The sequence below is a fragment of the Phoca vitulina genome, unplaced genomic scaffold, assembly GCF_004348235.1.
Source record: "Phoca vitulina isolate PV1807 unplaced genomic scaffold, GSC_HSeal_1.0 scaffold6, whole genome shotgun sequence".
Classification (NCBI taxonomy): Eukaryota; Metazoa; Chordata; class Mammalia; order Carnivora; family Phocidae; genus Phoca; species Phoca vitulina.
In genome coordinates, this window is record NW_022589709.1 from 47,820,442 (window position 1) to 47,883,909 (window position 63,468).

Genomic DNA, 63,468 nt, shown 5'->3' on the forward strand with positions numbered 1-63,468 from the left:
CTAAAACAACACAGCTGAGAACAAAACACAAACCTGTAGAATAATTATACTCTAGCAGAGAAGGTGCCTCAGAAGAAAGCCCACAGGTCTGCCTGGGGAAGTCACAAAAGACTCCTTAAGGGAACCTTGGTTTATGGCTGAACTCAATAGGCTCTGTGAAAAGATCATGCCTTTCTACTTCAAACCAAAGTTTTTGATTAGCTCTTGAATTCACAAAGTAGCAACAGACTCTCACAGTCATCATTTCAGTTAAATTTTTTGAACTCTTATTACATTCTTTCATCCCAAGGAAAGGATAAAGAAGAAAGAGTCAATGACCAGCCTTAATGAACATTCTGTAGCAGCAAGCAAACCCAAAAGAGCTCAGCCACCAGATTTAGTCAGACTGGTCCCTTTCTTGGGCAGAAACATAGAAACAAGAACCTCCCTAGAGGGCAGGAGGCTGACTGAGCCCCTTTCAAGCCCTGCCTGTTTTCTCTCTTCACTGACAGTGGGACTATGGAAATAGTTTTCTTATTTAAAATTACAGAATAATTAAAATATGTAGTAAAGTACCAATTATTTGGGGGGGATCTTTAAAAAACTGGTCAAATTATGGGGTGCCTGGGTGGCTCAGTTGGTTAAGCGACTGCCTTCGGCTCAGGTCATGATCCTGGAGTCCCGGGATCGAGTCCCGCATCGGGCTCCCTGCTCGGCAGGGAGTCTGCTTCTCCCTCTGACCCTCCCCCTCTCATGCTCTCTCATTCTCTCTCTCAAAAAAAAAAAAAAAAAAAAACTGGTCAAATTAAACAAAAAAGAGCATCCTTCCTAATGTTAGAGTAAGAGGTAAGTGAGTTAAGGGGCAGGCAGATGGGGTTTTGAGTTTTCTTTCCAATTTGGTATAAAGGAGCAATATCAACAAATCACTGAGAAATATAGCTACACTTGGACTCTGTCCTATCCTGTTTGGGTTAGTAGCAGCACCTGACCCTCTGTTACTTAATCGAAAAAACGCATATGCTAGACTCTTCCCTCTCTCCCATACTCCCCATTCAACTAGTTTAAAAACTCTTACAAATTCTTCCTTCATAACCTCTTTCCTCTGTCTCTTGAGCGTTTCCATCCCCATTTGCAATCACCTTACTTCAGGGCTTCATCTCCTTTCACTTCAAGAATGCCAAATCTCGGGGCGCCTGGGTGGCTCAGTTGCCTGGGTGTCTGCCTTCGGCTCGGGTCATGGCCCCGGGGTCCTGGGATCGGGCCCTGCATCGGGCTCCCTGCTCAGTGGGGGGCCCGCTTCTCCCTCTGACTCTGCCTGTCTCTCTCTCTTTCTGTCAAATAAATCAATAAATTAAAATTAAAATTAAAAAATTTAAAAAAATAGAATTTCAAATCTCCTTCTCATGCCATTGTAAACACATTTCTAACTGATAATAAGGCTCCCGTCCTTAAAATGGTGTAATGATTCCTATGACCTACGAGAAAAGAAGCAAATTCCTCAACTCAGAAAGTGAATCTGGTCCCTGCACAAATGCCCAGCCTCATAGTATGGTGCCTCTACATACTTTTTGAACAGGTCAAGTCAGTCTCTTTCCCACTTAGAGTTCCTTTGCTCATGTGCTTATGTCTGAAAGGCCCTTCCTCCTCTTAGCCTACCCAGTGAATCTTGCTCATCACTCAAGACACAACTTAGGTGTTTCCTCTCAATTTGAACAAAATGCTGTCTGTCACCACGACCTGGTATATAGTTCCATCATAGTGGCAAATATACAACTTATTGTTTATGGGTCTCTCTCCCCTACCTAGACTGTAAGATCCTTGAGGTAGAAATTGTTTCTGAATTATTTGCACAGCCTCAGCACATCAGACACTAGTTAAATGCCTGTCCCCTTCCCTCCACGCAGTACTCCCTAGTGAGCCCTGAAGACACAAATGACTAGACAAATTACAGTCCCTGGATGGTAGGTACAAAGAAGAGAGAGAAGCAATCACAGTCACGAGTAAAAGAATGACACTGATGTGGAACACTAGACACTAGAACAAAGACCCTGAGCTCCTGCTGCTGAGGTCCCAAGAACCCCTGTATCCTGCCCCGCTTCTTCCAAGACCTGGTTATCAGACCCTCTTGGTTTCGCTCATTCATTATACTCCCATTTTCTAGATAATAAAAAGTTCTTTAGTACTACTATCTTCATCTTTCTATCATTCAACTATTTTCCTGGCATTGATTCATGAATATATGATTATAAGCAGAGTGTAAGCTCCAACTAGGCAAGCTCATATCTTAAATTTCAAGGTGAGAGATAGGGCATTTTTCTATATATTCACTAGGTACTTAAGTTTTTATAATTACAAGGAAAAAATCTAAGACCCTAGCTCCAATAAACAAGCAAATAAGCAACCTGTTCTGAATAACTTTTAACAATTTCCCACTTGATAAATGAGTACATATCTGACTAAATAGTAATTACATCAAATTTACAGGGCCATAAACTACTGTACTTTATAAAGCTGATTTTTTGAAAAATTGGATCTCATACCAAAGTCTCTTCTAGGACCGGGAGTGTTCTGCCAGGCTTGGGAAATAGCCCTCAGATGCTATGAGTTCTCAACACCAATAAGTTAGACTTGAGAACCTGGAGGGGAAAAATAGGTTATACTTATTTTGTGTCTGGGACCTTCTTCCCAAATATTTTCCTATGTCTATAAATGCACATAAAGACACACAATTTTACATAAATAGTATGATACCATACATCTGTTTTGCTGCCTGTAATATAACATCTTTCCATATTAATAAATGTAGATTCTCTGTGTTTATATACTATTGTATTGCATTCTTATACATTAAGGCCTTTATATCATTATTATTTATTAACCAAGTTATGAAGTGTCTGTTCTTTTGCCTATTTTTGACTGGGTTGTTTAGCTTCTTTTTAAAGATCAGTTTATAGGAGTTCTCCATAGATTCTGAGTATGTCCTTTGTCAAATATGTGTTAATGGTGTCTTTTGATGAGAAGTGTTAAATTTTGATAAAGCCCATTAATCAATGTTTTTCTTTTATAATTAATGTTGTGTTATAAGAAATCATTGCTAGGGCACCTGGATGGCTCAGTTAGCTAAGCATCAGACTCTTGATTTTGGCTCACATCATGATCTCAGGGTTGTGAGATTGAGCCCCGGGTCGGGCTCCACACTGGACATGGAGCCTGCTTAAGATTCTCTCGTTCCCTCTCCCTCTGCCCTTCTCCCCACCCCCCAAAATAATTTCAAAAAAAATCATTGCCTTGGGTGTGGAGAAATAGGGAAAAACTGGAAATATCTGACACTTTCATATGTCAATTATACCTCTATAAAGCTGAAATTTATCTTTTTTTATAAAGCTGAAATTTAAAAAAAGAAATTATTGCCTACTCCCAAGTCATGAAAACATTCTCCTTTATTTTCTTCTAAATGCTTTCGTTTTAGTTTTCACATTTGGGCCTAAGATCCAACTCAAATTATCATTTGCATATGGTGTGAAGTAGGGATCAGTTACTTTTTTCTGTGTGAATATCCATTAAAAATTTATTTTTCAGGGATGCCGGGGTGGCTCAGTCGTTAAGCGTCTGCCTTCGGCTCAGGTCATGATCCCAGGGTCTGCGATCAAGCCCCGCATTGGGCTCCATCCTCAGCGGGAAGCCTGCTTCTCCCTCTCCCACTCCCCCTGCTTGTGTTCCCTCTCTCGCTGTGTCTGTCAAATAAATAAATAAAATCTTTTAAAAAAAATTATTTTTCAATAGAATACATTTTATGATTCCCTTATATATATTTGTTCCCAAGAATGATTTAAAATACACCTTTAAATCTTAACCTAAGTAATAATCAGCTGATAAATTTCTCAATATAAAAGCATTTTGCCTTAAGACTAATATTTTTAAAAATATTATCAAGGGTCATGGGGTGCCTGGATGACTCAGTTGGTTAAGCATCCGACTCTTGATTTCGGCTCAGGTTGTGATTTCACGGTCATGGGATTGAGCCCTCTGTCAGGGTGTGGAGCCTGCTTAAAATTCTCTCTCTCCCTCTCCTTCTGCCCCTCCACCCCCTCTCTAAAAAAAAAAAAAAAAGTATATATATATATATATATATAAAATTGTGTGTGTGTGTGTGTGTATTATGAAGGGTCAGATAATCAAGTAGCAAAAATAATCTTCTGGACAAATGACTTTTATTTAAAACCTCATTAAAATGCAGTTCATTTACAAATTCAATTTTCTTTATAAAAGTAAAGCGTGGTCATTTTACAAAATTTATAAAGTAAACATTAATTTTTACTATAATTTTAAGAGTTAATCTTTGTTGCTATTGTTAAAATTTTATAATTATAAAATTGCATCTTTTGCTTTTGGCAAACAACCATAGAAAGTGAAGTTTTAGGTGTTATTTGACAAATGGCACTGCATTTAGTTGGAGCTAAAATTTAAAGTGGAAATATAATTGTCTTCTTTAAATATATGTCTACAATGTTTCATGTTATTCCCCTTACTGTTCTCTATCTACAGTGGATATGATCATGTGATAAGTCTAGAAGAAGGGAACTAACTTTGTAGAGTACTTGCTATGTGTTGAGCATTGAGCTAGATGCCTCTATTCCATGAATCTCAATCTTCATAACAACTCTTCAAAAGAATCCTCATTTTCCCTCCATTTTATAGATGAGGAAACCAAGATTCAATGAGGTTAAATATTTCCCAAAATCTATAGCTAGGAAGGGACAGAGGTGAGGCTGTAAAGGAAGTCTATCTGAATTTAAAACCCAAGCTCTTTTCTCTATATACTACTGTTCTCTGGGAGAAAATGGTTGACAAACAAAGGCAAATTATATATCTTAGGATATTCATTGGTAAGTTTCTTTTCAATAATGAAATAAGTAACGTGTTTTTCTGAATACCTTGCTCAAGACTATGGCACACACTATAAAGGACAGTTAAGAATGTTCCCTTACCATGAAGGACTTTATATAACCTAGCTGAGCAGATAAAACTAACATTTATGACCTAATTAGTGAACAATATCAAATAGTTAAAATTAACTGTTAAAGGTCTGGAGACCATTGTTGTTGTAGGCATTTTTGAAATGATGACTGTGCTGAAGGTCACTGAGGTGATGTTTAGAGTGGGCTACATTATGAAGGATCTTGAAAGAGTAAAATTTAATTAAGTGGCATTTAAGAGACCCCTGGAGCTTTCTGATTTGGCAAGAGGTGCTTACAAAAGTTTTCTTCAGCAGAAATACTCAGGGCATCTCTGAGTAGAATGTGAACAATGAAGTCATGAAGAACTTTTTAAGATTCTAGCAGTAAAACAAGGGCCTGAACTAAGGTGGTGCTGGTGAAAAACTTGAAAATCAAATGATATGTTACTAGGATTAAAATTCTGCTCTCCAGGGGCGCCTGGGTGGCTCAGTCGTTGGGCGTCTGCCTTTCGCTCAGGTCATGATCCCAGGGTCTTGGAATTGAGTCCCGCATCAGGCTCTCTGCTCGGTGGGAAGCCTGTTTCTTCCTCTCCTGCTCCCCCTGCTTGTGTTCCTGCTCTCACTAGCTCTCTCTCTGTGTCAAATAAATAAAATCTTAAAAAAAAAATAAAAAATTCTGCTCTCCAGTAATATTGTACTTACTATAGATAAAATACTATGATTGAAACAAAGAATATAAACAACATATATAGTTGTCAGCATGCTCCCAACAATATGGAAATTCTAGATCCATCTAATTTAATCTATATTGTTTTCAGTAAATGGATTTTATTCTGTTATGAGAAAGCTGCTCACCTCTGTGAAAATTAAAACATTTTTAAAGCCCTCTTACTCTTCCTTAGTCTCTGAAATAACAAGTTCTCCAGGAAAAAAGAAAGAGGGTGCCACAAATTTGTGGAATCTCTGTAATGCAAGGCCAACCAAAGTGTGATTTATACCTGTATCACATGTAATGCGATTACAGGTTATGACATGTAAATTCTTTCAATTATCTTTAGCATATCAAAATTACATTTTATAAAGGGGTTTAAAGCATAATTTTCCTAAATTATTATTAGACCAGGCCCACTGAAATCTCTTCTTTCCAAATCTTTGAAGTACAAACAGTATCATAAGGGCATAGGCCTAAGAAAGTAAGCACTAAGTGTTTTTTGATTAGATGAATTAAAGCATGAATCAATCATCACAATTTATATGGTAATTAATTCAGACCAAAGCAGAGGATTATGAAACCAAAACATGAAATAATTTAGAAGAATCTTCTTAGAGATTAACTTTGACTCCAATGGCTTGTTTAAATTCATGGTTTTGTGGTTCCAAGATGTCATAGAAAACTTGTTTTTTGTCAAAATGGTCTCTAATGCAAAGTAAATCTTCAATGGAATAGTTATCATTTTTCCCAGTCCAAATAGTCAGGCTGTACCTGCATTAAAATAAAACAGAATTTTGTAGTGAAAAGTAAAAGATAAGAAACAGTGATGAGGAATTCCAATAAGCCTAAAAATAGTTACTCTCATTTATCTTTAACCCAAATTCACACAGACAAAAAAATTAATTAGCAGTGCTGGAACATATAGTTCCTGTTTCAGTCCTTCATGAACATCAAAAGGACTAGAGAGAAAAAAACACACATTGCCATCATCTAAATTAGGTAACTGCTGTATCTGAATTACAGGAATGGGAAATGGCTTTGAAAACCCAGACTGGTAAAACTGAAAACGGGCCGAATTTTGGACAAAAAAACTGAAGAGATTGTATTGCTGATCAAGGAATCTGTTCTCTACACAAAACCTACAGCTCTAACTTGGGTTTTTTTCAGTAGGCTGGGTAGGGTCAAAGGCATGACTACAAGGGATTATGAAGAGACACTAATGTCAATGACATTACCAACATTCATATTCACTTACAAGTGGCCCCACTCTCCCTTCTGGGGGGAGGGAGGTTGTATGAGATATAAGAATGCCAAGAGATGTCACTAAGGATGCCAAACAATAAATTTAGATCCATTTCTGGGCATTAAAAAAGCAATAATAACATATGCAGATTTATCATGGATGTTAAGAACATACTCAGAATTTTAATGTTATTTAAGCTGTGTATTTTCATTTCTTCCAGTAGACATTACTTCTATTACAATACTCCTATTGCATCAGTCTAAGAAAATGCAAAGCTGCTAAGTAGTTTCATACTTATTTTCCCCATAAACATTTCAGAATGCAGGAAAAAAATCTCCAAAACACTTCTTCTACTAATAATAAGAAATAGTCTAACCAAGGTATGTGTTCTTGCTATGTTGACACGTTCCTGTCCTTAAGGATGGTGACACCATTCTAGAGATGTACTTTGAATTTTATTCCACAGCAGCATTATGTGGCAAAACAAAAAGAAATTTTAAGCTACAGATGAGGACACACACAGACACACACAAATGGGAATTACTTTAGGATCCATATTTTTACAACTTATCAAGACTGAATTAGAAAGAATTAAAAAATCTGGATAGATTAATTACTAGTAAAGAAACTGAATCAGCAATTAAAAATCTCCCAATGAAGAAAAGCCCAGAACCAGATGGCTTCACTGTTGAATTTTCCAAACATGTAAAGAAATAACACCAATTCTTCTCCAACTCTTCCAAGGAACTGAAGAGCAAGAAATTTCAGCAGCATTATCTTGATACCAAATCCAGAAAAGACACTACTAGTAAAGAAAACTGTAAGTCAATATCCCTGATGAATATAGATGCAAAAATTCTCAATAAAATACTACCAAATTCTGCAGCACAATAAAAGAATCATTCACCATGATCAAGTAGGATTTATCCCTGTGATGCAAAGATAGCTCAACACACACAAATCAATCAATGTTACACATCACACTTAATAGAATGAAAGAAAAGAATCATATGATCATTTCAGTAGGTGCAGAAAAAGCATCCGACAAAATTTGACATCCACTCATGAAAAAACTTAATAAATCAGGCTCAGAAGGAACATATCTCAACAGAATAAAGGCCATATATGACAAGTCTACACCTAACAGCATACTCAATGATGATAGGTTTTCAATGATGAAAGGTTTTCCTCTAAGATCAGGAACAAGACTAGGGTGCTCACTCTTGCCATTCTTATTCAACATAGTACTGAAAGTCCTAGCTACAGCAATGAGGCAAGAAAAAGAAATAAACAGTATAAAAATTAGAAAGAAGTCAAATTGCCTCTATTTGCAGATGACATGATTTTGTACATAGATTTTGTATACTCACCCAAAAACCTGTTAGATCTAATCAATGAATTCAATAAAGTTGCAGGATACAAAATTAATATACAAAAATCAGTAGCATTTCTATACACTAACAGTGAAATTTCTGAAAAAGAAATAAATTGATCTCATTTACAATAGCATCAAAAACAGTAAAAGACATGCGAATAAATTTAACCAAGAGGTAAAAGATCTTTAAACTAGAAGTTATGATACTGATGAAAGAAATCAAAGAAGACATAAATAAATGGAAAAGTATTCTGTCTTCATGAATTGGAAGAATTAATGTTAAAAGGTCAGTACTACCAAAAGATTCAGTGCAATCCCAATTGTAATGGCATTTTTTAGAGAAGTAGAAAAAAAACTCCCCTAAAATTTATATGGAATCACAAAAGACCCTGAATAGCTAAAGAAATCTTAATAAAGAAGAACAAAGCAGGAGGCAGCATACTTCCCGATTTCAAGTTATACTATACAGCAATAGTCATCAAAACAGTGTGGTAGTGGCATAAAAACAGACAAATAGACCAAAAGAACAGAATCAAGAGCCAAAAAATAAACCCAAGCATATATGATCAACTAATATTTGACAAGGGAGCCAAGATTACTCAATGGAGAAAAAAGTCTCTTCAATAAATGGTGCTAGGATAATTGGATAGTCACATGTAAAAAAATGAAACTGACCCCATATCTTATACCAGTCACAAAAATTAACTTCAAATGAGTTAAAGAATTAAATGTAGGATCTGAAACCATTAAACCCCAAGAAGAAAACATAGGAATAAAGCTCCTTGACATGGGTCTTTGTAATGATTTTTTGGATATGACACCTAAAGCACAAGCAATAAAATAAAAAATAAACAAGTGGGACTAAATCGAACTAAAAGGCTTCTGCACAGCAAAAGAAACCATCAACAAAGTGAAAAGACAACCGCTGGAATGGAAATGGGACAAAATATTTGCAAACCATATATCAGATAAGGGGTTATTATCCAAAGTACATAAAGAACTCACAGCAAAAAACTAATAGTAATAAACTATAACAAAAAAACAAATAACCTATTTTAAAAATGGGCAAAGGACCTAAATAGACATTTTTCTAAAGAAGATATATGAAAGGCCAACAGGTACATAAAAAGATGCTCAAGATCACTAGACATTATGGAAATGTAAATCTAAACCACAATGAGATATCATTTCATGCATGTTAGAATGGCTATCAAGACAAGAGATAACAAATGCTGGTGTGGATGTTAAGTAAAGGGAATCCTGTGCGCTGTTGGTGGGATTATAAATTGGTACAGCCACTACAGAAAATAGTATGGAGGATCCTCAAAACTACCATATGATCCAGCAATTCTACAATATACCCAAAGGAAACAAAAATATTAATTTGAAAAAATATCCACACCCTCATGTTCATAGAAGCATTGTTTACAATAGCTAAGACATGGAAACAATTTAAGTGTCCATCAAAGGATGAATGGATTAAAAAGTTGTGGTATATACATATATACAATATAGTATTATTCAGCCATAAAAGAATGAGGAAACCTTACCATTTGCAACGGCATGGATGGACCTTGAAGGCATTAGCTAAGTAAAATAAATCAGACAGAAAAAAACAATACTGTACAATCTCACTTATATGTAGAATCTAAAAGGAAAAAAACTCACAAAGAGATTAGACTCGCGGTTATCAGAGGTAGAGGGTGGGGAGGGGGAAATGGAGGAAGGTGGTCAAAGATACAGACTTACAGTTATAAGATAAGTAAGTACTAAGGTTGCAATGTATAACATGATGACTAGAGCTAACACTGCTGTATGACTACATAGGAAAGTTTTTTAGAGAGTAAATCCTAAGAGTTCTCATCACAAGGAGAAATTTTTTTCCTTTTTCCTTTTCTTCTTTCTTTTTACTGTATTTATACGGGAAGGTGGAGGTTAGCTGAATCTATGGTGGTAATCATTCCACAATATATATAAATCTAACCATGATGCTGTATACCTTAAACTTTTACAGTGATGGGGGTGCCTGGGTGGCACAGTCAGTTAGGTGTCAGATGCTTGATTTTAGCTCAGGTCATGATCTCAGGGTTGTGGAATCAAGCCCCACGTCAAGCTCTACGCTCAGCATGGCGTCTGCTTAGGACTCTCTCTCCATCTCCCTCTCCCCCTCCCCCTGGCTCTCTCTCTCTCTCTCTCTCTCAAATAAATAAATAAATCTTAAAAAAAAAAAAAAAAGCTTATACAGTGGTGTATTTCATTTATTTCTCAATAAAACAAAGAAATACAAAAAAAAAACCCTGTATTTTTTTGCTAAAATGGCATCTTTATTACTTTATTTGAACACCATAATGACAAACCTTATAAAAAAAAAAAATACAGATATGAATTTAGGTTACAAAAGGAGCTCTCCAGTGTTATTCTGCCTCTTTTAATCCTCCATTATATTTAAAGAGAAATAGGGAAAAAAATTGCCTCAGGGTACCTTAAATTGTATTTATTCAAATCAATTCTCAGGTTTCATTTTTTAAGCTCTTTTTCTTAGGAAATAACATATATAGGAAAAATGCATAAAACATAAATATGCATTTTAACAAATTATTATAAAATGAACTCCAGTGTAACCAAAACACAAATCAAGAAGTAGAGCACTGCCAGTACCTTGGGAGGTACCTATATGTCACTCTGTGATCACAACGTTTCCTCTACCCTGGAGTCCTCACAACCTTGACCTTTGTGGTAGCCATATTCTTGCTTTTCTTTATTTACTACCTATATATCCATCCCTAATGAGTACAGTTTAATTTTTGCCTGTTAATTTTATATAAATGGAATCATATGGTATATATATTTTTGGTCTTGCTTCTTTTTTTAAAAAAGACTTTACTTATCTATTTGGGAGAGAGAGTCCTAAGAGACTAGTCGAGAGTCGAGAGTGAGCGAGTTGGGGGGAGGGGCAGAGGGAGAAGCAGACTTCCTGCTGAGCAGGGAGCCTGATGCAGGGCTTGATCCCAAGACCCAAGATCGGGACCTGAGCCAAAGGCAGACGCTTAATCTATTTCATGTAAAGAAGTGAAGAGAATTTGCCCATGTCTGTAGATGACAGAGAAAGCCTACCAAAGACATTTCTAGATGAGGGGCACATTCCACCTAAACACTTTGCAACAGCGGAAATGGCATCCCTGAGCGACAAGCGGAAGCTTTCTTGAATTAGGTTTGATCCCAAGAAGCTATGAAGATAACGAAAGAGTTAACACAGAAAAGCCACAGTTGTGACTTTTCCTATTCCTGTGGAAACTCAAAATTTAAAATTTAAGCAATAGGGGCGCCTGGGTGGCTCAGTCATTAAGCATCTGCCTTTGGCTCAGGTCATGATCCCAGGGTCCTGGGATCGAGCCCGGCATCAGGCTCCCTGCTCAGCAGGAGGCCTGCTTCTCCCTCTCCCACTCCCCCTGCTTGTGTTCCCTCTCTCGCGTTCTGTCAAAAAAACAAAACAAAACAAACAAAAAACTTTAAATAAAAAAATAAAAAAAAATAAAAGTTAAGCAATACATAAAAGATTTTACTTAGAGGGGTGCCTGGGTAGCTCAGTCAGTTAAGCATCTGCCTTCAGCTCAGGTCATGATCTCGGGTCATGGGATTGAGCCCCACATCAGGCTCCCTGCTCAGCGGGGAGTCTGCTTCTCCCTCTGCCTCTCCCTCTGTTCTCTCTCTCAAATAAAAAATAAAAAATAAAAAAGATTTTACATAGAGATACCACATTGCCTACCTCCATTGACCAAGAAAAGTTAAAGGCTAAACAAACTCACATATAAGACTCTCTAGGTCTGGGGCGCCTGCATGGCTCAGTCGTTAAGCACCTGCCTTTGGCTCTGGTCATGATCCTGGGGTCCTGGGATCGAGCCCCGCATCGGGCGCCCCGCTCAGCAGGAAGCCTGCTTCTTCCTCTCCCACTCCCCCTGCTTGTGTTCCCTCTCTCTCTATTAAATAAATAAAAATTTGGAAAAAAAAAAAAAAAAAGACTCTCTAGGTCTAAGAAACAGAGTCTTGGTCCCTCTCCAATATCCACTTCGGGCAAGTATCCTGTCCAGAAAAAAAATGACTTTCTTTAAAGTACAATAATCAAAACCTGCAGAGGTTTTACACAACAGAGTACAAGAAAACATAAGGATAAATAGGGGTGCCTGGGTGGCTCTCCCTTTCCCACTCCTCCTGCTTGTGTTCCCGCTCTTGCTGTCTCTCTCTCTGTCAAATAAATAAAATCTTTAAAAAAAAAAAAAAAAAAAATATATATATATATAAGGGTAAACAAATGGCAGATGGAGAAATAAGAACTTAATCTTTAAAAAACTATCAGGTAGCAGAAATATATGTAAAACTTAAAGAATGCCAAAAGGCAGATGAAAGCCATGACCAACATTTTTTACATGATGCAACAGCTTCTTTGAAGAAAGAACACAAAGCAGAGGTATGAGCTCATGGAAGGGGATACAAGACAATATAAAAAAGATGATGAAACATTAATTGGCAGATTTTAGGAAAGAAATGAAAAATTAATACTACAGAAATAAAGTGAAATCGGAAGATATACAAGGGAAAACAGACATTGTTGCAAATACTGTAAGGGATATAAAAGATAGATAATAAAATCAAGAAAAATAAAATCCAAATAAATAGAAAGGAAAGAAAGACTAAAGAGAAAAAACAGATACCAAAGATAGGCAACGGAGATCTAAATATTCATAGCTGGAATCCCAGAAAGAGAAAAGATAAGTTTACAAATAAAATAGAACAAGTATTGGGCGCCTGGGTGGCTCAGTCATTAAGCGTCTGCCTTTGGCTCAGGTCATGATCCCAGGGTCCTAGGATCGAGCCCTGCATCGGGCTCCCTGCTCGGCAGGAAGCCTGCTTCTCCCTCTCCCACTCCCCCTGCTTGTGTTCCCTCTCTCACTGTGTCTCTCTTTGTCAAATAAATAAATAAAATCTTTAAAATAAAAAAATAAATAAATATAATAGAACAAGTATTTTAAAATATAATTCACAGAAACATTCCAGAAAAGAACATTTGAATCTATATACTGAAAACAACCCTTGCTACATTCAGTTGTCCTCCCCCAAAACCCCTGGCCAAATCAAGACACTCACAAGGGCAAAAAGAAAATCAGGCTGGCTTCACATTTTTCCACACAGTAGAAAGCAGAGAAGCAATGTATTCAAAATCCTCAAGGAAAGGCACTGTGAGCTAAGAATTTTACAGCTAGCCAATTTATCATTGAATATAACAAAGCTGGACAATAAGAGACAGTAAGTCAACTAAAATTAGCTGAAAGAGGTGAAGAAATACACTAATTTTATTACTGGTCACAGGAAGAAGTTAACAGGTACCTGTAAAGAAGCAGATTAAGCATACTTTGTGAAATTACAGTAATAAATAACCAATAGAAAAAAAATGAACCTCCCAAATTATTAAAATTAAAAATACAAAACAAACAGCTACAGTGAAATATTTTCAAAGCTATGCAGATAACAAGTACTCTAGTTTAAAAAAAATGACAGAAACAAGACGAAACAAGACCAACATCTCTGTCTTATAAACAAAAGTAAATAAGTTAAACTCTCCTTTTAAAAGGCTGTTAGATTAAATTAATGGGAGTCAGGTAAGTTTGGTAAGAAATTTACAACAGAGAGAGGGAGAAGGCTGGAAAGAACTCTAAGGGGTTGGGTTGAAATTGGAAGTATCAGTATGAACCCATGGGCTTTATATATGTATATATAGACACATAGAAATGGTTATAGATGTATATATTGGTGCGTGTGTATGTATGCATAGGTGTGTGTCTGTACACATACACAGACTGTAATCACAGATACACAGACAAGCACTTACCAGCTCTGTCCCCTGAGATGTCCTAGAAGCAATGACACTCTAGTAGCAATGATCATACTAAACTCCCAGATTTTACTTTCAAAATACCATCCACCACTATAATCAGGCACACATTCTTGAAGAAGTAGCTAATTTGAGAATTGGGACAGGGAAAGTACATGAATCTCCAGAGAACATAAGCATGAGATCTGTCATGAGGAAATAGTGAGCTGATCCAAGTTGAGAACATCTTTCATAACAAAAGCCCTGTCATCTTTAAGACTGTCAAGTGTATGAGATAGGGAAAGACTGAGGGCCTATTCCAGACTGAAGGAGACTGATGAGACATGAAAACTAAATGCAGTACATGTTCTTGGAGAGTTTCTTGGACCACAAAGAAAAAAGAAGCATTTTTTGAATGGTTGGTAAAATCTAATAGCTCCTCAGTCTCATGCTTTTTAGTGGGGTCTTTATCTGATTTTGGAATCAAAGTAATGCTGGCCTACATAGAAAGAGTTTGGAAGTTTTCCTTCCATTTCAATTTTTTGAGACATCTTCAGAAGAATAGATATTAATTCTTCTTTAAATGTTTGGTAGAATTCCTCTGGGAAGCCATCCAGCCCTGGACTCTTGTTTGTTGGCAGACTTTTTATTACTGCTTAAATTTCCTTGCTGGTTATGGGTCTGTTCAGGTTTTCTATTTCTTCCTGGTTCAGCTTTGGTAGTTTATACATCTCTAGGAATGCATCCTATTCTTCCAGATTGCCTAATTTGTTGGCATATAGTTGCTCATAGTTTTTTCTTGTAATTGTTTGTATTTCTTTGGTGTTGGTTGTGATCTCTCCTCTTTCATTCATGATTTTATTTATTTGGGTCCTTTATCTTTTCTTTTGGTAAGTCTGGCCAGGGTTTTATCAACCTTATTAATTCTTTCAGAGAACCAGCTCCTAGTTTCATTGATCTGTTCTACTGTTCTTTAGGTTTCTATTTCATTGATTTCTGCTCTGATCTTTATTATTTCTCTTCTCCTGCTGGATTTAGGCTTTATTTGCTGTTCTTTCTCCAGATCCTTTAGGTGTAAGGTTAGTTTGTATATTTGAGAACCTTCTTGTTTCTTGAGAAAGGCTCGTATTGCTATATACTTCCCTTTTAGGACCACCTTTGCTGCATCCAAAAGGTTTTTGTTTTTTGTTTTTTGTTTTTTAAGATTTTATTTATTTATTTATTTGACAGAGAGAGACACAGTGAGAGCGGGAACACAAGCAGGGGGAGTGGGAGAGGGAGAAGCAGGCTTCCTGCGGAGCAGGGAGCCCGATGTGGGGCTTGATCCCAGGACCCTGGGATCATGACCTGAGCCGAAGGCAGACGCTTAACGACTGAGCCACCCAGGTGCCCTGAATCCAAAAGGTTTTGAACAGTTGTGTTTTCACTTTCACTTGTTTCCATGAATTTTTTAAATTATTTTTTAATTTCCTGGTTGACCAATTCACTCTTTAGTAGGATGTTCTTTAGCCTCCATGTATTTGAGTTATTTTCAAATTTCCTCCTGTGATTGAGTTCCAGTTTCAAAGCACTGTGGTCCAAAAACATGCAGGGAATAATCCCAATCTTTTGGTACCGGCTGAGACTTGATTTGTGACGCAGAATGTGATCTATTCTGGAGAATGTTCCATGTGCACTCGAGAAGAATGTGTATTCTGTTGCTTTAGGATGGAATGCTCTGAATATATCTGTGAAGTCTATCTGGTCCAGTGTGTCATTCAAAGACCTTGTTTCCTTGTTGATCTTCTCCTTAGATGATCTGTCCATTGCAGTGAGTGGGGTGTTAAAGTCCCCTACTATTATTGTATTATTATCGATGTGTTTCTTTAATTTTGTTATTAATTGGCTGCTCCCATGTTAGGGGCAGAAATATTTCCAATTGTTAGATCTTCTTGTTGGATAGACCCTTTAATTATGACGTAGTGTCCTTCCTCCTCTCTTATTACAGTCTTTGGTTTAAAATCTATTTTGTCTGATATAAGGATTGCAACCCCAGCTTTCTTTTGATGTCCATTAGCATGATAAATGGTTTTCCACCCCCTCACTTTCAATCTGGAGGTGCCTTTGGGTCTAAAATGAATCTCTTACAGACAGCATATTGATGGGTCTTGCTTTTTTATCCAATCTGATACCCTGTGTCTTTTGATTGGGGCATTTAGCCCATTAACATTCAGAGTAACTATTGAAAGATATGAATTTAGTGCCATTGTATTATTACCTGTAAAGTCATTGTTTCTGTATATTGTCTCTGTTCCTTTCTGGTCTATGTTACTTTTGGGCTCTCTCTTTGCTTAAAGGATTCCTTTTAATATTTCTTGTAGGGCTGGTTTGGTGATCACAAATTCTTTTAGTTTCTGTTTGTCCTGGAAGCTTTTTATCACTCCTTCTATTTTGAATGACATCGTAGGTGGATAAAGTATTCTTGGCTGCATATTTTTCTCATTTAGCACCCTGAATATATCATGCCAGTACTTTCTGGCCCACCAGGTCTCTGTGAATAGGCTGCTGCCAATCTAATCTTTCTACCCTTGTAGGTTATGGACCTCTTGTCCCAAGCTGCTTTCAGGATTTTCTCTTTGTTTCTGAGATTTGCAAGTTTCACTATTATATGTCAGGGTGTTGACTTATTTTTACTGATTTTGAGGGAGGGTTCTCTGTGACTCCTGGATTTTGATGCCTGTTTCCTTCCCCAGATTAGGGAAGTTCTCCACTGTAATTTGCTCTAATATACCTTCTACCCCCCTCTCTCTTTCCTCTTCTTCTAGGATCCCAATTATTCTAATATTGTTTCATTTTATGGCGTCACGTATCTCTCAAATTCTCCCCTCGTGATCCAGTAGTTGTTTATCTCTCTTTTTCTCAGCATTTTTCTCCATCATTTTATCTCTATATCACCAATTCCCTCTTCTGCCTCATTTATCTTAGCAGTTAGAGCCTCCATTTTTTTTTTAATTTTTAAAGATTTTATTTATTTATTTGACAGAGAGAGACACAGCGAGAGAGGGAACACAAGCAGGGGGAGTGGGAGAGGGAGAAGCAGGCTTCCCACCAAGCAGGGAGCCCAATGCGGGGCTCAATCCTAGGACCCTGGGATCATGACCTGAACCGAAAGCAGACACTTAACGACTGAGCCACCCAGGCGCCCCTAGAGCCTCCATTTTTTATTGCATCTCATTAATAGCCTTTTTTATTTCAACTTGATGAGATTTTAGTTTTTTTATTTCTCCAGAAAGGGATTCTCTAGTGTCTTCTATGCTTTTTTCAAGCCCAGCTAGTATCTTTATAATCGTTATTCTGAACTCCAGTTCCAACATCTTACTTATGCCCATACTGATTAGGTCCCTGGCAGTTAGTACTGCCTCTTGTTCTGTTTTTTGAGGTGAGTTTTTCCACCTTGTCATTCTTGCAGAAAGTGGTCACTTTTCTATTTGTAGAGTTGCAGTTATTCTTTTCTTAGATCTCTGGTTGAGTTCGTAGGTGTTCAGAATGATTTGATAGCTATCTAGCTAAGTTCCTGGGACCAGACGAAACTAAGGTCTCCTACTCCTCCACCACCTTGGCCTCCTCATTGACAATGTGAATTTAGGTAAAAAATCATTCAATAGGCCAAGAAGATCTTTTAATAATAAACTTCTAATTAATTCTTCATTAAGATAAAAGATATATGAATATGCACCAAATAACATATCATGAACATTTTAAAAAGCAAAAACTATGAAGGTAGAAGAGGAAACAAAAATATTTTAACACCTGGAAACTTGAACTCTCTTAGTCCATAAGAAAGCAAATGGCCAAAAAATTAAAGATGATGTATTTGCACACATGCAAAATGGCACACATTAAGATTATTTATTATACCATCCTGTGTAATATCAAATATTGGAAACATTCTTCATGTTTACCAGTAGGAAGCTCATTAAATACCATATTATAGTACATACATAAATACGATGCACCTAGAAAGGAAGCTTACCTTGGAAAGAGTCCCAAGATGTACTGCTAAGTAAAAGGCGGGGGGAAAAGCAAAGAACAGAACAGAAGCAAGGTACATGCTACCTTTGCTTTAAATAGAGGGGAAAATAAGAATCTGTATTTGTATTCACTCTTACCTGAATAAAGAAACTACTAACTGTGGTTATCTAAGAAACTAACAACTGTGGTTAGTGAGATTGGGCAGGACTGGCTAGATGGGAAAGAGGGTTTTCACAGTATAACTCTCTGTTCTTTGGTTTTTGAACCAGGTGAATGTATTAGTTATACATTAAATGAATGAATGAATTACATTAAAAGTATTTTTTAAAGCAAGCAAAAATTAAGGCATAAAAGAGTTAAATTACATAACTAATAATGTACATTAATGGGTTACATAAATTAGTAGTTTTACTCCAATATTAATTTTCCTTTCTTACACAACAAATACCTGAATTTTAACTAGACACAAGATTTACAGAATAACAGCAACATTTCCCGGCTTCACCAGCATCTAGGTATAGGCAGATGACTAAATTACAGCAAATGAGTTGTAAGAGGATGAGAGGTGTGAAACTTCTAAGTCATGCCCTGGAAAGAAAGAGGCCTGCCATGAGCTTCTCTTTTTTCCTTCCTTACTACTGATGGAGTTTTTGAATATAGGTGAGGTTTGGTGGGGTGAGGTCCATAGCCGACAACCAAGAAAGAATTCTTGAGATGTCTTTGGTGCAAAATTGTGGTTTTTTTAAAGAACAGGGACCCGTGGGCAGAAAGAGCTGCTGCACCAGGGTTCTGAGGGGTGGCTGATTATATACTTGGGAGTTGGGGGGAGGTAAGGAAAAGGGAGGTTTTCAAAAGAAATTTCAAATGCTAAAGAGGACCTATAAGATACTGGAGGCCTTGCCATTGTCACGTTAAGGCTGTTTTTCCCTCTAGTAAGGCATTAACATTAAGGCAGTTGGGAGCTTCCTGGAGGAACATTATACTCTGCCTGCCTCAAGTATTTGTGAATGGGCTGCAGATTATAAATGCAGATAAACTTAAATTTAATTTTATCTACATTTCCTTCTGGAAGTTAGATTATTGATAAGAATGCTTTTTTTTTCTTGTAAATCACTAAGACATTTTAAACTGAGGGAGACTCTTGTCTTGGAAGACTATAATCTCTATAAGTTAACCATTTGTTTTTCCTTCCTTTAGCTTTAGGGCAGCCAGGAATGCCTGAGGATTGTCACACATTTCCCACCTGGGGGAGGGGGGGGAAGAGGGAGGGGGTTTGTGGGTGTCAGCTTGTGCTTTGTCCTCAACTTGCCTTCTGCTCCCTCATCACCACCAACTGAAACTCAGACTGGGCAGTAATCAATCTGACCATATGGATGAAGGAAATGTCCTAAGGAAAGCAGAGAATCAAGATAGAAGCATTCTGGGTCCTTGACACGTGGAGGCACAAAATCAGCCCTGAATTATTTGTGCTTTGCCAGCTATGTGAAAGAGAACTAGACTTGTTAAAGCTATTGTTAATTTAGGTTTCTATTGTAACAGCCAAACTATATCCTCATACAATAGATGAACTCATACAAAATATCTATATATTAAGCCCTTAATAAAATCTACAAAGTAAAATAAGATGTTATCTGATTACAATACAATAAACCTAGAAACTATTAATAAACCCAAAACAAATAATTCAACTACATAGATGCCTAAAAAATTTCTCTTAAAACAACTTTTGAGGAAAAACTCACAATTGTATAATACTTACAAATTGATAATAATGAAAATCTACACAAAAGAAATAATGGGACACTGATAAAGCAGTGGCCAGAGAAAAAAGAAAACTCTTAAATACTTGTATATATATATATTATATAATATATATATAATATATATATACATAGTATATAAATATATTAACATATTATGTTAATATAAAAATGAAAGTAAGTAAACCATCCAACTCAAGAAATTATAAGAAGCTACATAAAACATAATTTAAAAAGATAAAAGAGAAATTCATGAATCATTAATAAAAAACATGAATAAATCTAAGAGCTGATTCCTAAAAAAAGAGAAAGAGATAAATCCATTACCTAGTTTAATCAAGAAACAAGAGGGAAAGCTCAAATAAATAAAATAAGGAAATAAAGACATAGAAGTGTAGGGGCCAAGAGCAGGCCATCCCAACATGGACCATTTTGGCACAAATATTATTTTGAGTTAAAAACAACGAAAATTCCAGCAGATACAGGAAAATCTCTTTACCTCCCCCACAACAGCCAGCATGTACCAGGAAGAGAGCTATTAACAGAGATTGCTCTTAACCTAAGAAACTTACCACATTAATAGAGCAACAGTTGTTTTCCAAACATCTCTCACCTTCCTGCTAATGGTCTTTCTCCCCTTTGAATCCTCAGACCCAACCTTCCTACTCAGCTCCTTGAAGCCTCATGTTGCCTCACAGTCTGGAATTTCCACGTCTGCGTGGATTCCCTGTGCGTATTCTATTGAATTTGATTTTCTCCTGTTAATCTATGTCATATTTATTTAGTCCAGGACCTTGAAGGGAAGAGGAATACTTCTTCTCCAACAGAAGAAATTAAAAGAATAAGAAACTATTTTAATAGCTTCTGTGTATAAATAAACTTTCAAAAACCAGGGTGAAATGAACAATTTTCTAGGATAAATATATCAAAATTAGTTCCCCCAAAGATAGAAAATCAATATAGACCATTTACCATATAATAAAAAGGCTGTATAATTAAGCTTTCTACAAAGTATCAGGTTTAGATAGTTTACTAAAACTCAGGTGCAAGCCATTTCAATGTTATTTTTTGTAATATCCCAGAACACATAAAAAGAAGGAATGGTCCCTAGCTTTTTAAATGAAACGTACATAACATTTATACCTAAAAATGAGAAAGAAAACACACTACAGACCAATCTCACTTCCAAATGCAAACAGCCTAACTAAAATTTAGCAATGAAATTTGGCAGTATATTAAAAGAATGATATATTTCATGATCAAGTGGGGTTTATTCTGGAAATGTGAAGATAACTCAATATTATAAAATATTAACATAATTTATTTTATTGATAGATATTGGAAAAAATATTTTTACAGAAACTGAAAAGGTATTTAGTAAAAATTCAATATCCACAGGAATGTGAGTACTTCTTTAATATATGCATATCTGCTTCCCTTACTCTTTCCAACATAGCGAATTACTAAGCTGAGTTTTTTCCTGGATGATTTGGGAAAATTCTTTATTACAATTCTTTATATCTGTGTGACATATGTATCAAGAATAGTTTTACGAGAATCTTTACTTTTTTTAAAAAAAGACTTTATTTATTTATTTGAGAGAGAGAGAGAACATGAGCAGGGGGAGGGACAGAGGGAGAAGCAGACTCTCCGCTGAGCAGGAAGCTGGATGCAGGGCTCCATCCCAGGACCCTGAGATCTAGACCTGAGCTGAAGGCAGATGCTTAACTGACTGAGCCACCCAGGCGCCCCTAGAATCTTTACATTTTTATGTGTTCAAATATATCAAACTTTCCTTTTTTTTTTTTTTTTTAGAGAAAGAGCGTTTATGCATATGCAAGCATGAGGGGAGGACAGAGGGGGTTTGGCAGAGGGAAAGGGAGAGAGAAAATCCTAAGCAGGCACCACACTCAGAAGCACAGAGCCTGAGCCAGGGCTCAATCCCACAACCCTGACATCATGACTTGAGCCAAAATCAAGAGTCAGCTGCTTAACAGACTGAGCTGCCCAGGTGCCCCTCAAACCTTCCTTTTATAGTGGTGAGAGAAAAATTCTCTAAAGTCCTGATATACAAGGGAAGCCATTTTAGATTTCCTTCTAAGTCAGCAGTACTGTATATAAACTTTTTTCAAGCCAAAAGCCTGATGTATGGCCTGCCATGCATGCATTGTACACCTGGTTTGTGAATGAATAGCCTAAAGGAAAACTGTCTTGTCCTTGAGATATTGATCAATGCTCCTGCTCTCTGCATTCCTTGATGCCTGCCTATATACCAATCTATAATCCTTTGAGCTTTTACAAGATGTAAAAAAGTATATAACCCTGTAAACTCATTCATTCTCTAGAACACTTTCTTCCCTGCGTTTCCCAGGTAGCTTTCTTAATTTGAGCTCAAGTAAAACTAATTTTTTTTTTTTTTTTAATATTAGAGTTCTTTCTCTGGTAACATTGCGGTGACAAAAGCTTCTCGATTTGTGCCTTACTAAGAAAGGTCTTCTCCATTCTGAAACTATATAAAATATCATATTTTTTCTTTATGTATTTAATGTTTGATTTTCAAGTCTTTAATTCATCTGGAATTTATTTTGGAAGAAAGATTTTTTTTTTTTTAAGATTTTATTTATTTGACAGAGACATAGCGAGAGAGGGAACACAAGTGAGGGGGGGGGCACGGAGAGGGAGAAGCAGGCTTCCTGCCAAGCAGGGAGCCCAATGTGGGGCTCAATCTCAGGACCCCGGAACCATGACCTGAACAGAAGGCAGACGCTTAATGACTGAGCCACCCAGGCGCCCCTATTTTGGAAGAAAGATTACGAAAGGTGCCAGTTTTTTCTGCACAGGTGGCCTGTTCTCACATACCATACTAAACTTTTGCACCAGTGATTTGAAATGATAGCTTTTCCTAAACTAATTTCCATGATAGATTTGGGTTTATTTCTGGATTTTCCCTGTTGCTCTACCGACTAGTATATTAAAAAGATAGTATCAAAACTGCTTCAGTATCTGTACATTTATAATATCTTTTGATATTTAATAGGTGGTCCAACTAATTTTTTATTACATATTAAAATGATAAAACTTTTATATGGAAAAAACTTCAGAAATTAAGATAGAACTCAAAGAGAAACTATTTTATCAACTTAAAACTTTCTGAGAATGTATAAAATAATAGAAAAAGGACATTTACTAGGCACCTACTGTGTTCAAAAACTTTTGTGAGGAATAGAGGTAAAAGACATGATGTTAGGTAAGTGAAGATTCATCAGGAGCTTCATTCAAGTGAGGGAGTATGTTTGCTTACACAATCAGTGCTCATTCTGTCTCCATCTTTTGCTCACACACAGTCTTTACTTTTTTTTTTTTTAGATTTTATTTATTTATTTTTGAGAGAGAGAAAGAGAGAGCATGAGTGGAGGGGGGAGGGGCAGAGGGAGAAGGAGACTCCCCGCCAAGCAGAGAGCCTGATGTGGGGCTTGATCCCACGACCCTGGGATCATGACCTGAGCCGAAGGCAGACGCTTCACCGACTGAGCCCCCCAGGGCCCCCACACACTGTCTTTACATAATCAGTTTTCATCCTCTGTCTCTTTCTCACATATACTCACAGGCACATGATATTTTGTTAAACTTATACGTACCTGTTTGATTTCTTTAACAGCCAGAGTAACTGAGAACAGGACTGCCTGACTAATGCTGCTCTGACAGGAAATGTTACAGGCTGCTTCAGCTCCTTACATATATATTCCATTTCTTTCACCATTGTCCAGCTGTAACCTGAAATGAAAGAAAGAAATTCAATTTTTCTAACTGGCATCCTAAAAGTCAGTTAAATAAAAAACTAAATTAAATTACCTATGAGTAGGTAATTTATAGGTATTTTATTAAAAGTTCTATTTAGATTCAGAGTGAATTAAAATACCACTTAATACATGAAAATATTTTGAATGGAAAATAGAGACAAAAAATCAAGTCTAAAATCATGCCACAAGTGACCTAGAGCAAAATAAAAAAAGGTTAAAATATTAAAAAAGGTTTTACTAATCTCTCAAGCACAAAAAAAGCAAATTTTGACACTATGTTTATCTTAAAGATTCTAAGACTCTTCCCTTAGGTATATCTGCCTCATTTTTTTTTTTTAAAGATTTTATTTCTTTGAGAGGGAGAGAGAGACAGAGAGTGAGCAGGAGCACAAGAACAGCGGGAGGGAGAAGCAGACTCCCTGCTGAGCAGGGAGCCTGATGAGGGGCTCAATCCCAGGATCCCGGGATCATGACCTGAGCCGAAGGCAGAGGCCCAACCAACTGAGCCATTCAGGCGCCCCTATCTGCCTCATTAATATTCTCTATAAACATATTTTCCAGGGTGTCTGGGTGGCTCAGTTGGTTAAGCATCTGCCTTCAGGTCAGGTCCTGATCTCAGGGTCCTGGGATTGAGCACGCTGGGCTCCACACTCAGTGGGGAGTCTGCTTGTCTCTCTGCCCCTTCCCCTGCTCATGCTTGCTCTGTCTCTCTCTCAAATAAATAAATAATATCTTTTTAAAAAGGTAAATAAATAAACTTAGATTTCCCATTGTGTTACTTAAGTATTCTTTTCCAACAGAAAGATGCCTGCTAGGTAGTAGATGTTTAAGAAATAATTATCTTCATGATTATTTTTTGGCTAGTCCAAACTATTTGGATTAGAGTAGAAATAGGAAAATGTCCTTCATTTTTTTTAATGATTTTATTTATTTATTTAGAGAGAGAGCATGTGTGTGAGTGGGGGGAGGGTCAGAGGGAGAGAGAGAGAATCCCAAGCAGACCATGCTTTTAGCATGGAGCCTGACACGGGATTCGATTCCATGTCCCCGAGATGATGACTTGAGCCAAAATCAAGAGTTGGATGCTTAACTGACTGAGCCACCCAGGCATCCCAAAAATGACTTTTATATATGGGTTTTAAATCATGTTAAGAGACTGTGGAAAACACACTTGCCTGTTTATAAAGGCTTTGGGAAAAAATTTATATTTTGGGGGGCACCTGGGTGGCTCAGTCAGTTGAGCGACCAACTCCTGATTTCAGCTCTGGTCATGATCTCAGGGCTGTGAGACTGAGCCCCTCATCAGGTTCTGCGCTGGGTGTGGAGCTTGCTAGGGATTCTTTCTCTTCTTTTCCTTCTGCCTCTCCCCCCTTTGTCTCTGAAAAAAAAAAGAAAGAAAGAAAAAAATTATATTTTCAAAATAACAGCCTCTATGGGGCACATGGGTGCCTGGGTGATGCAGTGGGTTAAAGTGCCCGATTCTTGGTTTCTGCTCAGGTGGTGATCTCAGGGTCGTAGGACTGAGCCCCACGTTGGGCTCCGCACTCAGCATGGAGTCTGCTTGAGACTCTCTCTCCCTCTCCCTCTGCCCCTCCCCTGCAGAATAAATAAATAAATAAATAAATAACAGCCTCTATCAAAAACAGGCTGTAAAAAATATTGGTAAATAAAGGAATATTTTACCTGCTTCTCCCTCTGCCTCTGCCTTTCTCTCTCTGTCTCTCTGTCTCTCATGAATAAACACATAAAATCTTTAAAAAAAAAAAAAAAAAAAAAAGAGGGTGCCTGGGTGGCTCAGACGGTTAAGCGTCTGCTTTCGGCTCAGGTCGTGATCCCAGGGACCTGGGATGGAGGTCTGCATCAGGCTCCCTGCTCTGCGGGGAGCCTGCTTCTCCCTCTGCCTCTGCCTCTCTCTGTCGCTCATGAATAAATAAATAAAATCTTTAAAAAAAAAGAAGGAATATTTTATAGAAAGCCTATGTGAATATGTTAGTTTAGCAGCTAAATTCCTCATGAAAGAAGGGCAATGTTCTGCTTTCCTTGAAAATCTGAAAAACTGTATCTTTGTAATTAGAAAAAGGGATTGCTAACAGAAGCTGTATTTACGTGACTATAAATTTATAAACTCTTTTCTAAATCTGTGAAATAAGGGGTGCCTGGGTGGCTCAGTCAGTTGGGCAGCTGACTCTTGATTTCTGCTTGGGTTGCAATCTCGGGGTTGTGAGATCTGGCTCCAAGCTCAGCATGGAGTCTCCTTGGGATTCTCTCTCTCCCTCTCCCTCTGCCCCTCCCCCCACTCACATGCACAGCTCCCCCAAAAATCTGTGACATAAGAAGTAAGGAAGCATAAAGCACATGTTGGTAATGACAAGAGGGCAATGGGAAAAAAGCAGCCTGGACACATTCAACACCAAAATGACTTCAAAATCCAGATATAGTCTAATTCAGTTAAAGCTTGAGGTTAAGCCAGAATTATACTAAACAGCGACAAAAGGAGTTTAGATTCAGTAAGGAAGTTACTAAACTATTTCTAGTTTACCTTATTTAAACACTTTGAAGTATAAGCAATATTCTTTAATGAAACTAATAAAAATTAAAATGATTAAAAAATTAGAATTATGGTAAAGCATATTATTCTTTGTCTCAATCACATCAATTGCTGGCCCAGAGGGTTAGAACCTAAATGTCACTACTCACTAGATAGCAGTTACTCTAACCTTACGTTGGACTAAAAAGTTAACATCTAAAAACAATAATTGCAGGGGCGCCTGGGTGGCTCAGTCGGTTGGGCCTCTGCCTTCAGCTCAAGCCATGATCCCAGGGTCCTGGGATTAAGCCCCATGTTGGGCTCCTTGCTCAGCGGGAAACCTGCTTCTCCCTCTGCCACTCCGCCTGCTTATGCTCTCTCTCTCTGTCAAATAAATAAATAAAATCTTTAAAAAAAAACCCAATTATTGACAATAAGTAAAAGATGAATTCCCTGAACACAGGATAAAGACTAACATCTCCATAGGCTCTAAATACCTTCTTAATTTATTTTTACCATGTGGACAGGTGCTCCAGAGCATCTGATTGCTTACGAGCTGTTTACCTGTAAATCACTGCCTAGGGATATATGAAGAAATAAAAAGATGAACCCAAATAGCATAATCAGTTTCAACCAGGAAAAAGAAGCTGAATGTCAAGTCGATCCTGAAGTGAAGAGGTGAAAGGAAAGAAGGGATCCAGCCTAGAGAAGAGTCTCATGGCCTCCCACTCCCCTGTCCAGCCAAAGAGAGGAAACTAGCAGTCTACTTGTGGAGCCCCTTTCAGTGTCCATGGAGTAGAACTTGTGCTCTTCAACAACACTCCCCCAACTTCTGGCCTCACATCACTGGAGAAGTTTTTGTTACTACTTCTTTATCTTTCATCTGACATTGGAAGTTTGCTCCAAGGTAAAAAGAAAAAAAAAAGTATAGGATGTTTTGCAAGTTCAAAGAGACCAACTCAGGATTTGTTTAAAGTTTATAGAGGCGGCTTTGGTTAATCTAGACCATGCAAATTTCCCATCGAAGTTTGGTGACACACTGTCACCAACAAATGCAGTCTATCTGAAATAAACGAAAGAAGGGCGCCTGGGTGGCTCAGTCGTTAAGCGGCTGCCTTCAGCTCAGGTCATGATCCCGGGGTCCTGGGATCGAGCCCCACATCGGGCTCCCTGCTCAGCAGGAAGCCTGCTTCTCCCTCTCCCCCTCCCCCTTGTGTTCCCTCTCTCACTGTCTCTGTCTCTCTGTCAAATAAATAAATAAAATATTAAAAAAAAAAAAAAACCGAAAGAGTCATACAGATGCCTTTAGGGCCAGACCTTTATCTCCATTAGGCTCTTAGATTGTGGAATAAGTTTTTGGTTTTGTATTTAAACCTGTTATTTTTATATTTTGAGTGGATTTTAATTTGACCAATAAGAAATACATTTTAAAAATCATTACCTTCATTGACTTTCTCAGGATGCCATCCTGTTGTCCAACCCAGAGAAAATGTCACATCAGGAAAGAAGGATGTTACCATGTCTATAAAAGGTTTTGCATCCACTACCCTGCTATTTCCATTTGGACCCGGAAGAATATCAGCATTAATCCACACAGGACGTTTCAGATGCCTCTTCACATTCTCCAGGAGCATCATGGATGGTTCTACAGCTGCCAGACTAAAAACATAGTTGTTGTCAATGAGACGTATTCCTAAAGTAAAAGTAAAAAGTTCTTTCAGACTAGTGGTTTCAATGTTTTCAACTTCCTAACAAAAGTGTAATATGATAATAACTGAATTAAATAAAATCTAAGATCATATAGCACCAGAGGAGAAAGTTAACATATGCCGTATCTCAAAATGTTGATTTATACTTATTATTCATGAGGATACCTTAAAGGTTCTATAAATACATGAATAATGCCACTACTTGTAGACAGGCTGAAGTTTCAAAACTCTGTATTAGGAACACTCAGTATAAAATAATTTAAGAAAAGACATAAATATTCACTCATTAGAGAATGTATAAATAAGACTTAAAAATTAGATATACTCATAACCTGAAAATTCACATTTATGAAAATACCTACAGTACACCCAGGCACTGTGTCTCTAATACTGACTCATAACCCTAGAGAAAAGAGCCTCTTTTCCTTCATGTATTCTTTTAAGTTTGGATGCATAAATATGTTTCTAAAACTGATTGCAAAGTATAAAATTATAACATCCTCTTAAAGCTTTTATACATTTCATAAACGTCTTTTCTAGAAACTAGAGACAACTATATTTTAGTTACTATTTATTTATTTATTTATAAAGATTTTATTTATTTATTTGACAGAGAGAGAGAGATAGTGTCGAGAGAGGGAACACAAGCAGGGGGAGTGTGAGAGGGAGAAGCAGGCTCCTCGCTGAGAGGGAGCCCGATGCGGGGCTGGATCCCAGGACCCTGGGATCATGACCTGAGCCCAAGGCAGACACTTAACGAACTGAGCCACCCAGGTACCCTATTTTTTTTTTTTAAGATTTTATTTATTCATTTGACAGAGAGAGAGCTAGCGAGCACAAGCAAGGGGAGTGGCAGGCAGAGGGAGAGGGAGAAGCAGACTCCCCAGTGAGCAGGGAGACTGATGTAGGGCCCGATCCCTGGGATCACAACCCAAGCCAAAGGCAGTCACTCAACCAACTGAGCCACCCAGGTACCCCTTTAGTTACTATTTAAATAAAAAAGCAGTTTTACTCTTTTCTGTACATCTATTCTAACTGACATCTATAGATTTTGAAACAGTAAGGTTTTAATCAGCCTACATAAATTTTACTTATTTTTTAAGATTTATTTATTTATTTATTTTAGAGAGAGAGAGAGAGGGAACAGGGGGAGGGGCAGAGGGAGAGGAGGAGAGAGAATCCTCAAGCAGACTCCCTGCTGAGAGCAGAGCCCAACGCAGGGCTCCATCCTAGGACCCTGAGATCATGATCTGAGACAAAATCAAGAGTTGGACACTTAACCAACTGAGTCACTCAGGTGCCCCCATAAATTTTACTTTTAAAAATAAATACACAAACTTTACTGGACTACTACACTACTTATAATTCTGAATCTCTTCTGAACCTTTAAGGCCTAAGTTTGCTTCTGAGAAAATTAGCTTTTAATGACTACTACAGTGGGAGGCTAAGACTTGGGGAGATGGCTGTTGGAGGGGAGAACATTCAGTACCCTCTCCTCACATTTCCATCTTTCTTAAGGGATTGAGTCCTCCTGCCTATGTTTCCACCACTCTTCAACTCACTCCTTTCAGGCCTCCTACTCTAAGAAGAGAAACTGAGAACCTCATTATTTATTAGGTCATATTTATTAGTGAGCAAGGATACTGCTCATTAAAACCAGAGGAAGCCAGCCTCCAGCCTGTCACTCTGCTCCCATGTAGTGAGCTTCTTTTTGTTCATTCTTCTCCCTCTGAAATGGAGGCCCTAGATGTTAGTGGATTACTAAACTCTAATGCTGGACCTTGCAGACTTTAATTCAGATGCTGTCATTTCTCTGTCTCAAACGCTTTTTGCCTTATCAAAATCAGTGCCATGTTAAAACCATAATTCTAAGATCTGGCACCCCCATTTTTGGTAGCAAGCAACTTATACCTGTGACTCCAAAGCTTGCTTGTCTGCAAGTCCTGCAGCAGCAGCCAGGTTCCTGTGGGGTTCTGCTCTTCATGGTGGAAGAGGAGGAAAACCTGAACTAATCCATGCATGTCTGCCACCAACATCTCTTTTTCCAGAAAGAATTCTGATTTCTTAAGAAATTTGGTGTCTGTGGAGGTTCGGTTAAACACTAATTTCCAGTTTACATTCGGGGGGAGATTCTTAGGCTTTCTCAATTTAGTAAGGTGATATAGGGCTGTTCAATAATGGTTTACTACTGGTTAACATCAGCAGACAGCATATTCTCCCCAAAACTGAAATTACACCAGCGTATATGAAGTGTCTACTATGTGCAAAGCACCGTGCAGTTAAACCTAAGGAGTTATGACACAGAACATAATGAAAAACAATTTAATATATGTATTCTATTTTTATATGTAAATATTTTAATTATTGCTAATATAGACTATGTTAATGCTACTTTCCCTTATCAATAACTTAAATAAGAAAATAAAACCTATATTAAGAAAAACCTAAAACCGGGGCGCCTGGGTGGCTCAGTTGGTTAAGCGATGGCCTTCGGCTCAGGTCATGATCCTGGAGTCCCTGGATCGAGTCCCGCATCGGGCTCCCTGCTCGGCAGGGAGTCTGCTTCTCCCTCTGACCCTCCCCCCTCTCATGTACTCGCTCTCTCTCATTCTCTCTCTCTCAAATAAATAAATAAAATATTAAAAAAAAAAAAAAGAAAAACCTAAAACCTTACTAAAGAAAATAAAACTTTTTGTGTTGTAGTTTTTATATTTCTGGAACAGAAAGTTGACAAAACAATGATAAAATTCTTCTTGAAGAGTAAATGTTGAGGAAAAGCCATATCATTTTTGGGGAAGAAAAAAAAAAAGACTGAGGATGTATTTTGCCCAACAGCAACGTATAATGTATACTTCAAAGAATAACATACCATGTTCCAGATAAAATTTTAGTACTTAGTTATTATTTGTATACCAAACAAAATAACTTAGAGGCATAAAATAAGAACTAGTAAAATTTGACTTATAGGTCCATCAGCTCCTGTTACAGAGGTAGTACAGAGTTCTGGTTCACAGTGAGAACTCTCCAGCCAGGCTGGTAGATTTCCTACCAACTATGTGACAACAAGCAGTCTACTTCCTACTCTGCCTCTGTTTCCTCATCTGGAAGTGAGGATAATAGCAATAAGGTGCCTCCCAGGATTGTTATGAGGATTAAATGAATTAACGCATTCAGTGCTCTTAGAAAAGTGTCTGACACAGTATACATGTTCATATAACTGTTAGTTAAATTCATTCCCCTTCAAATATGTTATGACCAAAAACTTTGCAAAATCCTTTTCTTAGTGGCTCAGTTCATGTGTGTGTGGTAGCTGCGAGGAACGAATGAGTTGATCTGACTAGTGAGGAGCCAAAGAATGTATCAGAGAGAACAAGAATGTATCAGAGAGAACAATTCAATGGGGAATAGTAAACATACACATGAAAAGGCAAGGATAGCTAAAACTCTGAGTTACCAAACATTAAAGATCAAATGCTTTATTTCACGGTACAGAGAAAACTGAACTAGCTCCAGGAAACCTGGGATCTCGTCCTAGCTCAGCTGTCAAGTTCAGCTATTGTTCTTGGGTCAATTATTTAACTTCTCTGGGACTAAGTCTCTTTGTCAATAAAATAGAGTTGGGCCATTCGCCACTCTAAGCGCTTTAAGATCTTAAAATAGTTCTCTCTGGGGGGGCCTGGGTGGCTCAGTCGGTTAAGCGCCTGCCTTCGGCTCAGGTTGTGATCCCAGGGTCCTGGCATTGAGCCACGTATACGGGCTCCCTGCTCAGCAGGGAGTCTGCTTCTCCCCCTCCTTTCCTCCTGGCTTGTGCTCTCTCTCACTCACTCTCTCAAATAAATAAATAAAATCTTAAAAAAAAAAAGCTCTCTCATTTACCAAGAGTGTAATGAGGTTTACTGGTATATTTAGCCCTACAACAAACAGAGTCACCTTAATAATTCTGTAAGTAAGATTTCCAAATCTTTATTAATTTCTTGAGAATATTCAATTTAAAAATATTGTTCATAGATAAGGTAGGTTTACCACAAATCCTGGATTCTCTTTTCTTTTTTTTTAAGATTTTATTTATTTGAGAGAGAGAGAGTGAGCGAGAGAGAGCACAAGCTGGGAGAAGAGGCAGAGTGACAGGGAGAAGCAGATTCACCACTGAGCAGGGAGCCCAATGCAGGGCTCAATCCCAGGGCCCTAGGATTATGACCTGAGCCGAAGGCAGATGCTTAACCCACTGAGCCACCCAGGTGCCCAAAATCCTAGATCTTCATAGCAGTCACCTTCATGGGACTTATGGTGAGCTTTTGTGATATCACACTATATTCCTGGCTTTATCTATAATTTTTACACTGCCAAAATACCACAAAAGTAAAATTTTCCATGACCGCCATAGAAAAGGAAATAACACTTAGTCTTGCTCTTCATTGTCAATGCTTCCAAAATATTATTTATAAGGAACTCTTGGGTTATTGAAAGACTTCTAGATAATTCTCCATATACAAATATAACATAAATCAAGTAGGATATCCATTAACTACCCAAACTACTACCAACTCTCTCTCTCAGACTATTTTTTTTTTTTTAAGAAGGGGAGTAGGGGGTAGGCAGAGGGAGAGACAGAATCTTAGGCAGGCTCCATGCCCAGCACTTTGCACAACTCGGGACTTGATCTCACAACCCTGAGATCATGACCTGAGCCAAAATCAAGAGTCTGATGCTTAACTGACTGAGCCACCCAGGTTTCCCTCGGACTACCTTTTTTTTTTTTTTTTAAGATTTTATTTATTTATTTGATGCAGAGAGACACAGCGAGAGCGGGAACACAAGCAGGGGGAGTGGGGAGAGGAAAAAGCAGGCCTCCCGCAGAGCAGGGAGCCCGAGGTGGGCCTCAATCCCAGGACCTGGGATCATGACTTGAGCCAAAGGCAGACGCTTAACGACTGAGCCACCCAGGCGCCCTCCCCTCGGACTACTTTTAATGAAAGTAGCATTTTAAATTTACCATTCTATTATCACAATGGTCACTTATGATAAATTCCTTTGTAAAAATGAACTTAATTTTAGCCTCAAAGGGTTCCTAAGAAACAATTTAAGCAACCAACTCAATAGGTCTTAGGTCCCTTCTTGAAACATATTAGTTTGCAATTCCATTTTCAGTTTAAAGTATAAAGTTAGTCAAGCACAGATATATGAAGCTATTAATCTTTTAATTTCATTGTTACTCTCTAACAACTAAAAGACTGAAAATGTTTATACAAATACCTCTTGAAATCCAGCTTGATGCCTTTATTGCTTTTTATAACTGCAGTCAGCCATTCCTGTAAAGTATTATCACTGTTTGTTTCAGGAGGATGGGCCATGATTGGTTGGCTATATTCTGATCCATCACTTGGAAGAAGGACATCGGCCTCTATCATGTGAGCAGTGCCTGTCCAAATAAAAGAACTTAAGTTAATGCTAATAAAATAGGGACTGAAGAAGATGTCATGTCCAGTAGCCTTTTGAGGAAGATAAAAACTAACATTTACTGAATAACTACTAAGTACCAGGTACCGTACTAGGCCTTCATATGGTTGTTTGTTTCACAGATGAGCAAACAGGTGAAGAGTTAAATGCCTTTCTGTAGATCATACAGCTCTTAAGCTGTTGTTAAAATATTTAATTTCTGGGCAGAGGAATAGGGGACCCTATTCCAACTGGTCCCAGAATTGAGCTGGATATCTATGAGACCACTCTGAACACCCATGAAATCAGCCTGAGATGTAAGAAGATAGATCTGGATCTCTACAAACAGAACATCGCAGGCAGTTGGTTTCGAGGTATGAAGTGGGGATCCATGATTCCACGGGTAGATATCGGAGGATAAACGGGAGGGGGAGGGAGCCGAGGCTTCAGGATCCTGCACCACCAGTGAGTGATAGCCTCCCGCACTGGGGACCGGGCATAGACTCGCAGACTGGTAGCAACGGGGAAAAGACTTTAGGGCAGCCCCCCGGACTGAAACCAAGAGCGGCGGGCCGCATGTATGAACTGGAGGTAGCTGGCAGTTTTAGAAGCACAAAGGTGAGAGACGTGTCCCAACCTGGAGGTGAGGACTGGGAGTGCTGCTGAGGGGCACACAACCCAGGACGCTGCAGTTTATAGCAGCACAGACAGGAATCGAGATAGTGTGGCCTGGAGAGCTCACTGAAGAACAGACTGCGATCTCTCCGCTCTGAGGCAGAGGGTTGGAAACGATCTCTTCTGCTCTGACTCTCGGAAGAGATGCAGAAAGCCTCCAGGGAAAGCCTGAGAACAAAAGCCCCAAAAAACCAGTTTTCACTGAGCCTATCCCCCGCCACAGGGGGCAGGGCAACTCTGCCCAAACAGGGTTGCCTGAGTAACAGCATTGGCAGGCCCATCCCCCAGAAGACAGGCTGGAAGAACAAGAGGCCAGCAACCCTAAGGTCCCTATAAAACAGGTGCATCTTCCTTGGGTTGTGGTCAATAATTTGGACTCTGTACATTCCCTCAACCACCCCTCAACAAAATGACTAGGAGGAGGAACCCCCAAAATAGGAAAGACTCAGAGACTGTGACTACTTCTGCCACAGATTTACAAATGGATACAGATACAACCAAGATGTCGGAAATGGAATTCAGGGTAGCAATTGTGAAGATAATAGCTAGAATGGAGAAATCCATTAATGGCAACATAGAGTCTCTAAGGGCAGAAATGAAAGATGAATTGGCAGAACTTAAAAATGCTATTAATGAGATCCAATCTAATCTAGATTCTAACAGCTAGGGTAAGCAAGGCAGAAGAATGAATTAGTGATCTAGAAGACCAATTAATAGACAAGAAGGAAAAAGAGGAAACCAGGGAAAAACAACTCAAAATCCATGAAAATAGAATCAGAGAAATAAGTGACACCATGAAACGTTCCAATGTCAGAATTATTGGAATCCCTGAGGGGGATGAGAGAGAGAGAGGACTAGAATATATATTTGAGCAAATCGTAGCTGAGAACTTCCCTAATCTGGGGAATGAAACAAACATTCATGTCCTAGAGGCAGAGAGGACCCCTCCCAAGATCAAGGAAAACAGGCCAATGCTCCAGTATATAATAGTAAAACTCGCAAATCTTAGAACCAAGGAAACCATCTTAAGGGCAGTTAGGGGGAAGAGATTCCTTACATATAGAGGGAGGAACATCAGAATAATGTCAGACCTATCCACAGAGACCTGGCAAGCCAGAAAGGGCTGGCAAGGCATATTCAGGGTACTAAACGAGAAGACTATGCAGCCAAGAATACTTTGTCCAGCAAGGCTGTCATTTAGAACAGATGGAGAGATGAAGAGCTTCAAAGACTGGCAGAAACTGAAAGAATATGGGATCACTAAGCCGGCCCTGCAAGAAATATTAAGGGGGGTTCTATAAAAGAAGAAAGACCCCAAGAGTGATACAGAACAGAAATTTACAGAGACAATCTATAAAAACAGGGTCTTCACAGGCAACATGATGACAATAAATTCATATCTTTTAATAAGCACTCTCAACGTGAACAGCCTAAATGCTCCCATAAAACGGCACAGGGTTGCAGAATGGATAAAAAGACAGGACCCATCCATATACTGTCTACAGGAGACTCATTTTGAACCTAAAGATACATCTAGACTGAAAATGAAGGGATGGAGTTCCATCTTCCAGGCCAAAGGACCTCAAAAGAAAGCTGGGCTAGCAATTCTTATATCAGGCAAATTAGATTTTAAGCTAAAGACTGTAGTTAGAGACACAGAAGGACACTATATCATTCTTAAAGGGTCTATCCAACAAGAAGATCTAACAATTATAAATATCTATGCCACCAACATGGGAGCAGCCATTTACATAAGCCAACTGTTAACCAAAATAAAGAGTCATATTGACAACAATATGTTAATTGTAGGAGACCTCAGTACTCCACCCTCAGCAATAGACAGATCATCTAAGCAGAAAATCAACAAAGAAACACAAGCTTTGAATGACACCCTAGACCAGATAGACCTCATAGATATATACAAAACATTCCACCCTAAAACAAGAGAATACTCATTCTTCTCGAGTGTACATGGAACTTTCTCCAGAATAGATCACATCCTGGGTCACAAATCAGGTCTCAACCTGGCCAAAAGATTGAGATTATTCCCTGCATATTCTCAGACCATAATGCTTTAAAACTGGAACTCAATCACAAGAAAACATTTGGAAGAAATTAAAACACTTGGAAGCTAAGGACCACTCTGCTCAAGAATGTTTGGGTCAACCAAGAAATCAAAAAAGAACTTAAACAATTCATGGAAACCAATGAGAACGAAAACACATCAGTCCAAAACCTATGGGAAACTGCAAAGGCGATCCTAAGGGGGAAATACATAGCCATCCAAGCCTCACTCAAAAAAATAGAAAAAGCCTGAATTCACCAACTAACACTACACCTTAAAGAACTAGAGAAAAAGCAACAAACGATGCCTAAGCCACACATTAGAAGAGAAATAATTAAGATTAGAGCAGAGATCAATGAATTAGAAACCAGAAACACAGTAGATCAGATCAACGAAACTAGAAGCTGGTTCTTTGAAAGAATTAATAAGATCGATAAACCATTGGCTAGACTTATCCAAAAGAAAAGAGAAAGGACCCAAATTAATAAAATTATGAATGAAAGGGGAAAGAGCACGACTAACACCAAGGAAATAGAAACAATTATTAGAAATTACTATCAACAACTATATGCCAATAAATTGAGCAACCTGGAAGAAATGGATGCCTTCCTGGAAACCTATAAACTCCCAAGACTGAAACAGGAAGAAATTGACAACCTGAATAGGCCAATACCCAGTAACGAGATTGAAGCAGTGATCAAAAACCTCCCAAAAAACAAGAGTCCAGGGCCTGATGGATTCCCTGGGGAATTCTACCAAATATTCAAAGAAAAAATAATACCTACCCCCCGAAGCTGTTTCAAAAAATAGAAACAGAAGGAAAGCTTCCAGACTCATTCTATGAGGCCAGCATTACCTTAATTCCCAAACCACGCAAAGACCCCATCAAAAAAGGAGAATTTCAGACTGATAGCCCTGAAGAATATGGATTCCAAAATCCTCAACAAAATCCTAGCTAACAGGATCCAACAATACATTTAAAGGATCATCCACCACAACCAAGTGGGATTTATCCCAGGGATACAAGTGGTTCAACATTCGCAAATCAATCAGTGTGATAGAACACATTAATAAGAGGAGGGAGAAGAACCATATGGTCCTCTCAATTGATGGAGAAAAAGCATTTGACAAAATACAACATCCCTTCCTGATTAAAACTCTTCAGAGTATAGGGATAGAGGGAACATTCCTCAAGTTCATAAAATCCATCTATGAAAAACCCACGGCGAATATCATCCTCAATGGGGAAAAGCTGAGAGCCTTTCCCATAAGATCAGGAACACGTCAAGGATGCCCACTTTCACCACTATTGTTCAACATAGTACTAGAAGTCCTAGCAACAGCAATCAGACAACAAAAAGAAATAAACGGTATTCAAATTGGCAAAGAAGAAGTCAAACTCTCTCTCTTCACAGATGACATGATACTTTATGTGGAAAATCCAAAAGACTCCACCCCCAAATTACTAGAACTCATATAGCAATTCAGTAATGTGGCAGGATACAAAATCAATGCACAGAAATCAGTTGCTTTCTTATACACTAACAATGCAACTGTAGAAAGAGAAATTAGAGAAACGATTCCATTTACAGTAGCACTGAAAACCATAAGATACCTCGGAATAAACCTAACCAAAGAGGTAAAGGATCTATACTCTAGGAACTACAGAACACTCATGAAGGAAATTGAAGAGGACACAAAAAGATGGAAAACATTCCATGCTCATGGATCGGAAGAATAAACATTGTTAAAATGTCTATGCTACCCAGAGCAATCTATACCTTCAATGCCATCCCAATCAAAATTCCAATGACATTTTTCAAAGTGCTGGAACAAACAATCCTAAAATTTGTATGGAATCAGAAAAGACCCCGAATCGCCAAGGAAATGTTGAAAAAGAAAGACAAAGCTGGGGGCATCACGTTGTCTGATTTCAAGCTATATTACAAAGCAGTGATCACCAAGACAGCATGGTACTGCACAAAAACAGACATATAGACCAATGGAACAGAGTAGAGAGCCCAGATATGGACCCTCAATTCTATGGTCAAATAATCTTCAACAAAGGAGGAAAAAATATTCAGTGGAAAAAAGACAGTCTCTTCAATAAATGGGTAAATGGTGCTGGGAAAATTGGACAGCTATATACAGAAGAATAAAACTCGACCATTCTCTAACACCATACACAAAGATAAACTCAAAATGGATGAAAGACCTCAATGCAAGACAGGAATCCATTAAAATCCTAGAGGCAGTACATAGGCAGTAACCCCTTTGACATCGGCCACAGCAACTTCTTTCAAGATTCATCTCCAAAGGCTAGTGAAACAAAAGCAAAAATGAAACTTTTGGGACTTCATCAAGATAAAAAGCTTCTGCACGGCAAAGGAAACAGTCAACAAAACAAAGAAGCAACCCACAGGATGGGAGAAGATATTTGCAAATGACACTACAGATAAAGGGCTGGTATCCAAGATCTATAAAGAATTTCTCAAACTCAACACCCAAAAAACAAATAATCAAGTCAAAACAGACACTTCTCCAAAGAAGACATACAAATGGCTAACAGACACATGAAAAAATGTTCAACATCATTAGCCATCAGGGAAATTCAAATCAAAACCACATTGAGATACCACCTTACACCAGTTAGAATCGCAAAAATTTACAAGGCAAGAAACAACAAATGTTGGAGAGGTTGTGGAGAAAGGGGAACCCTCTTACACTGTTGGTGGGAATGCAAGTTGGTACAGCCAATTTGGAAAACAGTGTGGAGGTGCCTCAAAAAATTAAAAACAGAACTATCCTATGACCCAGCAATTGCACTACTGGGTATTTACCCCAAAGACACAGATGTAGTGAAAAGAAGAGCCATATGCACCCCAATGTTCATAGCAGCAATGTCCACAATAGCCAAACTGTGGAAAGAGCCGAGATGCCCTTCAACAGATGAATGGATAAAGAAGATGTGGTCCATATATACGATGGAATATTACTCAGCCATCAGAAAGGATGAATACCCAACTTTTACATCAACATGGATGGGACTGGAGGAGATTATGCTAAGTGAAATAAGTCAAGCAGAGAAAGTCAATTATCATATGGTTTCACTTATTTATGGAACACAAGGAATAGCATGGAAGACATTAGGAGAAGGAAGGGAAAAACAAAGGGGGGGAATTGGAGGGAGAGATAAAACATGAGAGACTACAGACTCTGAGAAACAAACTGAGGGTTTTAGAGGGGAGGGGGGTGGAGGGGATGGGTTAGCATGGTGGTAGGTATTAAGGAGGGCACGTACTGCATGGAGCAACTGGGTGTTATACAAAAACAATGAATCATTGATCACTACATCAAAAACTAATGACGTATTGTATGGTGACTCACATAACATAATAAAAAAATAAAATAAAATAAAATAAAATAAAAAAATATTTAATTTCTTCCCAGTACACAGCAAAGTGAATATACAAAGGAAAGATTAATAAGTGTTTGTTGAAGTTTCTGAGAATAAAAATAGTACTTTTATCTTCTCACTCCTCAAATTAGAAACCGTAGACATTTATTGCTTATAGTCACACTTTTCCTGAAGATGTTACAAAAGCTTTTTTAAATACATTTTTTATGCTCAAAAAGACTTAATGTTTTCTATTTTTCTTACCAGCATACTTTTTAATATGAATGGGTTTATAATCTAAATGCTAATAAATAAATAAATAAATAGATAAATAAATAAAAATCTAAATGGTGAAATACTGGAACATAAAGTTATGTTTAATGTAATAACTTCTGTAACAATTTTGACTATTCTGAGATCTGGATGGGTTGACAGTGCAATACCAAGTGGTACTTTTACATTGTTCCTCCTGTACTCTGTTTTTTAAAATCATAGACATTGTTGAAAATCCAGTTTTACATGTTAGCCAAACTGAAACAGCTCTATTAATAATAGTTATACTAAGTTTAAATATTCTGGGAGAAATGAGATAAACCACTGAAATATAGCCTTCATGTCTCTAGGATCCTCTCTTTTCCCTTTAGACTAAAAAGAAATCGCAAAACTAACCATGGCTGAAAAAAGGGATTTGTGAAGAGCATTCCTAAACTGTAAAATCTGGGGCTATGGTTTTGCCAAACAGAATGTTAAAAGGACATTATCTGAAGACTAAATAACCTATGAAAACTTCCCAGATCAACATCAGACTGTCAGCAATTGGAAATGACTTTCCATTAGCAATTTTAAAAACAAGGTGAATGGATGGACCTAGAGGGAATTATGCTAAGTGAAATAAGTCAATCAGAGAAAGACAATTATCATATGGTTTCACTCATACGTGGAATTTAAGGAACAAGGTAGAGGATCATAGCAGAAGAGAGGGAAAAAAATCAAACAAGATGAAACCAGAGAGGGAGATAAACCATAAGACATTCTTAATCTTAGGAAACAAACTGAGGGCTTCTGGAGGGGAAGGGGGTGGGGGGATGGGGTAACCAGGGGATGGACATTAGGGAGGGTATATGTTGTAATGAGCACTGGGTATTATATAAGACTGATGAATCACAGACCTGTACCCTTGAAACAAATAATACATTATATGTTAATTAACTGAATTTAAATTAAAAAATAAAAAATTAAAATTAAAAAAATAAAAATTTTTAAAAAAGAAAAAGAAAACAAGGTTAAAAGTGAAGTATCCACATTTAATTAGATTATTTCTAGTATAAGATTTCAGCATATACTATTATAAATTGTAAATTTTTCACGATTTTTTCCAAATTTTTAGTTGTTGTTACATAGAAATAAAATTTATTTTCTGTTTGACTTTGTATCCTGAGATTTTCTAAATTTACCCATGAATTGCAATCATTTATTTGTAGCAACTTTTTGATTTTCTATATAGACAACTATACTGTCTGTAAGTAGTACTTTTATTTCTTCTTTTTTTCCATTTTTAAAAAATTAACATGGGGTACCTGGGTGGCTCAGTTGGTTGGACGTCTGCCTTCAGCTGGGGTCATTATCCCGGGGTCCTGGGATAGAGTCCTGTGGGCTCCCTGCTTAGCAGGGAGTCTGCTTCTCCCTCTGCCCCTCCCCCCTGCTCATGTTCTCTCTCTTGCTCACTCTCTCTGTCTCTCAAATAAATGAATAAAATCTTTAAAAAAATTAACATATAATTCACAGACCATAAAATTCACACTTTTAAAGTATACCATTCATGGTTCTTTTTATTTTATTTTTTTAGATTTTTAAAAATTTATTTATTTGATAGAGAGAGAGAGCACAAGCAGGGGGAGTAGCAGGCAGAGGGAGAAGGAGAAGCAGGCTCCCCACTGAGCAAGGAGCCCATACACAAGAAGGGGGAGTGGGAGAGGGAGAAGCAGGCTCCCCGCTGAGCAGGGAGCTCAATGTGGGGCTCCATCCAGGACCCGGGATCATGACCTGAGCCAAACGTAGAAACTTAACTGACTGAGCCACCCAGGTGCTCCAATTTAGTGGTTTTTTAGAATATTCAGGAGGCTGTGCAACAACCACCAGTACCTAATTCCAGAAAAATTTCATTATCCCAAAAAGAAACCCTGTACCCATTAGCATTTACTCCCTATTCTCTACTCTGGCCAGCTCCTGTCACCCACTAACCAACTTTTTCCTGAGTGTTGCTTTTGCTAAAATTCATTTATTACACAATCACTGTGTGGTTATTATGTGTTAGGCACTGTTTTAGGTATCAAGGATTCAATATTAAACCAAAGTTCCTCCTTTTGAGGAGAAAGAACAACAATTAAAAAATATCTTGGGCGCCTGGGTGGCTCAGTTGGTTAAGCATCTGCCTTCTACTCAGGTCATGATCTCAGGGTCCTGGGATTGAGCCCCACATGGCCCCCTGCTCTGCGGGGAGCCTGCTTCTCCTTCTGCCTCTGCCTGCCATTCCATCTGCTTGTGTGTGCTCTCTCTCTCTGTCAAATAAATAAATAAAATCTTTAAAATAAATAAATAAAATTAAAGATATCTTTACAGTAAAAGAAATATATATTCAGATACATTATCCAGATACATAATTGAGTAGGATGCAAAAGATGCATAGATTTTTTACAATAAAACTTGGGACTGACAAGTTTTCCTCATTGTAGCAGGTCATTTTGAGCTATGCCCCAGACCTCTCTAGTAATATGCTTTTAGTCTCCTGTGCTGCTCCAGCCAACACAGGTACTTCATAGGAAGAGGCTAAAAAAACTGCTATAGTGTTCATCTATAATGAAGGGATATATGTGTGTGTGTGTGTGTGTGTATGTGAGATATATATATATAAAATTATAGATTAAGTTAGTAAACCAAAGTCTTGGTTTCTAGCCTAAGCATAAATACTGCCCAAGGCAATTAATTATAAGTTAGTATACAATGGCTTCATCCATCCATCAACAAATATTTATTGAACTTCTCCTTAGTTCACTATGAAAGACACAAAAATATGTAAGACATACAACACTGATCTTAAAAATTTACTCAAATCACTACAGTATATAAGCAAGTGTAATAATACATTGAGAGTTTCAAATAGACACAGAAAAGGTAAATCACTTCTGGAAAATAAGAAAATTTTTCCATTATGGAAATTTGTTCATTTTATAAACAAAATGAGATCTTTTATAAAAATGTTTATGTCAGCCTAGAATTTACACTTCGATCATCTAAGTCTTTGATACCTACAAATACGCCCAGATATCAAAAAAAGAGCTGAATTAATCTATTTTTTTTTTTAAGATTTTATTTATTTATTCATGAGAGAGAGAGAGAGGCAGAGGGAGAAGCAGGCTCCCAAGGAGCAGGGAGCCCGACGTGGGACTCGATCCCAGGACTGTGGGATCATGACCTGAGCCTAAGGCAGATGCTTAACGACTGAGCCACCCAGGCGCCCCTGAATTAATCTATTATCCAGTGTAAATACAAGAAACTGTATTGACTTACTTTTCAGTGCCTCATTCAGTTGTGCCTTGTGGTTAGCTGCATGATACCAGACGATCTCAGCGCCATCTTCTGTTGTGATCAGGTTATTTCTCAGAAAATATTCTAGTATATTTTCACTCCAAGATCCTAAAACAACATGTATATCAAAACGAATGGATTGTTTTTTATGATGCAAACATTTTTAAATAAGAATGGGCAGAACATACTTTGGGGGAGAACATAAAGTAATTAAACTGGGAATAATATAAGGTCTTAAAAATTGAGAACAAGTATTATGATGTGCAGGTATATATTATATATACAAGCATGCTATATATGATATAAGTAATAATTAGTAAGCATATAGGATAGTCTATCTGAAACTCAGAAGCATGAGGAAGTATGGAGGAAGAAAAAGAAATGGGAAGAAGCAGATATTTTAAAGCAAGAATTTTCCATGATATTGTCTCTAATCCTGGACTATAAATAAGTAAAATGTATGTGAAGTATATTAAAAGCTATATTAAAACTTCTTAAATTTTGTGCAACTTAATTGTTTTATCCACCTGAGACCCCATTCTATATTTATGTTAATTTAGAATCTTGTAAGTGTATTCACCTTCGGATTATGAATCTCAACATTTATATGAGTGACCAAACTCCTGAATTAGTAATTATAGACTTATCTAGCATGTACAAATACAGATAATGCCCATATCTATCAACTACTTTTTGGCTCACCAGATTTTCTCTTAATTAAGCCTTAAAATATGCGAGTTAATCAAGACTAAAATACTTGAATTCAAGTCTACTCCACACTATGTCATATCCCAATATAACGAGAAAACTAGTTATCTACCTAATTCTTGTTTATTCATTTAAACATTTTAGTGCCTACCAATTGGCTGTAAATTCCTTATGCATGAGATTATGTCTTCTATTAATTATTTATTTATTAACTCTGCCTAATAACTGTTAAAAACCTACAAATGGCCAGCAGAAACTGCCAATAAGACATTGCGAAAAAATAAATTTTGATTAGAGAATGGAGGGACACATAAAGAGAACTTCTAACTAATATGCATGGAACTTAGCAACCACTCTGTATATTGGGCTACAGAATAAAGGTGAGAGTTAGCTGCAGCATCCACTATAGCCCAAAACATATGGCTCTATTTAGCATATGCAACAGTCACAGACTATTCAGACTTAGATGAAAATACATAGCAATTTTTAAAATATTTGAGTTAGGCATTTTTAGAAGGCAAATTATAGGCTAAAACAGAAATGTCCTACAATGGGAAAATAATTAAAACATAGTACATCTTCATGATAAAATATGTGACTGATACGGCTGTTAAAAAACGTTTTTGAGATATACCAAAAGTCTCACAGAAATGGTAATCATGCATATTATTACAAAAAAACCAGAAGTTAACTGTGCATATTGGATATGTCTGTGGCACCTTACCACTAGACACACTGCATTCACAATTTTTATAAGGGCAACTTACAAATTAACAATTAAATACCATAATTCCAGCAATTAAAAACATTTGAAGTAAAAAGTTCTCCTTGCCCTATTAATGGGTGAAACTGACCTTACACTTACCCACAACAGTGTATGTATTTGGAATTTAAGAAGGCTCCAATTACCTATGATCTAGTGTATTATTACCATTTTAACTAGGCTATAACTGAAAATAGGACAAAGAGAAAGTCAAAATTAGTTGTAATTTTTTAATTAGGACTTTTTGGGAAGTAGTTTTAGGTTTATAGAAGATGTGCCCTCCCCTAATTTTTTTACATCTTTTTGAGGTGATGGAAATGTTTTAAAATTGATTGTGGTGATGGTTACACAACTCTGATAAACTAAAAACCACTATATTATATATGCTTTTTTTTTTTTTAAGATTTTATTTATTTATTTGAGAGAGAGAGAGACAGCAAGAGAGGGAACACACGTAGGGCGAGTGAGAGAGGGAGAAGCAGGCTTCCCGCCGAGCAGGGAGCCCGATGTGGGCCCTATCCCAGGACCCCGAGATCATGACCTGAGCTGAAGTCAGATGCTTAACAACCGAGCCACCCAGGCGTCCCTTCTATATGCTTTAAATAAGTGAATTGTAGGGTATGGAAATTATATCTCAGTGAAGATTTTAATTTAATTTTATTATGTTATGTTAATCACCATACATCATTAGTTTTTGACGTAGTGTTCCATGATTCCTTGTTTGTGTATAACACCCAGTGCTCCATTCAGTACGTGCCCCCCTTAATACCCATCACCAGGCCAAACCATGCCCCCACCCCTCTCCCCTCTAGAACCCTCAGTTTGTTTCTCAGAGTCCATAGTCTCTCATGGTTCGTCTCCCCCTCCGATTTCCCCCCTTCATTTTTCCCTTCCTACTATCTTCTCTCTCTCTCTCTCTTTTTTTTAACATATAATGTATTATTTGTTTCAGAGGTACAGGTCTGTGATTCATCAGTCTTACACAATTCACAGGGCTCACCACAGCACATACCCTCCCCAATGTCTATCACCCAGCCACCCTATCCTTCCCACCCCCCACCACTCCAGCAACCCTCAGTTTGTTTCCTGAGATTAAGAATTCCTCATATCAGTGAGATCATATGATACATGTCTTTCTCTGATTGACTTATTTCGCTTAGCATAATACCCTCTAGTTCCATCCACGTCATTGCAAATGGCAAGATTTCAGGTTTTTTTGATGGTTGCATAATATTCCATTATATATATATACCACATCTTCTTTATCCATTCATCTGTCAATGGACATCTTGGCTCTTTCCATAGTTTGGCTATTGTGGACATTGCTGCTATAAACATCAGGGTGCACATACCCCTTTGGATCACTACATTTGTATCTTTGGGGTAAATACCCAGTAGTGCAATTGCTGGCTCGTAGGGTAGCTCTATTTTCAACTTTTTGAGGAACCTCCATACTGTTTTCCAGAGTGGCTGTACCAGCTTGCATTCCCACCAACAGTGTAGGAGGGTTCCCCCTTCTCCGCATCCTCGCCAACACCTGTCATTTCCTGAGTTGTTAATTTTAGCCATTCTGACTGGTGTGAGGTGGTATGTCATGGAGGTTTTGATTTGGATTTCCCTGATGCCGAGCGATGTTGAGCACTTTTTCATGTGTCTGTTGGCCATTTGGATGTCTTCTTTAGAAAAGTGTCTGTTCATGTCTTCTGCCCATTTCTTGATTGGGTTATTTGTTCTTTGGGTGTTGAGTTTGATAAGTTCTTTATAGATTTTGGATACTAGCCCTTTATCCGATATGTCATTTGCAAATATCTTCTCCCATTCTGTCGGTTGTCTTTTGGTTTTGTTGACTGTTTCCTTTGCTGTGCAAAAGCTTTTTATCTTGATGAAGTCCCAATAGTTCATTTTTGTTCTTGCTTCCCTTGCCTTTGGCGATGTTTCTAGGAAGAAGTTGCTGCGGCTGAGGTCGAAGAGGTTGCTGCCTGTGTTCTCCTCTAGGATTTTGATGGACTCCTGTCTCACATCTAGGTCCTTCATCCATTTTGAGTCTATTTTTGTGTGTGGTGTAAGGAAATGGTCCAGTTTCATTCTTCTGCATGTGGCTGTCCAATTTTCCCAACATCATTTGTTGAAGAGACTGTCTTTTTTCCACTGGACATTCTTTCCTGCTTTGTTGAAGATTAGTTGACCATAGAGTTGAGGGTCCATTTCTGGGCTCTCTGTTCTGTTCCATTGATCTATGTGTCTGTTTTTATGCCAGTACCATACTGTCTCGATGATTACAGCTTTGTAATAGAGCTTGAAGTCTGGAATTGTGATGCCACCAGGTTTGCTTTTCTTTTTCAACATTCCTCTGGCTATTCGGGGTCTTTTCTGGTTCCATACAAATTTTAGGATTTTTTGTTCCATCCCCTTGAAAAAAGTTGATGGTATTTTGATAGGGATTGCATTAAATGTGTATATAAAGATTTTTTAAAAAGAAAAAGTTAAAAAAACACATTTACCCTTTGACCCAGAAATTCTACTTTCATAAACTTATCCCATAGACAGATATGCTTATATGTGGGAAATGACACATTTGATGCAAAGATATTTGCTATCACATTGTTTGTAATAGCAAGAGTGAAAATAACCTAAATATCCATCAACAGTGGATTCATTAAATAAATTATGGTATATCCATGCAAAGGAACATTATGCAGCCATTAAAAAGAATGAGGCAAATCCGTATATATTGACACAATCTTAAAGATATGTTAAGTGGGAAAAAAGCACAATGGAGAACAATTTGTATGGGTACTGTGGCAGGAAGAATAATGACCCCCACCCAAAGATGTCCACATCCTAATTCCTGTAAACTGTGAATATGTTATATTACATAGCAAGGGTAATTAAGGTGACAAACAGAATTAAGGTTGCTACTCAGCTGACTTTGAGGTGGGGAGATGAGCTGGGATTATCCAGGTGGGTCCACTGAATCACAAGATCCTTATAAGTGAAAGAGAGAGGCAGGAGAGTCTGTGTCAGAGTGATACAATGTGAAAAAGACTGAACCAGCCATTGCTGCCTCTGAAATGGAGGAAGAGACCATGAGCCAAGGAACTCAAGCAGTCTCCAGAGGATGGTAAAGGCAAAAACACTGATCTCTCCTAGAGCTTCCAGAAGGAATGCAGTCATGCTGCCACTTTGATTTTAGGTGAGACCATTTCAGACTTCTGACCTACAGAACTATAAGATAATAAGTTTGTGCTGTTCTAGCAACTAAAAACTAATGCTCTAAAAAAGTAGTTTGTATATTAAAAAAAGTTGGAGAAAACCAAAAAAGAGATACATAGTATATAGTGGCGTGTATACTATGTTCTTTTTTTTTTTTTTTTAAAGATTTTATTTATTTATTTGACAGAGAGAGACACAGCGAGAGAGGGAACACAAGCAGGGGGAGTGAGAGAGGGAGAAGCAGGCCTCCCGCCGAGCAGGGAGCCCGATGCAGGGCTCGATCCCAGGACCCCAGGATCATGACCTGAGCTGAAGGCAGACGCTTAACCATCTGAGCCACCCAGGTGCCCCGTGTATACTATGTTCTTAAAAGTCAGGATTGTTAGTGTCAATCAAGAGAAGAGGCAGAGCTGAAATAAAAGCATTTAGTTGGGGTGTGAAAATTGCAATTTGGGGAGTTTTTTAAAAAACTCAAAGCCAGGGGTTTTTAAAGACAAAAAAAAAAGCTTCTATATATTGTTTACAAAAAATTTTAATTGGTCTTGATGGCAGAAAATTAATCTTAGCTAAACATAATTGGTTGCTAAGGCTATCACTAAGAAAAAGTCTGTTACTGCAGTAAGTTGCAGGTATTCATGCAGACTCCTTGGAATATTTGCAGTTTAGCCCAGTTCAAAAGTTCAGGGTTCTATCTGATGAGAATGTGCATAAGGCCCTCCTCCTTAATGGCCTTGTGGCTCCATTTTAAAACCCCTTGACATCAGTTATTCCATTTTATTTTACCAGTCACATTAGAAAATATATCAAAAAGTTACTATTGGCATTGTGTGGACTTTTTTTCCTACTTCAATGTATTTTACAAATGTTCTACAATGAGCATGTATTATGTTTACAATCAGGAAAAAACTTAGGCTGAAAAAAGAATATGTCACCAAAGCTGTCTAATGTGACTACTTAGGTTTATGTAAAAGATACTGTAACCCTCTGGGGGCGCCTGGGTGGCTCAGTCAGTTAGGGCCCCTGGGTAGCTCAGTAAAACATCTGCCTCTTGATTTCAGCTCAGGTCATGATCTCAGGGTCCTGGGATCGAGCCCCGCATCCAGCTCCTTGCTCAGCAGGGAATCTGCTTAAGATTCTCTCCCTCTCCCTCTCCAGCCCCCTTGATATCTCTCAAATAAATAAATCTTTAAAAAAAAAAGATAATGTAACCTTCTGGAGTAGAATGCCTGGTTTAAAACACCTCTAACTCTGGGGTGAAGGGACAGGGACACACTAATTACCAGCTTCTGAAAATTGTATAACAAAAAGCTGGAATAATTCTTGACCACATCCCTTTGTCTTCATTTCTCACTCTCACCCAATTCCAAGAGAAATCGGACTGACCAAAACTACTCCCCATTTGATCGAATGAAATTACAGATCAGGTAAATGTCACTTTCAACCAGGACCTCAAGATGCAACAGTCTACCCCCCTCACCCACTCCTTTCCAACATCATACTAGAAGTACTAGTTATGCACCAAGACAATAAAAGTAAATAAAAAGTATACAGATTGGGGAAGAAGATATAAAACAGTCTTTGTTCACAGATGACATGATTATATATGCAAAGAATCTGAAAGAATCTACACAAAAACTCCCAGAATTAATAAGTGATTGTTGCAAGATTGAAGGATACAAGGTTAATCTATAAAAGTCAATTGTTTTTCTACTTACCAGCAAAAAACAAGTGGAATTTGAAATGAAAAACACTATACCATTTACATTAGCACCCAAAAAGCCAAAAATACTTAGGTATAAACCTAACAAAATGTCTAAGACCTATAAAAAGAAAACCACAAAACTCTGATAAATGAAATCAAAGAACTAAATGGAGATATTCCATGTTCATGGATAGAAAGACTCAATATTGTCAAGATGTCAGTTCTTCCAACTTGATGTATAGATTCAAGCAATCACAATCAAAATCCCACTAAGTTATTTTACAGATATTGACAAACTGATTCAAAAGTTTATATGGAGGGCCTAAAAACCAGAATAGCCAACACAATCCTGAGGGAGAATAACAAAGAAGTGACACTACCCAACATCAAGACTTACTATAAAGCTACAGTAATTAAGTCAGGGCAGTATTGGTGAAAAAACAGACACATAGATCAATGGAATAGAACAGACAGCCCTGAAGTAAACACCCTGTAAATATAGAGTCAACTTATCTTTGACAAAGGAACAAAGGCAATACAATGGAGTAAAGATAATCTTTGTAACAATGATGCTGGAACAACTGGACATCCACATGGAAAACAATGAATCTAGAAACAGACCTTACATCCTTCACAAAAATTAAATGCAAAACTATAAAACTCCTATAAGATAATATAGGAGAAAACCTAGATGACCTTGGGTATGGTCATGACTTTTTAGATACAACACCAAAGGCACCATCCATAAAAGACATAATAGGTAAGCTAGACCTCATTAAAATGAAAAAACTTTTGCTCTACAAAAGTCACTATCAAGAAAATGAGAAGACAAGCCAAAGACTGGCAGAAAATATTTGCAAAAGGCACATCTGATATTGGACTGTTATCCAAAATATTAATACTTAAAACTCAAACAATAAGAAAATAAACTTTACTTTAAAAATGGGCCAATGACTTTATCACCAAATATAAAGAAATGTCAAGCATTTGAAAAAGTGCTCCACGTAATATGTCATCAGAGAAACACAAAAGAATAATGAGGTACAACAACCCACCTATTAGAATGGCCAAAATCTGGAACACTGACAACACCGAATGCTGGTGAGAGTGGAGCAACAGGAACTTTCATTCACTGTTGGTGGGAATGCAAAACGGTACAGCCACTTTAAAAGTTAGGCAGTTTCTTACAAAACTAAACATACTCTTACCATACAATCCAACAATTGTGCTCCTTGATATTTACCCGAAGGAGTTGAAAACTTAAGTCCATACAAAAACCTGCACATAGATGTTTACATCGGCTTTATTCATAACTGCCAAAAATTAGAAGCAACCAAGATGTCTTTCAATGGGTGAATAGATAAATAGATAAATAAACGTTGCTACATCCAGACAACTGACCAGGAGTATTACTCAGTGCTAAAAAGAAATGAGCTCTCAAGTCATGGAAGAACCTTAAATGCATACTATTAAGTGAAAGAAGTCAATTTGAAAAGGCTACATACTGTATGATTCCAACTACATGACATTCTGGAAAAGACAAAACAATGATCAGTGGTTGTAGGAGGTGGGTGTGAATAAGTGGAGCACAGAGGATTTGGGGATCAGTGGAACTATTTTGTATGATACCATAATGAGGGATACAAGGCATTATACACTTGTCTAAACCAAAAGAACGTACACCACCAACAGTGAACCCAAAAGTAAAATATGGATACTTTGATTATGATGTGTCAACGTAGATGCCCAAGAATAGGAACTGTTGATAATGGGGAGGCTCTACATATGTTCAGGTAAGTGCTATATGGAGAATCTGTCTTCCAGGGCAATTACCCTATGAACCCAAAACTACCCTAAAAAAGAATTCCTTGTTAAAAAGGGCCCAATATTCTTGCTATTCTTGGCCGCCTCACTGGCTTTTCTCTTAACACCCACGCGAGGAACCAACATTCTAGGCCAGTCCATTGTGCGCGCTCTGAGAATGCAGACCCCCATTAGCAACTGGGAGTGGTGCTGCCAGGGGAGTCTCTCAAAGCGCTCCAACTATAGGCCGCAGGCCAGAGAAAGTGCAGGGCTGCGAGCCAATCGTGTGCAGCCCTTCAGGGACCCACAGACGCGGGATCCGCGCTTACCAGGGCCCCCAGCGGTCGCTGTCATGGCGACGGCCAACCGCGGAGGCGCGGAGCCGTGGGCCACCGCGGCGGACCTTCACAGGTGGCGTGGAAACCCTGGAAACCCTGGAAACCCGACTCAACAAACGACACACTGTACACAAAGAAGCCGCCTCCCACGACCCACCGACCTCCGAGCTGAGGTTTCCAAGCGGAGGCGGAAAGAGAAGCGGTGCGCACGCGCAGAGGCTGAGGCTCGAGTTTCCCCAGCGCGCAGTCTCCTGGCTGGTGTTCGCTGTCCAAGTGTCGCGCGAATTGCTCTTTTGAAAGATAGAAAACGGGTAGTTCCGAAGAACTCTACGTCAGGGAAGGCGGAGGATGAAGGCCCGAGTTTGAAAGAAGTCACTGGTGTGGGGTACGATTTTCCAAAGTTGGATATATTTTCTCTTTTTGATTTTAGTAACATCGTAAAATGACATAGAATCATTTCTCCATAAATATGAGTGTTTCTTCACAAGGGTACAAAAGTGATAACTTGAAAGTTTTCTGCCTCCCTCTTCCTCTCTACCAGGGTTCATTCAGGAAACACTTGTAGCACTGGATTCTCTCACCCATTGCCTTTTTTGCCCACAATTCCTTACTTTCCGCAGCCAAGCTGAAGCTAGAGGAAAGACCTCAGGGGAAATCAGAGCACTGACATTTTCTGGTCCTGTGACTCTAATGCAGCTCAGTCAGTGGTAAAGTTAGGATGACACATCACCTGACACATAACGCAAATGGCAGCCCTTCAGATTTTAATATATTTTAGTCTTTCCACACTTGGGTTGTAATTATTTCCATTTGTCTTCGGTCAGGCTTCCAGTATTCTCTGAATGTTCTCTAGCTGAATCAAAAAGATTTCTAGAGTTTCAGAAAACACTAAATTCTAATGGTTTCAGCGGTGTTTTTTTTTTTTTAAGAAAAAATCTTTGAGATATACAGTTGGTTGACTCCTATTTGATTTGTAGTTCCCTAATGATAAAAAATGTTATACATTTAAAGTGTCCAAGTCACTGTATTCATGGAATTTTGCAACCACACCACAACCAACTTAAGAACATTTTCATCACCCCAGAGAAGTTACTTTCCATTTTTCCCCCAACCCTATGCAACCACAAATCTGCTTTTTGTCTCTATGGATTTGCCTATGCTGGACACTTCACGTAAATGAAATCATACAATGTTAGTCTTTTGTGACTGGCTTCTTTCATTTAGCATATGTTGGCAAGGTCCCTCAGTATTGTAGCATGCATCAGTACTTCATTCTTTATGGCCAACTAAAATTCCATTGTTTGTATATACCACACTTTCTTTGTCCATTCATCAATTAATGGACATTTGCATTGTTTCTGCTTTCTGGCTACTAATAACTAATACTGCTTATAAGCATTCATGTATAGATTCTGTGTGGAAGTATGTGGAAGGTATTTCTCTTGAAGTAGAACTGCTGGTTCATTTGGTAACTTTATGTTTAACTTTTTGAGGAACTGCCAGTTTTTATTTATTTTATTTTACTTTATTTTATTTATTTATTTGATAGAGACAGCACGAGTGGGAGGGACAGAGAGGGAGAGAGAGAATCTCAAGCTGACTCCATACTGAGTGTGGGGCCCGACACAGGGCTCGATTTCATGACCCTGAGATCATGACCTGAGCCGAAACCAAAAGTCGGATGCTTTAACTGACTGCGCCAACCAGGCACCCCTGCCAAACAGTTTTTAAAGGCAGCTATTCCCATTTTACATTCTCTCCCGCAAGGCATAAGAGTTCCAATTTCTCTATATCCTCAAGAATAATTGTTATTTTCTGTTGATTTTATAAAAATTGTAGCCATCCAAGTGCATAATGAAGTAGTATCTCATTCTAGTCTTGATTTGCATTTCCCTAGTGATTAATAATGTTGAGCATATTTTCAAGTGCTTATTGACTATATATTTTCTTTGGAGAAATGTTTATTCAAATCATTTGCTCATTTAAAAAAAATATTTATTTATTTATTTGAGAGAGAGAGAGAGAGAGGGAGCATGCAAGCTGGGGGAGGAGCAGAGGGAGAGAGAGAGAGCGAGAATCCCAAGCATATTCCATGCTGAGAGCAGTGGTAAAATTAGGATGTAGGGTTCAATCTCATGACCCTGAGATCATGACCTGAGCTGAAACCAAGAGTCGGACACTTAACTGACTTAGCACCCACCCGCCCCTTTTTGCTCATTTTTAGTTGGGTCATTTGTATATACCACAATTCAATTTGTATATACCACAATTCAATTCAATTCAATGTAATTCAGAGTTTTTGAGAATTGAGAATTTAAATATTATATACCTTCGTTCCCTTTAGCTGCTTAAAAAAATTTTTTTGTTGAATTGTAAAAATTCTTTATGAAGTCTGACTCCCAGTCCCTTAACATAGATGATTTGCAAATATTTTCTCCCATTTTGTAGGTTGTCTTTTCACTTCCTCGATGATATCAGCTGCACTTCAAAAGTTTTTATGGCCTATTGGTTATGGTATTAGGTCAGTTTTCATAGATTTTATAGTTACGAATTGATTCAATTAAAATTACTCTTCACTGTTCATTTGTTAGAGCTGTGCACTGAAGTATGTGGCATGAAATGATGATGGCTGAGATTTGGTTGAAGGTACTCCAGCAAAGAAATAAAGGGTAGATGAAGCAAAAGTAGAAAATCTTGAAAACTCTTGAATCTGAGGTTTGTTGTAGGATGGGTACATGGAGCTATATCATACTATTTTCTCTACTTTTGAGTAGGAGAAAATATATTTTTATACCAAATACGTATCTAATTACTTTTTTTTTTTGGCACAAAGGAAAGGTTTCATATATTAAGGGTATATGGTACCTTGAGGAAAGAATAGCAGATATACAGAGCCTTATGAGATTAGAATGTGAAAATTGGGCATTGACCTGAAAGTTTGGAGATACTTTTGATGATATATATAAATAGGAATAAAGAGTGTATTGTTAGTTCTGAGTAACCCAATCTGGGTAGAAGTGGTGACTATACATATTAGAGGAGTGGAATAAGGTGAAGCCATTTGTGGAAGCATGACCTTTGATTCAGTTTACATAACTCACTCTTGTAGTAAGAGCGTAGCTGGCCTTAGAATTTAGTTATTTTCCAGTCAGCACTTATGTGTGTCTTGTTTGTTTATTTGTGTGTATACATATATGTAAAAAATTTTTTTACATGTATGGTTGACCCTGAACAATGTGGAGACATGGAGGGTTAGGGGCACTGACCTCCTGCACAGTTGAAAATCTGTATATAACTTTTGACTCCCCTAAACCTTAGCTACTGATAGCCTGCTGTTGACCCGAAGCCTCACCAATAATATAAGCAGTCGATTAATACACATTTTGTATGTCATATGTATTGTATACTGTACTCTTACAATAAAGTAACCTAGAGAGAAGAAAATTAAGAAAATCATTAAAAAATCATAAGAGAAAATAACATTTACAGTACTTCCTGAATCAAAAAAATCTGTGTAAAAGTAGACCTGCATAGTTCAAGCCGATGTTGTTCAAGGGTCAACTGTGTATGTATTTATATATATATAATATTTATAAATATTAATTTGTTTACTATATTAAATATATTTTTTACAGTTTTCTGGTCTCTATTTTGTTATTTACAAGTTTTATGCCAGCCCAATTGCTTATTCTTTTAAGTTTAAAGCAGTCTATTTTCACTCTCTGGTTCCCTCTAATTACTTTTTAGATAAGCCTGCATTGATAGCCTCCACTTACTTGATATCCATTTCTCAGGCTTATTCTGCAGTTCAGGAGACTTTTTTAAACCAAAAGATGCTTAATGTCATCTGCCAAATTTGGAGTCTTTGCAATATGTGCTCTCTTCTACATAACTTAATGCTAAAATCTGAGGATCCCACTAATTATAAATTCTCTAAAATGTGATCAAAAACAAAACTAATGTAATCCAATGTAATTCAGGGTTTTTGAGAATTGAGAATTTAAATATTATATACCTTGGTTCCCTTTAGCTGCTTAAAAAAATTTTTTTTTAATTTAACAGATTTGTCAGGCATTTTTGCCACTTCACCCAGTTAGCTGTGTTTACTTACAGTGTTAAACAATTCATGAAAACACATATATTTCATGGGGTTTAAAATAAACCTTAGACATCATGTAGAATGTAAGCATTGGTTATAGTGAGAAGGGCAATGGTCAGAAGGAGACTTGGATTCTAATTTCAGCTATATGCCTCTAGCTATATAAGTAGTCTCTGTGCCCTTTAACTAGGAATTCATTTTGTTAGTAAAAGTAGGGACATTTCATTAGATGACCTTAATGCTTTTTTTTCTGGTTCTGAAATTACAAGCAGATCCATCAAAAATGTGCATAAATTTAATACAGCTTACTTCAGTTTGGAGAGTCCTAATTGCTAGAAAGTTTCTCCTTAAATTTCAGTAGTTAGTTCCTAGATGTGTGACTTTAGGCAAGTTATTCTCTTATTACTTCGTCTATGAAATGCAATAATAAACCACAAGGTAAATTTTCTTTTACTAAAGTCTGCTCTGTCTGATAATTACCAAAGCCACTCCATGCTTTTTAAAAAAATTTTTTAGTGCTTGCATGGTATATTTTTTCCCCATCTTTTTACTTTTTAGCCTATATATTCCATTATGTTTCAGATAGTTTCTTGTAGATAGTATACAATCAAGTTTTTTTTTTTAGCTGATCTCTGTGTTTTAATTACCATATTAGACCATTTAAGTTTAACACAATTTTTTATATTGTTGGATTTAGGTCTACCATTTATCATTAATTGTCTGCTTTTCACTCCTGTTTTCCTTTCTGGTCTCCTTTTGATTTTTTTTTATTATTATTATTTTACAGAATTTCATTTTAATTTATATATTGGCTTTTAAAAATATCTCTCCATGCATATATTTTTTAATTACTCTAGAGATTTTTTTTTAAAGATTTTATTTATTTGAGAGAGAGAATGAGAGAGAGCACGAGTGGGGGGTGGGCAGGGAGAGGGAGAAGCAGGCTCCCTGCTGTGGGGCTCAATCCCAGGACCCCAGGATCACGACCCGAGGGGAAGGCAGACGCTTAACTGACTGAGCCACCCAGGCGTCCCTCTAGAGATTATTGCATACCAAACTTTTTGCAGTCTACTTAGAATTTTTCACCATTTCAAGTGAAATACAGAAACCTTACTACCATATAGGTCCCTTTACTCTCCTCCCATTAGGATGTTGTTCTCATATGTATTAGATCTATATATGTTGAACATCCATCAGACAGTGTTATAAATTTTTTATTTCAGTAGTTATACATATCTTAACAAACTTAAAAGGTGAAAAAATAGTCTATTTATTCAAATATTACCATTTCTGTTGCTCTTTCTTCTTTCTTGGCATTCCAGTGTTCCCTTTGATATCATTTTACTTCTCTATGAACTTTCTTTAGCATTTCTTTTACGGCAGTTCTACTGGCAGTGAATTATCTTAGTTTTCCTTTTTCTGAAAATGTCTTTACTTCACTTTAATTCCTAAAGGATGTATTTGCTGGTTAAAGGATTCTGGGTTGATAATTATAAGTATTTTTTTTAAAGCACTTTAGAAGTGATGTTCCACTGTCCCTGGTTTCTGGTGAGAAATACAACATAATTCAAATCTTTGTTCTCCAAAAAGTAAACGGTGTCATTTTCCTCTGTTTTCAAGATCTTTTCTTTATGTTTGGTTTCATGTTGGTTACAATATGCCTGGATATGGTTTTTAACTTTTTAGCAATTTGCTGTGCCAGTATAACTGCTGTAAATATATTTTATGTAAACATATATAAATTTATGTCTTTTACCAAATTTTGCAAGTTTTCAGTTATTTCTTCAAATGTTTTTTCTTCCAATCTTTCTCCTCTTCTTTTACAACTCCTATAACATGAATATTAGACCTTTTGATATTTTCCCGTAAGTCCTCAAAGCTTTTCTTTTTTTTTTTTCTACTTTTTTCTCTATGTTATTCAGGCTGGATAAGTTCTACTGATTTATCTTTAAATTTGCTGACTCTTCCCTTGGTTGTCTCCATCCTATTAAGACTCTCTAGTAAATTTTTTTATTTGTATTTTTCACTTAAAAATTTTCAATTTGGTTCTTTTTTTTATATAAGATTTTATTTATTTACTTGAGAGAGAGAGAACAAGCAAGAGAGGGAGCACAAGTGGGGAAGAGGGGCAGAGAGGAAGAAGCTGACTCCTTGCTGAGCAGGGAGCCCAATGCAGGGCTGGACCCCAGGACCCCAGGATCATGACCTGAGCTGAAGGTAGACACTTAACTGACTGAGCCACCCAAGTTCTTTTTATAGCTTCTATTTCTTTGGTGAAGACTTTTTCCTTTCCATTCATTTAAACAGTGTTTACCCTTGCTTTATGGAGCATAATTAAAATAACATGTTAAGTCTTTTTCTGATAATTCTGAAATTTTAGTAGCCCCAAAATTAACTTTTGTTCCTTGTCTTTTCCCTTGAGAGTTGTTTAGATTTCCCTTTTGTTTTACATGTTGAGTAATTTTGGGATTATTTCCTAGATATTTTGAATATTATGAAACTGTCAGTCCTTTAGAAGAATGCTTTTGTTTTGGTTTGGTTTTAGCTTGCAGTCCATCCAGTTAGTTCAGACCACATATCCTGGACAGCTTTATGTGGGTTGTGGTTTCAATGATAATTTAGTTTTCAAAACCATTACAGTGCAGTTCTAATCTGCCCTGATTGTGCACCACCCAGTGGCCAGCCTGAAACTGCATAGAGGCATACCTCATTATATTGCACTTCACCGATACTGTTTTTTACAAATTGAAGGTTTGTGGCAACCCTGGGTCAAGCAAGCCTATCAGTGCCATTTTTCTAATAGCACTTGCTCACTTGGTTTGCTCACTATGGTTTACTGAATATTTTAAGCTCACTGTTGAGAACTACTGCTCAGAAAAAGAGATTCCTTTCAAAATATGACTGCTCACTGACAATGCACCTGATTACCCAAGACCTCTGATGGAGATGTACGATGAAATTAATGTTGTTTTCATGCCTGCTAACACTGTATCCATTCAGCAGCCCATAGATCAAGGAGTCATTTCAATTTTCAAGTCTTATTTAAGAAATATATTTTTTAAGCCTGCCTAGATAGTGATGGATCTGGGCAAGTCAACTGAAAAGCTTCTGCAAAGGATTCTCTAGTGTAGATGCCATTATGAACATTTGTGACTCATGGGAAGAGTTCACAATATCAACATTAACAAGTTTGGAAGAAGTTAATTCCAGCCCCCATGCATGACTTGGAGGGGTTCAAGACTTCAGTGGAGTAAGTAACTGCAGATGTGGTGGAAATAGCAAGAGAACCAGAATTAGTAGCGGAGCCTGAAGATGTGACTGAATTGCTACCATCTCATGATAAAACTTGAATGGATGAGGAGTTGTTTCTTAAGGATGAGCAAAGAAAGTGGTTTCTTGAAATAGAATCTACTCCTGGTGGGGATGCTGTGAAGATTACTGAAATGACACCAAAGATTTAGAATATTATATAAACTTAGTAGATAAAGCAGTGGATTTGAGAGTATTGACTCCCATTTTGAAAGTTTGGTGGGTAAAATGCTATCAAACAGCATCACACGCTACAGAGAAAATGATTGTGAAAGGAAGAGTCGATCAATGCAGCAAACTTCTTTGTTGTCTTATTTTAAGAAATTGCCACAGCCACTTCAACCTTTAGCAACTACCATCCTGATCAGTCAGCAGCCATCAACATTCAGGCAAGACCCTCTACCAGCAAAAAGATTATGATGTACTGAGAGCTCAGATGATGGTTAGCATTTTTCACCAATATTTTAAAATTAAGGTATGTACTTTGTTTTCTAGACATAATCATACACTTAAGGGACTACAGTATAGTATAAACATAACTTTTATATGCACTGGGAACCCAAAAAATTCAAAGTTGACTTGCTTTATTGCAATACTCACTTTATTGCAGTGGTCTACAATGGAATACACAATATCTCTGAGTTATGCCTGTAGTGACCTACAGTGTAGTTCAGTGTTTAAAACACTTGCTCAGCTGCTTCTGGTCAGTTTCACACATGCAGAGGTTGGAGGTGATCCCAGGATTTTATACACAAATTTGGAGGTTCACTTTCTTTAGTTCCTTCCTATGATCTACCCCCCACACTCTCTGGTTACAAGATCTTCCTCCTTGGTGTTCTGGTAGAAAGTCAGGGCCTAAGAGAGGAGTGATGCTGTTTTGCTGTCTTCAGCTTGGTGTATGGCAGGGTTCCACCTCACAGGGTTTGCACATGGTGAAGAGGGGGTGCTACTTTTGTGCAGCTCCCCTGGAGTAAGTCAAGTAAATTCAAAAGTCTGTTTCATAGCCCCCAACCCCTTGCCTGTTTCTTTGACTAGAGAGAGCAAACTGTTCCTTGGACTCTGTGCTAGCTGGAAGTTCCTGTTTTCCTGTTAGGTGTCTGTAATTCCTTTTTATTTATTCTGTTTGGGATTTGTCTAGCTTCTTAAGTGTGTGCAGTAAGGTCTTTCATTGACTTTGAAAAGTTTATATTTAAAAATATTTGTTGTATCCTATTCTCCTCTCTCCTTCTGCAGCTAATTAAGCATATGTTAGGACTTCTCACTATCTGCTCTGTATGTTTTTTTCCATCTTTCCATCTTTTTGTCTTTCCCAGCTGTACTCTGGATAATTTCTCCTGATTTATATCCCTGTTTATAAATTCTCCCCAGTGGCTGTATTCTACTGTGCCATTAAACCTATTTAATTAGAGCTTAACAGTCCGGTTTTTATATATTCTTGTAACACGTGTATTCACTTCTTTCCCAAATTAGCTCCATTACTTTGTATGGTTTCCCATTCCCTACAGGTACCTCATACTTGACTATTTCTTGAAACACAGAAAGCAAAAATCTAATACCTGTCTAAAGGAGTTTTTCATTATTTCTACGAATTCTTGGCTCTGGAGTAATTTCCTTATGTAACTATATATTTGTATTTTAACTGTGTGTTGGTAAATGTTATATTTGAAAAGTAATTTGTGGCCTGCAATGAAGTTACTTTCCTATAGAGAGGATCTATGTTTTTATTCCTCCTAGCACCTAGAGGGATCACCAGTGTGGAACCACCCTAAAGCAAGTTAAATGCTTAAGATTCTTTGGGTGATCCTCATCCTTTGGCGGGGTGGGGGAAGGTCATGGGGAAGTTCCCATTAGGTTCATGATTCTGATTAGATTTACAATGTTGTGTGGGCCTTGAACTTTGATCTGTTCCCTCACCCCATAAGGTTGTCTCAATAGGACCCCATGCCCACTTTCCTTCTCTTTTTCTCTTTCCTTTTGGACTGAACATTCCTTACTTTCTTAATATCTTGCTTTAAGATGGTTTTTATATTTTAATCACCTTTGGTTTTCAGCAGGAATATGGATCTAAGTATCCTAGCATACAATTCCCAGAAACAAGAAGTTTCCCATAACTGCATCTTTGTTCCTACATGGGCAAACCCTACTCTTTCAATTGGTATTCTCTGCACTTAGCACATGCTACTTGTGGCATATAATCCATAAATGTTGATAGGAAATATGCTTAATTCTGCCAGCAATTAATTAATTTTAGCAATTTTTATGTTTAGCTGCTCAAAAAACATAAGTATCTTATATTAGTTATGTAATATTACTTGCTGCATGTAACAAATCACCAGAAAATTTGGCAGCTTAAAGCATTTATTATCTTACATAGTTTCTGAGATTCAGGAATCTGAGAATGGCTTAGTTTGGTGGTTCTCATGAGGTTGCAAACTTTGGGTGATGGCTGCAATTTGAAGGCTTTGACTGGGGTTGGAGGATCCACTTCCACTCACGTGACTGTTGGCTTCAGTTCCTTGCCAAATGGGCCTCTCCAATAGCCTGGCAGCTGGCTTCCCCAAGAGTGAGTGATTTAATAGGGAGTGAGGGACAGAGGGAAGAGGAAAGGATAGGAAGAAAGGGACAAAGGATAGAAAGTGGGGAGAAATGCACCAAAGATGGAAGTGATAGCTTTTTACAACATAATTTTAGAAATGTCATCCCAACCCTTCTGCCACATTTTTTGGTCACAAAGACCAATAATGTTATGTGGGAAGGGACTACTCAAGGGTATGAATACCAGGAGGTAGGGATCACTAGGGGGTTATCTTGGAGGCTGGGAAGTACTGTATTTTACCAAAAGAAAAAAAGAAAACCTTTATTATATTCAGAGGTTCATAACAAAGCACTTGAGTTAAACCTACTCCTTCATTTGTATAAAGCATGAAAATATGGTTGTAATTTTATCAATGCAGATGCACAAAATATTTCCCAAAAGGTGTTATATATTAAACTGTTCCAAGCCAAATCCAAAACAAAGAATATAAAGATTTAAAACTACTAAAAATATGATGTGAAAAAAAAAATCTCAGTTAAATGGTAAGAGATAAATTTAGATGGCAAGGCTTAGTGTCTGGTAGGAAAAAAAATAAAGGTTTTAAATATAGCTAAATAAAAAATAAACTTGCAAGTGTTTTAGTAATAAAAAATTTGTTACAAGAATAGTCCTCGTACTGAAACATATGGTCATAATTCCAGTAACATGCTTTTATCAATCAAAAGTGGTCTGAGAAGGCATGAAGCCTTTAAGATTCTAAATATGAACCTCATAACTCAAAGTAATTGAGGAAGTCAATGTGTTCTTCAGTGTAAACACCATCCTACATTTTGTATAAAAAATGAGAAGAGGAAAAAAATACATTTATCTATTTGTATTTGCTGCTACTACACCTAAACCATGGGAAGATACATAAGAAACTAATAAAACGATTACTTGAGATTGGAGGGTAGGAAGAACAAGCTAGACACATACAATGTGGAAAGTAAAACTTATATTGATAAGTTTTTTATATTTTTCTGATAATCACAAAGAAAAAAATTAAAACCTAAGATGGGTTTATAGGTTTCTGGTTTATTTCAGGATATTTTCTATTAAAATGTGTGTCAAGTTATCAAAGTTATGGTTGTGACTAAAAAAAGAAAAGTCTGTTCTTTACTTATAAAACAGTATCTGAATCTAGGCTGTTATAAAATTAGGCAGTTGAGACACCATAGTCAAGCTACTGCTTTTATGATTCAATCATTAGGGTAAGATATTCATACAACACAGTAGACTCTTTAAAGTAAGGGAAAGTTCAGTCTTTTTACAGATTACCTACTTTTCAGATTTTTATCTCTTACCTAGCCAGGTTTAATGCCCACTATCTAACAAGTTCTTAGCCATCTCCTTATGGGTATGACTATCCTTCTGGGTTGTTTTCCTTTTTTTTTTTGGTGGGCAGCAAAGCAAAGTTTATTGAGTGATATAGTATAAAGCTCCCAAAGAGGGAGGGGACCTGAGAGGGTTGCCTCCTGGGTTGTTTTCCAACCATGTAGTCAAGATTCATATCTCTATTATAGCAGTTACTTTTACTTTGTTAATTATCTGCTTCATACATTCAGCTCCAATAGGGACAAATATTTATTCATCTTTCAACCAATGAAGCCTAACAAAATGCTCTGCACATAGCAAGTATATAGACACACAAAGTTTGTTGGGTGGCTACACAGAACAAGTGGGCTAGATTTTACTTCATGTTTCAGAATTCAGAGAAAGAGACCTGTATAAAAAGGCCAAGACCAAAAACAGATCATTGTAGACTGCATACAAAGAACCATTCTATTTCTTCACCTTTAAAAAAATTAAAATTTCAAAATAAATACCAATGTGAAGAACATGACCAAATAAGTAACAACTG

General features: G+C 37.5%; 1 protein-coding gene across 4 annotated transcripts; it reads right to left on the reverse strand.

Annotated features, from left to right (window-relative positions):
- Positions 1 to 2,520: 2,520 nt before the first annotated feature.
- FAM151B (family with sequence similarity 151 member B) lies at positions 2,521 to 51,887 on the reverse strand. 4 transcript variants are annotated; one of them, XM_032404102.1, is made up of 7 exons: positions 51,616 to 51,883; positions 43,080 to 43,205; positions 33,193 to 33,358; positions 27,672 to 27,889; positions 23,542 to 23,677; positions 9,817 to 9,853; positions 6,397 to 6,419 (listed from the first exon to the last, which is right to left on the reverse strand). In XM_032404102.1, the coding sequence occupies exons 1-6, from the start codon at positions 51,638 to 51,640 to the stop codon at positions 9,850 to 9,852; spliced, it is 675 nt and encodes a 224-aa protein (XP_032259993.1). In that variant the 5' UTR covers positions 51,641 to 51,883; the 3' UTR covers positions 6,397 to 6,419; positions 9,817 to 9,849. The 4 variants fall into 4 exon arrangements, with proteins under 4 accessions (XP_032259991.1, XP_032259990.1, XP_032259993.1 ...); XM_032404100.1 differs by lacking the exons at positions 6,397 to 6,419; positions 9,817 to 9,853 and adding an exon at positions 2,521 to 2,615 and having other exon boundaries at positions 51,616 to 51,884; XM_032404099.1 differs by lacking the exon at positions 9,817 to 9,853 and having other exon boundaries at positions 5,540 to 6,419; positions 51,616 to 51,887.
- Positions 51,888 to 63,468: the final 11,581 nt, after the last annotated feature.

Bases quoted from the DNA above. Each gene is read 5' to 3' on its own strand.
- FAM151B (XM_032404099.1), bottom strand. From the start codon at position 51,640: ATGACAGCGACCGCTGGGGGCCCTG. The intron at 43,206-51,615 runs GTAAGCGCGGAT...ATGTTGTTTTAG, and splicing joins AGCGACCGCTGGGGGCCCTG to GATCTTGGAGTGAAAATATA. The intron at 27,890-33,192 runs GTATTTGTATAA...CTATGTTTTTAG, and splicing joins ATCAAGCTGGATTTCAAGAG to TCTGGCAGCTGTAGAACCAT.